At 48.9% G+C, this 69,740-nt stretch overlaps 5 protein-coding genes and 1 long non-coding RNA gene across 8 annotated transcripts; 4 read left to right on the forward strand and 2 right to left on the reverse strand.

The window, feature by feature from the left end:
* Positions 1–11,951: 11,951 nt before the first annotated feature.
* Positions 11,952–20,238, reverse strand: LOC136477734 (uncharacterized). The gene is made up of 4 exons (XM_066475982.1): positions 20,018–20,238; positions 17,811–19,926; positions 13,803–15,727; positions 11,952–12,408 (listed from the first exon to the last, which is right to left on the reverse strand). The coding sequence occupies exons 3-4, from the start codon at positions 15,471–15,473 to the stop codon at positions 12,145–12,147; spliced, it is 1,935 nt and encodes a 644-aa protein (XP_066332079.1). The 5' UTR covers positions 15,474–15,727; positions 17,811–19,926; positions 20,018–20,238; the 3' UTR covers positions 11,952–12,144.
* Positions 20,239–26,008: 5,770 nt separating this feature from the next.
* On the forward strand, positions 26,009–28,953 carry LOC136477729 (protein CNGC15b-like). 2 transcript variants are annotated; one of them, XM_066475978.1, is made up of 6 exons: positions 26,009–26,136; positions 26,380–26,959; positions 27,086–27,298; positions 27,428–27,717; positions 27,801–27,912; positions 27,999–28,953. In XM_066475978.1, the coding sequence occupies exons 1-6, from the start codon at positions 26,108–26,110 to the stop codon at positions 28,848–28,850; spliced, it is 2,076 nt and encodes a 691-aa protein (XP_066332075.1). In that variant the 5' UTR covers positions 26,009–26,107; the 3' UTR covers positions 28,851–28,953. The 2 variants fall into 2 exon arrangements, with proteins under 2 accessions (XP_066332075.1, XP_066332073.1); XM_066475976.1 differs by having other exon boundaries at positions 26,380–27,298.
* A 4,118-nt stretch (positions 28,954–33,071) lies between these two features.
* Positions 33,072–37,080, forward strand: LOC136477737 (probable cytokinin riboside 5'-monophosphate phosphoribohydrolase LOGL2). Its single transcript, XM_066475984.1, has 7 exons — positions 33,072–33,291; positions 33,764–33,861; positions 34,038–34,068; positions 34,763–34,862; positions 35,267–35,337; positions 35,418–35,561; positions 36,733–37,080. Exons 1-7 carry the CDS (start codon positions 33,142–33,144, stop codon positions 36,877–36,879), a joined length of 741 nt encoding a protein of 246 aa, XP_066332081.1. The 5' UTR covers positions 33,072–33,141; the 3' UTR covers positions 36,880–37,080.
* LOC136477738 (uncharacterized) lies at positions 34,227–37,425 on the reverse strand. 2 transcript variants are annotated; one of them, XR_010764089.1, is made up of 3 exons: positions 37,088–37,425; positions 34,860–35,063; positions 34,227–34,632 (listed from the first exon to the last, which is right to left on the reverse strand). It is a non-coding gene; the product is annotated as an uncharacterized lncRNA (long non-coding RNA). The 2 variants fall into 2 exon arrangements; XR_010764088.1 differs by having other exon boundaries at positions 34,860–35,046; positions 37,088–37,421.
* A 2,370-nt stretch (positions 37,426–39,795) lies between these two features.
* Positions 39,796–43,991, forward strand: LOC136477735 (UDP-xylose transporter 1-like). The gene is made up of 8 exons (XM_066475983.1): positions 39,796–40,004; positions 41,644–41,806; positions 41,973–42,157; positions 42,240–42,307; positions 42,616–42,748; positions 42,879–43,040; positions 43,205–43,477; positions 43,599–43,991. The coding sequence occupies exons 2-8, from the start codon at positions 41,692–41,694 to the stop codon at positions 43,683–43,685; spliced, it is 1,023 nt and encodes a 340-aa protein (XP_066332080.1). The 5' UTR covers positions 39,796–40,004; positions 41,644–41,691; the 3' UTR covers positions 43,686–43,991.
* An 11,640-nt stretch (positions 43,992–55,631) lies between these two features.
* On the forward strand, positions 55,632–56,417 carry LOC136470318 (uncharacterized). Its single transcript, XM_066468202.1, has 2 exons — positions 55,632–55,847; positions 55,926–56,417. Exons 1-2 carry the CDS (start codon positions 55,632–55,634, stop codon positions 56,415–56,417), a joined length of 708 nt encoding a protein of 235 aa, XP_066324299.1.
* The last annotated feature ends 13,323 nt before the right edge of the window (positions 56,418–69,740 follow it).

Below are 69,740 nucleotides of genomic sequence, written 5' to 3' on the forward strand. Positions count from 1 at the left end.
AGCCCGTCAGGATGTTCTTGGCAGCACCGCAGCAGCAGCAGACCACTGCCGATTTGCTGATCATTCATGACCGATCTCTGAAACCTGTGTGGCTCACCAGTCACCACGCCAAGGGCCAAGCCACGCTCGCCGCTCGTACGTACTCTTACACCGAGCGCTGGAGACCCACTTGGAGGCGCGAAACCCGCCGTCCACACGTTCTACCAAACACAAGCAAATTGCAGCCGCGCAGCCCTATCAGAAAACGCCCCTGCAGCGTCTCAGTGTAATGATCCTAGGTAGTTGAACGGAGTTTGGGAGGGAATCGTAGCAAGAAATTGGGACGAACAAGATAGAGCTCGGCTGAATCCTGAGAGGGAGGATTGGTTTAGACGGGGATTCAGTTATCTGTTCTTCGTTGCCGTTACAGAGGAGCGGGCTCGGCTTATATCTGCGCCGGCACCGACACACGACGCCCTCGGATACTACGGACGCGTTCGGCTGGCTGCCCAGCGCACTCACAAAATCACTGTTCATAATAATCAGCCGGAACAGTATTTTATCTTATTTTTCAATCGTGCTGAACAGCCTCACGGGCTCCGGCCCAACACACGCCTACGGCCCATGACCAACTAGTACAGACTCCAACTACGGCCCATGGCCATAACGCTCAGGCACGGCAGGGGCCCCGGCCCGAACCGCCGGAAAGCAACTGCGGCTTTCACGGCTCCTGTCTGTCACTCTAGCCTGTAGCGGCACGAACCACGCATGATCACTCTAGACTGATCGGCCGCGAGGTGAAAACTGAAAACCCAGCGGATTTCGGTTCGCTCGGCTCGGACGGCCGGTCACCGCGGAAAAGCGTCGAGAAGGCGGCGTGGGAGGCGCTCCGCCGCGGCCGGGCTGTTTTGCCCCTCGCTTTCGCTCGGCTGCCTGTCCTGTCGTTCATCTGCAGATCAGTTCACAGCTGAGCTCCCCGATCCGACCCTCCGCTCGTCTAGCGCAATGGCCACTCGTGGAGTCGTGGTGTGGCGTTCCGCCGATCCTGTCGCCCACCCACTGCCGTCACTGACGTTGTCACGTACTACTAAAGGTCGCGCTGCGACGTTACAGGTTTGTCGTGGTGTCATGTACTGTGAGTCTGTGACCGGTAGGCCGATAATGCGGGCAGCGTGCCCTGTATTCATTCGCGCCGGGACGCCGAGGGTCGGTTCGATGTGAGTGTGAACGTCAGGGCCATGGCGCAATAGGCATCGTCAGTGACTGCGGTACACACACTCGAGTACTGACTCTGCCCGCAGCACAGTCACGGCCGAGGTAGCAGCTCCTTGGCCTTTCGTTTGGACCGAAGATTTGTCAAAAGAGCAGTGTTTGGCCGACCGGCTGCTGACAGATTAGTCGCGAATGCACCAGGTGTTCAGTTTCCATTGCAAAATGTATCAGTTCTGTAAGGATATGATCTCCAGCAAGAGCAAGTAGCTAGGATTGTTACCAGATAATGTTGGGATCGATGGCCTGACAAGAACTCTGACGACAACTGAGTTTGAATTTATCGCACAAGTAATCAGCAACTGGTCTTTAATTATAAATCTCAACGTGGTCTCAAGAAATGGCATACCAAACTCAGTCGCAATCGCAACGTGGTTTCCATCTCAGGTTGTCGCGCACGGACACTTGCTATGCTGTGTTGCATCTCTTTCAAAGTAAGAGCAACTCTAGCCGTAGCTCCAAATTAGAGCCCTCCTTCTGATTTAGTAGCTTTTCATACTTTTTGATGTCTTGTATTTTGGTCTCAACACTAGTTAACCTCTAAATCAGGACCACTACTTTCTGTTCTTTTTCTTTCTCATTTACTCTATGTATTCTATCTATTGGACTCGACGATTGAGTTTTGGTAGCTCCTGTCTTGTGTTATGGTACGCAAATGCTTGCACACGGTCGTCCGTTCTGTCTGCACGCATGCCTTTATGGGCCTTGAGAAGCGGACATGCCCAACAACACCTTCCATCTTCCATCGCTGAAATTTTCCCACTCGCACTCGCATCGGTGTCCTGGAGTCACCACGCATACGCCCGCCCCACTCCACCGTGCCCCCTTCCCCCACCGCGCACACGTCCCCCATCACGTCGTGTCCTTCCCCCACCGCGCCACACCCTATCGCCGGCCACGCCGCGCCCCATCTCCCACGAGCGGACGGTGTTGGAGGACTGCGGCCGAGCAAGCGCGGGAGAATCGTAGGAGGAGTGACGGGTCGACGTCCTGCAGCGGAGGTGTACGCTGGGCCGACGTCCCCCTGACCCGAGCTTGCTGGCTACTGTGGTTCCCCACCAGGTAGGTTGTGGCCGCCGTGTTTCGGAAGTTCCAGAGTGTTTGATCTGGATGTTGCAAAAGTAAATCTGAGATGTTGCATATGTTGCAATAATAATATACGCATGTTGCAAGCGTATATTTTAAGTGTTTCAGACGTAAGTTTCAAGTATTTTATCTAGATGTAGCAAAAGTAGATCTGGGTGTTGCATATACATGTATGTTGCAAGAGTATGTTTCAAGTGTTTCAGATGTTTCATACGTATATTGCAAGTATTCCATCTGGATGTTTCATATGTTTTGCGATGGCTATCAAGTGTTTTGCAAGTGTTTTATATGTATGTTGCAAGTGTTTTAATTGTTTCAGTTGTATATTACAGGTGTTTCATCTAGATATTTTAAAAGTAGATCTGGTGTTGCACATGTTACATGTGTAGGACACTTGGACGCCTAAGAGGGGGGTGAATTAGGCAACTTAAAAATCTAACTCCAAACTATGGCCTCTTTTTCTACCTCTAGCAAAACCTATGCAAAAGATAATCTATCTAGATGTGCAACTACGGTTTTGCTAGTGTGTTGCTATCTCTACCGCAAATGATAATAAAATGATCAATGTAAATGTGGAAGCTTAAAGAGCAAGGTAGAGATATGCAAACTCCCGTCGACGACTTCGGTATTTTTACTGAGGTATCGAGAAGCGCGCAAGCTCCCCCCTAGTCCTCGTTGGAGCCCCTCGCAAGGAATCCCTCGCAAGGGCCAAGCTCCCGGTCGGGTAACTCCGTGGATAGCCTCGGGCCTTCCCCACGCGCAAGTGGGTCTCCGATGTGCCTTTCGGAAAGCCTTTCCCGGATGCGCCCCGCCGTCTTCACTATCAAGCTTCCGGCCGAAACGCCGCGGACCTTGTTCCCTTCGGTACACGGTGGCGGCCGCACCACAAACGCGGTTGGTGCGATCTCGCAAGACTTCAAGCCCCTCCGATGTACAACTCTTGTGCTCGCAAGCACGGGGTGGCAAGAGGTATGCAAACCTCACTAAACACTAGGCATACACCTAGAGCAAGCGCATAAGCGGTGGTCTAATCAACCTAAACACTTCGCAAAGCACTTACGCTAATCACCTGATGAAACACTAAGCACTATGCAAGTGGAGATCACTAAAATGGTGTATCAACACCCTTGGTATGTTTCCTTAGCTCCACACTCCTCAAATGGTCGGTTGGGGGTTGTATTTATAAGCCCCTCTGAGAAAGTAGCCGTTGGGGTCGAACTCCCGCAATTCTGCTACTGACCGGACGCTGAATCGTCCTGACCAGACACGTCCGGTCGTCCCGACCGTTGTAGCCGCGAACCATCGATCGGACGCTGCCAGCGTCCGGTCGCGGTTTCGCACGCCTGGAACCTCTCTGTACTCGATCGGACGCTGATGCCCTGCGTCCGGTCGGTTGCCGCCAGCGTCCGGTCCAGCGTCCGGTCGCCTCTGCGAGCTCGTTTCTTCGCGATCTTGCGTACGGCTTGGTTCCAATCTTCATGCTTTGACTTTGCTTGATCTCTTGGGTCTTCTCTTGTGCTCCTAAGGTCTTGCTTGAGGTGTTGATCGTCGGATCATCACGTCGCCTTCGTCCAAGTCACGTCTTGCACCCTGTTGGACTACAAAACAAACACTTGCAAATTCATTAGTCCAATTTGGTTATGTTGGTCATCAAACACCAAAATCCAAAGTAAATAGGCCTAGGGTCTATTTTCCTTACAATCTCCCCCTTTTTGGTGATTGATGCCAACACGACCAAAGCAAGCAAATAATAAGAGTTTGGAAGTTAAAGACTACCTACTTTGCTAGGATGCAATGCGAAGGGCAAGGTTATATGATACTTAATTGACAGATACCAATTAAAACTTTACTTAAAAACTTGTCTTGCCCTTGCAAATGTCCCCATGTAAAAAAATCTCCCAATCCTTAGACTAACCCATAATTTACTTCCCTCCCTTTCTTGGACCATTACTTCTAGTATCTAAATGCTTGTCTTTGGTCCTTCAAATTCTCCCCTTTGGCATCAAACACCGAAAAGGAAGACATTAGTAGCACAAGGGAGGATCAAATTTTGTGATCCTTTGTGTATAGAAAGATGGATCACAAAATTTGACTCTCACATTATATAGACTAAGCTCTCCCTAAATGTATGCATACATATGGTAGAAAGTAAAGCATATGCATAATTAGCAATTTATTGTACAGGAGAGTTTAATCTGTATAATGCATGGAGAAAGCATATCAACATGATTATGCCAATTGAAGAATGATGCTTAACTCCGGGGACTCCAATTTCCTTACAATGAGACTATTACACATGTGATAGGTTTGAAAAATTGATACCATTTGAAAAAAGTGTTAGTCTCAAAGCATCCAAGTTGTAGATTAAGCTCCCCCTAAATTTGTGCACACAAGTGTTGAATACTTGTAAAATTTGTGCACATTGATTTAAGTATCAAAATACCACTTGAAAATGATATTTGGGAGAGATTATTTACAATTTGGACTTTGGCACATATTAGATAGTTAATTGTAAAACAAGCTATGTGCCGTGCTCCTAAATAGTTTTAAACCATGTAGGTTTGCTCCAAAGGTTGATAATGAAACCGAGCAAGCCTACCATATGATATACCTATTGAATGCATGACAAAAGATTTAAGCATGTAAATGCAAACATTAGGCATAAAAGATAACTAGATGCTTTAAGAGTATACCAATTGAAAGACAATACCAATTGAAACAAATGCTGATTGAAAGTAATGACATCTAGTTACCTAACATGAGAAGGGGAATTTGGGTCCATAATATTCACTAACCTACTTGGCAATGACTTTGTCCATCATGATACACCCCATGAAATGCACCTAAACTTTGCCAAGTCTCCAAATTCTTCGTAGTCTGACGGACTTCTTACTTGCCTTTCGGGATCCAAACCTTCTTGGTGCTTTTCATGTTGGAAATGATTTCCTTTGGCACCCAAAAGTGTTTGACCCCATTGTTGGCTTGCTTGTTCACCTTGATGGCCACCACCTTGTCATTTTTCTTCTTCTTCAAGAGATAAGGTGTGGAGGCCTTCTTGTCCACCTTGTTGGTGTAGGTGTTGGAGAGCTTGCTTGTTTGCTTTTTCTCCTTCTTTGCTCCTCCCCCATTTTTCACCTTGCACTCATAGGACTTGTGACCTTCCTTGTGGCACACGTAACAAACCACGGTTTGTCCTTCATCAAGCTTCTTCACTCCTTTGACGGTGTTATCTTGATGAAGTTGGGTTTGCTTCGCCTTGCCTTTCACTTGAGTCAAGTCCTTGGTGAGGCGAGCTACTTCTTGCTTGAGTTGCTCAATCTCTTTTGCAACCTCTTGTGTGCATGTATCTACAATCACTTTCTCAACACAAGCTTGGTTGCACAAAGGTGAGTCTAAACATAAATCATTGCAAGAGGTAGATGCATGCTTTTTAATTATGTCATTTCTTTTAGCTGCCTTGGTGGGGGTATTTTTGATGGTCTCAAGATTAGCAACTTTATTTGTTAGCTCATCACAATGTTTGCACATGATTTTCATTTTAGCAAGCAAACTTTGATAATCATTTTGTGAGCTAGCTAACTTTTCTTTTAATTTTTCATTTTTCTTTTCAAGTTGCTTATCATTAATTGTGCATGCACTTATTGTTGCACTAGCCTCAAGTTGCTCAATTTTAGTAGATAGTTCAACATTGAGATTTGCAAAGTTTTCATATTGTTCAAGCAAATTCTTGTATGCTTCTTGTGAACTACCTAGCTCTTCTTTTAAAGTTTTGAGCTTCTTTTGTTGACTAGTGCAAACTTTAGCATATTTAAGATTTTGTTGCACAATTGTATTGTAAGAAGGCAAATCATCATCACTATCACTCTCACTAGAGGATGAGCTTTTGTTACCTCGTGCCATAAGGCACACACGAGAAGAGCTTGATGATGAGTGCTTGTGACCTCGCCTCTTGTGATGGTTTTTTTCTTCACTTGAAGAATCATCCCATGACCTTATTGTTGTGAGGGTTTTGTTCTTACATGCCTTCTTCTTTGTCTTGGGTGTGGGCTTGTTTGGACAAACTTCCACAAAGTGCCCCAACTCGCCGCATCCATAGCATCCCCTCTTTCTTTGCTCGTTTCTTTGATTAGTGAAAACGAGGTCTTGAATTTGGATGGGCACACCCTTGACATTGAGCCTTACGATTATCTTCTCCACCTTTTTGATAAGTTTGATTGATTCTTCATCAAGGTCGGAGGTGGAGGAGGAAGATTGATCATCATCACTTGAATCTTCATCATCATCATCATCCTCATCTTCTTCTTGTTCACTTGAGGAGCTTGAGCTTGAGCTTGACTCAACTTTCTTGCCCTTCATCTTTTTCTTTTCGCTACAAGCGAGAGCTTTGCCTTTGCTTGATGAAGATGCTTCTCCTTGACCCATCTTACGTGACATTTCAAATGCCACTAGCTTGCCAATGACAATGCCCGGGGTCATGGTGCTCAAGTTCTCCATGTTGTGAAGGATGGTGATGATGCTTGCATATTTCTTTTGTGGTAGAATGGAGATGATTTTCCTTACGATGTCCGCATCATCTAGCTTTAATAATCCTATTGAATGGAGCTCATTGATAATTAGATTCAATCGAGAATACATATCACGAACAAGCTCATCATCATTCATAGCAAAGGAGTCATAATTTTTCTTGGCTAGACAATGTTTTTACTCACGGACATTACTTGTGCCGTCATGGAGCTCTTGGAGTTTTAACCAAATTTCATGTGCCATATTTAAGGTGAACACTTGGTTAAACACATCCATGCTAAATGATTCAAACAAGCAATTCTTAGCTCTAGCATTGAAATGCATTTCTTTTTCATCACTCTTTGTGGGTTTTTTTTGGATTCTTGATGGGTTTCATCCCGTCACGAGTGACTCTCCATACACCCAAATCCACCACCTCAAGGTGGCAAGCCATTCTAGCTTTATAGTATAGGAAGTTAGTGCCGTCAAATTGTGGAGGCCTAGCGGTATCCATCCCAACCACTCTACAATAGCGTCGGCTCAACGGCGGTTAAGCCAAAGGTCCAAATATGAGCCAACCAGCTTTGATGCCAATTGTAGGACACTTGGACGCCTAAGAGGGGGGTGAATTAGGCAACTTAAAAATCTAACTCCAAACTATGGCCTCTTTTTCTGCCTCTAGCAAAACATATGCAAAAGATAATCTATCTAGATGTGCAACTACGGTTTTGCTAGTGTGTTGCTATCTCTACCGCAAATGATAATAAAATGATCAATGTAAATGCGGAAGCTTAAAGAGCAAGATAGAGATATGCAAACTCCCATCGACGACTCCGGTATTTTTACCGAGGTATCGAGAAGCGCGCAAGCTCCCCCCTAGTCCTCGTTGGAGCCCCTCGCAAGGAATCCCTCGCAAGGGCCAAGCTCCCGGTCGGGTAACTCCGTGGATAGCCTCGGGCCTTTCTCACGCGCAAGTGGGTCTCCGATGTGCCTTCCGGAAAGCCTTTCCCGGATGCTCCCCGCCGTCTTCACTATCAAGCTTCCGGCCGAAACGCCGTGGGCCTTGTTCCCTTCGGTACACGGTGGCGGCCGCACCATAAACGCGGTTGGTGCGATCTCGCAAGACTTCAAGCCCCTTCGATGTACAACCCTTGTGCTCGCAAGCACGGGGTGGCAAGAGGTATGCAAACCTCACTAAACACTAGGCATACACCTAGAGCAAGCGCATAAGCAGTGGTCTAATCAACCTAAGCACTTCGCAAAGCACCTACGCTAATCACCTGATGAAACACTAAGCACTATGCAAGTGGAGATCACTAAAATAGTGTATCAACACCCTTGGTATGTTTTCTTAGCTCCACACTCCTCAAATGGCCGGTTGGGGGTTGTATTTATAAGCCCCTCTGAGAAAGTAGCCGTTGGGGTCGAACTCCCGCAATTCTGCTACTGACCGGACGCTGAATCGTCCTGACCAGACGCGTCCGGTCGTCCCAACCGTTGCAGCCGCGAACCACCGATCGGACACTGCCAGCGTCCGGTCGCGGTTTCGCGCGCCTGGAACCTCTCTGTACTCGATCGGACGCTGATGCCCTGCGTCCGGTCGGTTGCCACCAGCGTCCGGTCCAGCGTCCGGTCGCCTCTGCGAGCTCGTTTCTTCGCGATCTTACGTACGGCTTGGTTCCAATCTTCATGCTTTGACTTTGTTTGATCTCTTGGGTCTTCTCTTGTGCTCCTAAGGTCTTGCTTGAGGTGTTGATCGTCGGATCATCACGTCGCCTTCGTCCAAGTCATGTCTTGCACCCTGTTGGACTACAAAACAAACACTTGCAAATTCATTAGTCCAATTTGGTTGTGTTGGTCATCAAACACCAAAATCCAAAGTAAATGGGCCTAGGGTCCATTTTCCTTACAACATGGGACCGGTTTGCTGCAGTCGCCAACTGCAGCTACTGGGGTGCTGTACATGCGCGTGGCAAGCGGAGGGGGATGGAGCAGGGGCACAAGGGTCCTGGGCACGTGATGCGGAGGGGGATGGAGGCAGGGGTGCGGGCCCGCGTGCATGTGAGCGCGGCAAGCAGAGGGGGGCGCGGGCGTCCAGACGGAGGTTCCTGCGTGCGTACGGACACATGTAAAATGGAGCAGCATGCGCCGGCGTCCAGACACGGGCATTCGTCTGGACGTCCGGGCGCTAGCTATGCCGAGTTATCAATTCCAGCAGTAACCCCATAAATTAGGACCACTACTTTCTATTTTTTTATTTACTATGTATTCTACCTATTGGACTCGACATTAATTCAAACAAAACTGTTGTGAGTTCATACACATGATTCATATTCAAATCCACAAATTCAATTTAGAAAAAGTCTACATAGCCCTCAACTATTCAGGGTGGACTACTTCACCCCCAAACTATAAAACCGAATTTTCTACCCTTGAACTTTCCAAAACCGATTAAATAACTCCAAGCGGTTTTGGACGGTGGTTTTGCTACAGTGACTGTGGTTTTATCTTTTTCTTTTTATTTATTTTCTCTGAATTTTTGAAAAATCATAGTAAATCACAGTAAAATCATAAAATAGAAAAATCAAATTTTGTTAGACTCCACATGAGTAGATCTACACAGTGAACATATAATATAGTATGCTTTAGTATAAAGTTTTTGTTGTAGCTTTAGATCTATGCTTTTATGTAATTAAATGGAATAATTCATAGCTGCAGCTTCTGTTGTGAAATTTTTATGTAGGACAATTATTGTATGTTTGAATTATAGTTAAAATTTCATACTACATGATCCAGTGAGTATGAAATTTTTACTATAATTTAAGCATACAATAATTAGTCCACCATAAAAATTTCACCACAATTGGACCATAGAAGCTGCAGTTATGAATTATTCCATTTAATTACAGAAAAGTACAAATCTAAATCTACAGCAAAAATTTTGTACTAAAGCATACCATATTATATGTTCACTGTGTAGATCTACTCTTGTGGAGTCCAACAAAGTTGGATTTTTTATTTTGTGATTTTTCTGTGATTTACTATGATTTTCAAAGATTCAGTGAAAATAAATAAAAGAAAAAGACAAAACCATGCCATTGTAGCAAATCACCATCTAAAACCGCTTGGGGTGTTATTTGACCAGTTTTGAAAAGTTTAGGGGTAGATGGTTTTATAGTTTTGGGGTGAAGTAGTCCACCCTGAATAGTGGGGGTATGTATACTTTTTCCAATTCAAATTTAGACGACATTGTATATGACATTACATAGTCAGTCTTCGTGCAATTCCGCCTCTGGTCGTGCTCGGGTGGTTCCTTCGACGATCACTACTTCATTTAGGCACTTTGCCAGGACGAATCATAGACGGTGAACCGTGGACAACTTACATGTGTCGGCGCTCAGCGCCCCATCAAGTTCAACTTCAAGTAAACAAGGTGCGATTGTAAAGCACTGATGGGTTGGATTAGATTGTCTAAATTGTCGGGTATGCTTTATTTCTGAATTCCTTAATCCAATTCAGTGATCTGATTTGAGTCATCTAATATGTTCTTGTTTTTTTTTTCTTTAGGGGTTTGGTCATTTGGATTTAGTAATAGTGGAATAATGTGCCGCCCTGAAGACCACGTATGAAGGGCAGGCCTGGTGCAGGTGAGAGCTGTCTTACTGAGTCACCAAGTCACGGGTTTGAAGCAGCCTCTCCACAGATTTTGCGGGGGGAAGGCTTGCCTCGGTTTTTTCTTCCCCAGACCCCACTCATGTGGGAGCCTCCGGCACTGGATCTGCCCTGAAGACCTCGTATCTTATTGTGACCCAAAAACATTTGCTTACAAAGCACTGAAGCATTATTATCTTATTTGAGGTAATCATAATAGTTTTTTTTAGTTTCTTCTTGTAGTATCCAACTTTGTATTTATCAATTTAATATATGTTGCAAGTAGTACCACTATATGCTTTATTTATTTATTATAAATGAGAAATATGTCTAGCCTAAATAAAGGGCCTATAGTCTCATGTTTGCTCAAGGGTCCACAAAACTATAGAGATGACATTGGTCTCCACCTTGCGCTCCTCCAGTGGGACCTTGCGCGTTTGTATCAATCATCTTGCTCCTTCCATCTCTCTCCCTTCAATTTTTATTTTTCCAAAATGAGGTTTTGAAGAACCTCTTTGTATGGTCCTTCATCCCCTCCACCCCTCAATTTCTCCTTCGCCTCCTCCCTACCCATTGGTCTCTTCTTCGCACTTGGCATGGTTGAATCAAGAGTGCCACTCTTGCCACTTTGCCTCATATTAGGGTCATGGGAAGGTGTCAAGTTGCGTGACGTGTGGGGTCCACACATCAGCGAGTGGACAGGGGTGTTTTTTTTTTTGTCCATACGGAAGATGTGTATGCGTATACTAGCTTGACAGTGGGCCTAGGCATCCAGAAGACGTAGAAAATGGCAAAGATCAGGTATAACAAGAATTATAATTGCGCGTTTTAGAATAGACGAATTGCAGTGGTAGATCTCGGAACTTCGAAAATTATAATGGCATGGATCAAGGCTCCATGCCATGTTTAACCGCCATGCCATGTTTTTTTTTCCTCCGTTGATCATCCGTCCGTATGACCTATGACCTATCAACATGGCCAAGGCTCCAAGGTCTACCTGTTCATCCGTTGGTTAGGCCAAAGCGAGATCTAAACAACTTGCTCGAGGTGACCTATGTTTAACCGTCATGCCATGTTTTTTTTCTCGGTTGATCATCCGTCCTATGACCTATAACCTATCAACATGACCAAGGCTCCGAGGTCTACCTGTTAATAAGGTACTGTAAATCCTCAAATAGTTCCCCAAATTGATCAAGCTTGATAAACTTAACAGTGCCAGATCGAGCCTGGTATTCCATGGGGTTTTACTTTCTCGCCCAAGTCCCAAGTAATAAGCGACACCCCTCCTCCACATGGCGGCAACAAACCCTCAGCTGCAAAGAGATCGCCCCCAGTGTGTTGCATCTGTTTTTTCAAGTAATTAGCCAGCAACACAACAGGTAATTTCTTCAATTCCATCCATCATAAAGCATGAGCACTAAGGAGAATTTCAGGAATTGTCAAATCATTATTAGAGTTCACAAGCTCATTCCATGTACCATAACATTATTACATAGCTTTTGTCAAAGTTCGACCCACACAGATAGATGACAGAGACATACAGAAATCTGTAGACCATAGCTGGAGAGTTCATCAGCTTTTATTATTACAGAAATCTGTGACCATAGCTGGAGAGTTCGGTTTTTATTATTATATTGATGTTATATAAAGGAAATCCTACTCCTGAGATGCCACCTTGGAGAGCAGGAGTTTATAGCGGTTCAGAACAGATTTCAGGTCTGTCTTCTCCCTGCCATAGGCTTCAGCGTGCTTCGCACTAAATATGGTGGCCTCAACTTCCATCAGCATCTCCAACACAGCTTCTACACTGATACGTTTTCCATCGGCCATTCTCACACTTCTCGCACCAGGAACGGTTTTGGTGCATGGACATATGGAAACAGGTTGAACAGACCTCAAGAATGCTGGATCCAGAATACCCTGTACAAGTGGTAGAAATCAGTAAGCTGGTCACCAACACAATGATAATATTGTTTAGCTGAAAATGGGCCCATTTTTAACGATGTCAGCAGGAGAGATCCCTATCAATTTCTCTGATAAAAATATATAAAAACAGAAGTTACATGTACATAGGTGCAAGCTCAAAAGAAAATCCTAGCTATTGAAACTAAATAAAAAGATTTAAACCAATTCTCCAGCAACGACTTAACAGATGGTTTAGCTCTTTGAAAATGGGTCCATAGTGAACCAAAAAGTTCAAATATGAAGAAAGAAATACTTGTGAAATTTATAATCCTATGTGTGTCACAGCAGAGGAAAGAACGGTATTTATGATTTTTTGCCCCTTCCCCAGACCCCGCACAGAGCGGGAGCTCTCTGCACTGGGTACGCCCTTTATTTCAGCCTCATACTGAATGCTATTAATGAATGCATACATATCTGTTAGTGAACTATTTTTTCCCATTAGGGAAAGTTAACTACATTGCTGAGGACGACTCGGAAGACGAAGGCAACAAAGGTGCTCAGCTAGAGGAGTGCTAGAGCTGGCATGGTTATGTCTTCCTTCCAATGGCGTTTGTACATATTCTATAATAGTTTCCTGGTCGTTTGGTTTGGCAGAATTCGTGTTGTGCAGGTATATCCCTCCAATGGTTGGCAGTAATAGGCAGGTTAAGTCTAACATCCGAGTCAGGTGCTATATTCTTTTGCTCTAGACTGTGGCCTTGGTTTTCTACTGATCCTGGTCCATTCATGCATTTTTTTCTGTAAACGATTTCCATTCGTTAATGCAAGTGGGGACTATCCCGCATCGAAAAAAAAAAGATTAAGCACGGTCAAGGACCTACACTTATTGCACCTGGGATTTATATCATATCATAATGGTGACCCTTATAATTGAGCAAGTTCACCGTAATTCTGCTGAATAAGCTAGTAACAGGAACCATCTTTCTAGAATGCACAATTATTTTAATATAGCAATCATTTTAATTAAAAAGAATACTCAGATCATAAACTTTCGTGCTATTGGTCATTGGTGTCAAACCAGCTTTACAGTTTCACAAATGCAAGCTATGCTGTGACCTTGACTTTGGAAACCAAAAACAACAGCAAATTTACTGAGTGCAATATTTAATCCACCAGAAATCCAAAAACCTTGGTCTTGTCTACTCATTTTCATTTGTTTTCTTGATCCACCACTAATTCCTAAACTCCATTGATTATCTTCAAAATACGGAGGTTGCGTGCAAGACAAATTTGGAGAAAACACTGATGTAATTTTCTTATGCATACATACAGGCATAATTGAGACCTTTTTAAACCGATTTTCAATAAAAAATTGAAGAACACTTGTAAACAAAAGATGAGAGTTTTACCTGAAGGCGATTGAGAACCCTACTATACTTCCCAAAAAGCAAAGGTTCCTTTGCCGAAAGAAGCACTTCAAATATTCTAGAAATGCACCAAACACCAAAGCTAATAAGGAGAGTAGGTAGCCACATACATCCATCTCCACAACCAAGGGTTGAGGTGCACAGGTTGAATATTTTACCATCAGGATCAACTACTGCATTCGGACAGAATACCCCGCTTGGATGTATATCTCCAAATATCACCATTTCAGCAGCCAAGCCTACTAGCTTCTCATCATACCCACCTCTGTTATCAATCAGCCAATCAGCTTTCTTAATATGCGATATATTCAGAATACAAGCCCGAAAAGAAGTCAAGAGTAGCCCTTTCAATTCATTGTAGGAGAAATAAACATTTGTCTTGGAAGCCTGTTGAGCTACTTGCTGTGATGGACATTTTTTAACCAAAACTTCCATTTTGTTCAGCTCCTCCAATGGACTTCCCATGCCAATGGGAACTTCATATTGTACTTGATCATTTTCCATAGCAAAATATGATACTTCCTCATCCTTCAATAGACTAGGATCCTCCGTGAGGAATGAGTCCATGATGCGCTTTCTGAACGCCACAACAGCAGGCAATGTGCAATTTCCATGTTCAGGGCACATGTTATTACCTCCAGGTAGTACATCAAAATAGCACGGGCAGCTTTTGATCTCCTCAACATCCAGCCCAATAAGAAGGTCCAACCTTATGGCATTACCTTTTTCTGTCAATTTACCATGCAGGTCAAACAAATTCCCCCAGAAGTCATCAAGAATGTCAGCAAACTGGTGGTGTGAAGGAAAAAACACTCGAACTTTTGATTTCATCCTACTAGCATATTCATTACAAAATCTCACAGTGTCGTTTATCTCTTTACGTCTTATGGATATCAATTCAGCAACTTGTTGACTTAAGGCAGTAGAAACAGCATCCCTTACAACTTCTCCATTAGCAAAACCTTCAACAGCAAGATAATTTATCATGGCAAGCATATTCTTGACTGAATGGGACTCAGAAGTTGAAGCTTGTCTATAAGGAAGAATGAGATTCCTTGCATTACATTCATGCTCAGAGAGGAAAAGTGAATCATGGCATGAAACAGAATCAGTAGTGTCAACATGTAAGGCCTCAGAAACAGGAGTTTCTTTACCAACAGTTTGACCCAAATGATCCTTAGATTTCTTGGACAAGGGTGTCTCTCCGATGTCAAATGTTTCATCCTGCTGATCGAAGACCATGACTTGCTCTTGTAAAGTAGTTTCATATTCAGAGGCCAGAACTGGGTCATGCCCAATTCCCACCATTTTGATAGTATCTTCTAATTCTCCAAGTAAATGATCTGTTAAGGGGTTCCTTTTGTTGCCAACTTTGTAATCATGACCATTTTCCAACAAGACCTGTGAGCATATTTTCTCATCTACTGAAGTTCTTGCAGGCCACAATAGATTGAATGCCAGATATATTGAAAAGTCAAAGCACAGCAGAACAAACAGCATAAGAAATATGTCAGGGAGTCTCATGAGCTCAGCAAACTTGCAGTCCCTCTTAGTTACCAGTGCCCCAATGATTGCAGCATTCATGGCAACTGATATAGCCATGGTAGTCAAGATAAGGATCCTCATAAACAGGAAACACTTTGAGGTGCCCATGAGAGACAGCAAGGATAGTGCACAAAGTGAGTTGTATGAGGGTGGCAACCGTGCTACAACGAGGCAATGAATGAAGAGAAGCAATATGTAGATCTCCTCGGAGCCTATGCAGTGCAGAAATCACAATGCTGGAATTGTTTTTTAAGTTCAGAACTATGAACCAGTGGGTGCTACCTTGGCGATAGGCCAAGATAAAGCTGGTCCTAAGTACTGCAGACAGGCTGGAATGGAGAAAGCCACACTGGTCAATATATCTGCAAAGTAGCAAATAAACACAGGTTATTTCATATAAATGTACTGGAATCAAACATGTTGCATCTCAAAACACAGTATGACTGTAGCAGTATTTAAAAATTCAACCCTGGAGAATAGCCTCCCAAGGCATTATGATTAATAAGAAGTCTCAACCACAGGGCCACGAAAAAACCCTGAACCGCGGCTTCACCCTGTAGGGCCGCACCTTGGCCGACCACAACATTCTGAGCTGGTGACCACTGCAAATACCCTTTGTTAGGAGGGCCCAAAGCCCCAAACCAACCACAAGCGCCACAGGCCAGCGCCCAGACACTGTTTCTTGGGTTGCTAGCGAGGGGATTTTTTCGGTTGCCACGGCCAGTCTCTGCCTCAACTGGGGAGCTTATCGCTACAGTCTACAAGAGTGTTGGCACTGTAGCAGTATTTACATAATCTCAGCCAGAAAGCCAGAGCAAATATAACCAAAATATGAATAGACTAGCCTTCTGTGAATATTGTTGGCAAGTGAACATTCATTATGACATATATGCCACCCATGATGTTCTAGTAAGCATGTATACATCTAGTTCACTTGGTAGTTTGACATCTGAATTTTCTGACACCCCAAACTGAAGAACAAGACATGTCTCCCCCTCCACCCCCCCCCCCCTCCATGCACCGACCTCCATGGCCCCCCAACTCTTAAGGACACTGTCCTCGTCGGCAACAAGGGGTACTAGCGACATCTTGCCCCTAACCCTCACACCAACTTTGGTTACAACCTCGGAAATTCTCCAATTGACACCGCAAACTGAAGAACAAGGCATGTCCCCCCCCCCCCCCCCCCCCCCCCTCCCCCGCGCCGACCGCCATGGCCCCCAACTCTTAAGGAAACCGTCCACACGAGCAACAAGGGGCACTGGCAACATCTTGGCCCTAACCATCACACCAACTTTGGCTACAACCTCGAAATTCTCCTCTAACACCGCAAACTGAAGAAGAAGAAGACATGTCTCCCCCTCCCCCCCCCCCCCCCCCCCCCCCCTCCACATGTGCCGACCGCCATGGCCCCCAACTCTGAAGGACAGCATCCTCGCCGGCAACAAAGTGGGTACTAGCGACATCTTTCCCCTAACCCTCACACCAACTTTGGCTACAACCTCCGAAATTCTCCCCTGACACCGCAAATTGAAGAACAAGACATGTCTCCCCCTTAACCCCCACACACATGTGTCGACCGCCATGGCCCCCAATTCTTAAGGACACCGTCCTCGCCGGCAACAAGGGGGTACCGGCGACATCTTGCCCCTAACCCTCACACCAACTTTGGCTACCTCCAAAATTCTCCACCTGACACCGCAAACTGAAGAACAAGGCATGTTTTCCCCTACCCCCCCCCCCCCCCCCCCCCCTCCGCGCCGACCGCCATGGCCCCCAACTCTTAAGGAAACCATCCTCGCGGACAACAAGGGGCACGTGCGACATCTTGCCCCTAACCATCACACCAACTTTGGCTACAACCTCGGATTTTCTCCTCTAACACCGCAAACTAAAGAAGAAGACATGTCTCCCCCTACCCCCCCCCCCCTCCTCCACATGTGCCGGCCGCCATGGCCCCCAACTATGAAGGACAGCATCCTCGCCGGCAACAAAGTGGGTACTAGCGACATCTTGCCCCTAACCCTCAAACCAACTTTGGCTACAACCTCCAAAATTCTCCCCTGACACCACAAATTGAAGAACAAGACATGTCTCCCCCTAACCCCCCCCCCCCCCCCCCCCCCCCAACACACACACACACATGTGTCGACCGCCATGGCCCCCAATTCTTAAGTACACCGTCCTTGCCGGCAACAAGGGGGTACCGGCGACATCTTGCCCCTAACCCTCACACCAACTTTGGCTACAACCTCCAAAATTCTCCCCTGATGAACTAGCCCCATGACATATGTGCAAGAAATGTAGATCACATCAGATCCAAGAACACATAAAAAAAATTGGTAGCTTTTTAGAAAGATGCCATGAAAAACAGATCTTGTTTTCGATTGGAATCAATAGAGATTCAACCTGCTTTGTACAAATCAAATATGGGGAGAAGTTTACCTGCCAAATCAAAACCTTCTTGGGATCAGGCTAAAGGAGTGCTGGAAGCTCCTCGATTCCGCCCCCCTTTTCTTCGATGGTATATGAGGTAGTATGCCACAGCGGTCGCCGGTGGGTATAAATGGGGAATTTTCCTTTGGAGTAAACCTTTCCCCGTATAAATCCATCGGCAACCACCATATTTTTTGCAGAAAAGCCCAACAATATACGGAAATGTTATATAAGTAACATACACACTTATAAAACTTGAATATATAATCCCACATGAAAATGAGCTCGAAACGTATTTTCCACATACCATACAGCTCTTAGCAAAATGATTGCAAATAAATCAAAATGGATGATACTGCACTTTCAATGACCTATCAAAATTTTTCCATGAACAAAGAGCTGGATATGAATACCATTTGATCAAAAACAAAATTTAGATGGTATGAATTCAAGAAATTTAGATGGCAAGGTCGGCTAAAACTGACACTTGGGGAAGAAGTAAAGGGGGACTTAAAGGAATGGAATTTATCCCAATATAATTGATGTTAGCAAAAAAGCGCATGGAGATTAGTAATCCATGTGCCAGAACTATGGCCTATGATATTGATATTTCATTTACTATTATTTTCTACTAGAAATACAAATACTGTTTTAATTTGCATATGTAATTATCTTGTTTTTAGCTCCTGTTAGTGTTCATCTTTAGCCTACGTAAGCTTGCTTGGGACAAAAGGCTTTGTTGTTGCTGTTGTCATCGTCGTCTTGAATATGAATATCAGAGGAAAGTGAGTCGAATGCACACTCGATCTAATCTATATATAGTCAGTTTTACACACAACCAAAAAAAACTATGTAACAAGTGGCACAGAACATTAGGATGCAAATTTAGATTTGTTAACAAGGTTTTAGCTTTTGGATCTATATGTTTTAGAATTTAAATTACTAAATGATGTATTTTTGGTGTGGCAGTTTTTTCCTTCTTTTAACAAGGATGTACAGCAGACACTTACTAAATCTCGGCTACATGATATTAGAACCAAAAGAAGAATGTTCCAGGATACATGGAAGAAAAAGGTATAAAAAAAATGGCACGGAACATCCAAGAAGGCAAATCCAAAAAGGCTTTATCGATCCATCTAACACCTGTATTTGTTGTCAGCTTGCCAGATCCAAACGGGTCAAAAAGAAAATAAATAAAAGATAAAACCCCACAAAAATGAAGAGTTAGTTTTTCTCTAGTATCATTTGGTAGCTAAGAAAGTACTATATGTATGAGGTGTTAAGCAGGCAGAGCGTTAAACAAAACTCCATATTTACAGATCATGGTATTGCACATTACAACAGTATACTGCCTTTCACAAGATAGCATCCACCATGCAACATTGAACCTTTCATTTGTCAGCATGCCTATTTTGCAAGATTATATATAGTATTCCTATCTTCCATCCATTCCAAAATAAATGATAGAATAACAGACCTTCTGTGTGTAATGTCCTTTGGAGTTAATTGTAAATGTCAAAGAGCCACGCATACAGCCAATGAATATTGTTTCATATAAAGAAAAGGGAAACAACAATTACTAGAAAGTAGCACTTAATGTCAGTTAGCTACAGTTTGAGAGAGGAAAGCACTAAAAAGAGTAACCTCTGAAGAAACCCATGAGGGTAACTCATGTTTATGCAGAGAAAAACAAACATTACCGTGGCTATATGTGGTTAAGAAATATACTCTAAACTTATGGATCACTATGCAAAGATGAATTTCTTTCAGAAAAGATTGTGTAACATATATCTTTAGGAACTGATGTCAAAGAACCAGATTGTTTACATAGTTGTTTATCTCATCAGTACATATGCCTTCCCAGAGAAAAGAGAAAATTGGTGCTGTAGCACCAAAAGATCATGAGATTTTTTTTTTGAAAGGAAATTAAGTCTGCTTTTAAGAAAGCAATAAGAGTTTTACATACTGGTGTTCCCAGTTTGCGATAACGCGAAAAGGCAAAACAGATAGCATCCATGCAGAACTACTTAAAGGCCTAGACAAAGTCATAACGCTATTACAGGATAGCAACATCTGAATTAAAAGATCATGAGATCTAGAAAATACCACCAAAGAACTCGGTTACCTGAAATGCCACACAAAGATTTGAAGTTAACTCAATGTAGTACTCTGCTACGTTTTGGCAGAAGCGACTTGAAAAAAAAATACACCCAGACCGTAACGCGAGGTCGCCCGACGCAGGGAACGCGGGTCGCTGGCGTGGTGGCGTGCGGTCTCGCAGCTGCCTGCATTGTGGCGGCGCGATGAAGGAGGAGAACGAGGCGCGGCTGCTGAGCAGCCAGGATGGACGCGGACATGGACGACCTAGTAGAAGTCTCATGCCCTCAGAGGATTTGGACGATTTGGGGGTAACTGGAATTTCTCACTAGAACGGGGCGGCGTTGTGTGTCGCGCCTGCCTTTGGATGGCCACTGTAGGATTCGGTTTGTGCAGTAGATAAAATTGCCTTCTGTGTATATATGAAGCGATCCAGTTATACTAATCATGGTTATGATTTAGTAAAAGGTAAATAAGAAACAACAGATACGAGATTGAACTTGTTGGGTGTTATCTAAACACTGTGTCCACCAGGAAATCAAAACTAACTCTGAAAGATGTAGATGATAAATTAGAGAGCCTAGAAAGGGAAAGGAACAAGACACCAGAACAGATCTGCAGAATAGATGGTAACATGTACATATGTTTTGTGCAGTTTTGGACTCGTCTATGTAAGAAAAATGCGTCGTTTGTTAATATTTAATTTTTATATCCTTTTAGAACCTATATTTGTGAAATTGCTTGGCTTGTAGAAAACATGGTGCCTAAGTGCAATCGTGCATAATTAGAAACGCAGTGCTCGTAGTATTATAGTTGATATAGACTTTATTTCATCCATAGAGTAATAATAATTGTATGTAGGTAGATGCACACTTTTTTTAAGCAACATAGGTAAGATAAATCCGTGGCTTCGTTATTTTCACATAGGTGTCATGGTTTGCAACCTGTTGTTATGAAGGTACTATTTAAGTAAGATATTATTTTGGTATTGAAATGGAACTATCACATTTTTTGGCTATAATTATTGTAGAGAAAGAAGGGGTAAAACTATTTATTAAGAGGGAGGAGCATAAGTAGCCGGAAGCTTAATGTAATTGCGAAATGAGGAGAATTTGACCTCGAATCATGAAATTTGGGAAACCATTGACGTGATGGTATTTTCTTTACTGAAGTAGCAGTAATATTAAATATGACGCGTTATTGTACAGCTAGCAAGAAAAGGCGTAGAAGAACGCTGGTACGATATTTTTTTAGCAAAATACGATCTTAGGTAGAAGAACGATTCTTTTTTGCGAAACCGGGAAGAAAAATGGACGGTGGGTTTATTTCATGAGTAAATAGGATACATTTTGTAAATTAACGAAGGAAAGAGCGGATTGCGGGTTCATTTCGTAGAATTTTGAGGTTTCTTTTATAAAATAACTAAAGACGAACTGCGGATTGGTTTCAGCAAATCTTGAGGGGTTTTCACAAAAAGAACCTGATAGGTGACCTGGACTGCGGGTTGATTTAAGGAAACTCGAGGGGTCTTGTGAAAAACATATATGAACTGACTGCGGGTTGATTTCTGTTAAATAGAAGGGCTTTTGTGAAAAGGTACAGAGGTCTAACGCAACGTGGCCACGCTCCCTACACGCGGTTTGGTGCGTGAATCATATTAAGAGATATGTACTATGAAAGAAATAAAATGGAAATAGATATGGTTATATTTAGTTAATCAACAATGAGGGATGACTGTTAAAAGACTTATGCGCACACGAAGAAAGTATAAATAAAAATGTATTAGTTCATGGATAAAATATTTTCTCTAAGTTAATACCCCCTCAGTTTCAAATTATAAGTCATTCCAACTTTCGTACAGAGTCAAAGTATCTCAACTTTCTTAGAGTAAAAGTGATCTCCTGCTAGCGGCTTCCTATAGTTATTGTCTCGGCGGCTTGTGACGATAGTCAAACATAAGGTTATGTTAAACCTATGGATTAATGGCCTGATAGTCTAGATTAGTGGCTCGGGTGCGCTCACGCGCACCCTCCAACTGACAAGGGATAACACGGCAGGCCACAGAGGGCCCACTCTGCCCAAAAAAAACCTTGTGACAAGGGAATGAGCTAAGGAAGCCTAGAATCCCCATTATGGCCACCTTCGCCCGGGGGCTCGAGGGCTTGGCACAACCAAGGAGGTCCCGACCTAGGGGAGTAGTTGTCGAATGAGCACAACCTTAGCTCAGGAAGGCCCTGGCCAACCAACACCACGAATATGCTCTAGAATTTGTTAGGTGCACAGAGCCTAACAGACACGCGGGTCAGGAGAGCGCCACGCTATGCCAAGTGCACATTTTCTTCCACTACCGCAAGGTGGTGTCAGCCATTCTCTCGACAGGGTCACACCCGGGGTGTGACGCACCACGACAAGGTTCCTCGCGTGCGTGAGTAGCAGGAGTCCCTGAGCCCGCATGGCAGTTCCCCTCCATGGGGGGATGGAAGTCTAACGTATCAAGGAAGCCATGAGAAGGCGCACCCGGTGAAGATGAGCTGGCAACAGACTGTGCTGCCAGTCCTCCAAAGAGGTGTTTGTCATGAGGTCCCTTGCCTTCAAGGTTCGGTTGAAAAGCCTTAGTTTTCATTTAGCGTTGATGGTATTTCTGAATGTGATCCGCTCTTTGGAAGTATTGCTATTGAGAACGTCATCTCTCTTCCAAGCTCTTCACTTGTTTTTTCTACGTCATGCTTGGTAGTATATGTCCGATGGTGGTTTGGTGATAAAATGGGCTATGTTTATTGTAGTGGTTGTCATGCTATCGTTTCTATAGTGATTGTTTTTGTTTGGTATGCGTTAGTGTACGTTATCCTCTATTAATACGCGCACCCGGTCAGCGCCAAGCAGCGGTAGCAACGTCAGGGGGTGGTTGCGGTGTTGTCTGACCCCAACTACAAGACAACGGAGGACTAGCAGCGCCGTGGAGAAGAAGACCAAAGCCCAGGGCGAGAAACCCTAGGAAAACCTCATAGACCGCATGGTTTTGTATACCCATTGCCCCCCTCCCCTGATATATAAGGCCGTGCATGGGCTCCTGTAGAAGGGATCTAAAGTGTCGGTGTTTTGTCAACTGACTAGTGAATTTATACGTGTGTCGCGCTGCTCTAGGAAGACGATGGTAGCATTCAAAGACAAAAGAAATTATACTGGTTCAAGTCGGAGCCCTACGTCTTAGTCTCAAAGATGGTTCGAGTTCGTGTTCCTCGGTTGAATGCTCTGAAGTTCTTACAATGGGGTGTGTAAGCTAAGGAAAAATGTAGGAGGAGTGAGGTGAACAAATGCTCGAATGAAATCTCGAGAGTTCGTCCCCTTGGATGGGAGGCCTGGCCGCCCTTATATAGAGTTTGGGGGCCAAGTTACATATAGAGAGAGGGGTTTCTCCTGACCGAGTGGTTGTGAGCCCAAGGGAGGGAGAAACTAGTAAACTTGGCCTGCAAGCATGCCTATCTTGTCCTGGCGTCATTGCACGTTCTGATATGGTCATCGTCGTTGTCTCGCTCCGACGTCACGGCATGATGCTACATTGTCGGTCATGACGGCTCTGTTGGCACGATGGTGGTTCACCAACTGTCCTGCGCGACGTGGTCTTGTCGTGGCCTTTGTCATCGTCTCCTATTCTCCTGGGGGCATCGTGGCGATCGTACGGGAGCAAGTAGCCGCTCCTAGGTCGTTGGTCGCCTTTGCTAGTCGTGATGCTGGTGGCATCGACCCTAGACTGCGAGGTCAAGGTCCCTGGTGGCTTGGCCGGTCTTAAACGTCAAGGGCGAGGTCATGCGCCCCATCCCGTGGTGGGTGGGGCCGTACGCCCTGGATTTGGACGGTGTCGTGTCGTACCGGTCATCACCGTCTGGTGGTGTTGTCTTGTCTGTGTAGGGGCGCACAGGGTGGCGTCTGCTCCCGAGATGGTTGTCTCTTCAATCCTGGCAGAGTGAGTGGAGCAGGCCTGTCTCTGTCAGAGCAGGCGTACTTGACCGCGTCCGGCCTCTCCTTATCTCTCCCCAGGGGTCAAGATGGGGGAGAGGTCGAGCGCGACTGCGTAGCGTGTAGTGGAAGGAGAAGGGAGAGGTCCTGGCGGACCACTTGTCTCATTGTGTGGCCCGGAACCTGTGTAACTCAAATGGGCCACGGTTGCTAGGCCTATGCTGGTTTGGGCCGCCCGAGCGGCTAACTAACCGGTGTCTTGAGATACCCGGGGTATCACGACCCCGACAAAAAAGGAACAGACTGGTCGAACCGAGAATCGGCTGATCGGTCCTAGTAGATCAAACTCTAGACTAGTAGAGCGCTACCCCCTACATCTCTCTCTCTCTCTTTCTCCATTGTAAAAACTTGATTGAGCATTCCTTAACACGAAGAACACCATTGCTTAAGCTACTGAAGGCACACACATCAAACCACATTCAACAACCCGATTATTGTTGCGGATTCGAACCCACGACAACCTGTCTTGTATAGCGATGGCAAGTTCTATGTTGCTTCGGTGACCCACATTGTGCTTTGGTGTGATGGTTTAGGAGGTACAGGATTTTCACATGAATGCCCTGCTCGGCTCCCTATCGCGACCAACAATAGTGACGTCTTTGACGCCACACTGCTTGTCGGAGGTGTTGTCACGAGATCCCTTGCCTCCAAGGTTCGGTTCAAAAGCCTTGGGTTTCATTTAGCGTTGACGGTATTTGCGAACGTCATCCCCTCTTTGGAGGTATCGCTATTGAGAACATCCTCTCTCTCTCTCTCTCTCTCCCTCTCTCTCTCCCAAGCTCTTCACTTGTTTTTTTGCGTCATGCTTGGTAGTATATGTCCGATGGTGGTTTGGTGATAAAGTGGGCTATGTTTATTGTAGTGGTTGTCACGCTGTCGTTTCTACAGTGATTGTTTTTGTTTGGTATGCGTTAGTGTACGTTATCCTCTATTAATACGTGCCTTACATTTTTTCTAGCCACGGCCTTTCACAGAGAGAAAAGTGTACAGCGGAGGTTAATTAAAAGGCTAAACAGCTAATGTGCGCGAGTCCTCGAGACGAAATAAAGATAACATTAGTTTACTTGTCCTGATACATGCTCTAACAATCGCTAATGGTACATATTAAGCCTAATAGTGTTTCAACTGAATTAGTAAGCGCCTAAGCTCAGGCAAGGAAACTCTCCCAGGCTGCACCTACCATCAGCTTAGAATTTTTTGAAATTGGGTGGGCGACCGGAGCACCGACGCGCCGGTGCACCCCCTGCCGGATAGTTGCCACGTGAACCTAGACGCGAACGTGCGGCCGCAGAAGTTACTCCAAATCTGCATGCAGCCATCCAAACCGGCGCGAGGACTGGGCTCCAAATCTGGGCGTCGTTCACACGTGCCATGCGATCGCGTCTGGGTTCACATGGCAACCATCGGGCAGGGGGGCGCACGGGCGCATCGGTGCTCCCGTCGTCGACCCAATTTTTTCCCCCGCTTTTATTATTGTTATTATTATTATTATTATCATCTGAACTTCAACCAAAACGCTGCGGGCTGCGCCCCCGGAATGGCAGTCAGGAGTGAAGGAGATCTTCAGATTATTCTGTGATCTTCTGCTCCCAAGCTGTCAGTACGAAGAAACGACTAGAACCTGCATGTCACATGATAAGGCGGCTGATATGTTCAAGCGAATAGACGTGGAAAAGCGAAACATGGGAAGACACGCCCGCTTATTCTGCTCTGAAGTTAATTTTTCATCTCAAAATTGCCCAAGCAGTACGATCATGTATCCTCTATTCCTCCAGCAGTCCAGCTCCATTAAAGAAAATTAAGTTTTGATCCAACTGAAAAGTTTTGATCTCTCAATATGAGTGGAGCATGGACTCTGAGATGTTCTACTTTATGTGCCCAAACAGAGGTGATCAGAACTTACACCATATATCTGAAGAGCACCGTGTGCCTGTTGTTTGCCTGACCATATGAAACTCCTCATTACAATTGCTTTGGCCCCTTTAAGTGTAATCACAAGATCCCCGTTTCAGGTAGTTGCAGATGGCCTTTTTAGTTCTTATGGCTGAGCACAGTGTCGTGGTCACTTTCAGTCTCATAGCTGATGATCTATTGGGACGCCAGTTTCCACATCGATCGTAGCACCCGTTTTGCTTATAAGTTGTATCGATGGATACCTTAACGTTTGTGACCAGAAGCTGTGAGAGATCACCATGGCATCCGGTGCTTCACGAAATGTCAGGTGAGTGCCTCTTCCCGCGCGATTAAATCCCAAACCTCTTCTCAGGTTAAACTTTATGTCTAGTTTAACATTTCAATAAGTTAGGTTTACATGTTACAACTGCAACTTAATTAGGATAGCTTCCACTACAGTTAAAATGTCCACTTTCATCAGATATAATAACTGAAAAGCCACGTTATTGAACAAAGGATTCAGCAGGATCAATGTTTATAACGAAAGCCATGCTTCTCTGCGAAATTTCAGGTTTCAGAACGAGATCGAGGTTCAGAGCTTCAGAACAAGCCCTCTGCAGCAGAACCTCAGCAGCAGAAAGCACGGCAAAGCTCACGATCCCAGGAAATGCCGGCAGGGTTTCCGCGGCGGCTGCCTGGAGAAGGCGTGCCGGAACCCGACGCTGAAGGACAGGGTGCTCTCGCGCGCCTTCTCGGAGGAGCTGGAGTCCCTGATGCACGCCGGCAGCGGCAGCCACCTCTTCTTCGACCCGCGCGGGCACCTGATCCACCTGTGGAACAAGATCTTCCTGTCCGCCTGCCTGCTGTCGCTGTTCGTGGACCCGCTGTTCCTGTACCTGACGGGCACGCAGCAGAACAACGTGTGCATCGAGTTCAGGTACTCGCTGGCGCTCACGCTCTCCATGATCCGCTCGCTGCTGGACCTCTTCTACGCCGCGCACATCCTGTTCCGCTTCCGCACCGCCTTCATCGCGCCGTCGTCGCGCGTGTTCGGGCGGGGCGAGCTCGTCATCCAGCCCTACAAGATCGTCAGGCGGTACCTTGGCCGGACGTTCTGGTTCGACCTCGTCACCGCGCTGCCCCTGCCGCAGGTTGGTCAGCCCAGGCAGCTAGCCGCCATTGATGTCTGTCTGTCAGTTGCAAGAACTGAGAGCTTCGGAAGATATGCATGCATGCCCAGCTATACTATCGATCGGTTTGGTTTGTCATGCATGCAGTTGGTGATCTGGATCGTTATACCGACGCTGAATGAGTCCCCGACGGCGAACATGAAGAGCATCCTCCGGTTCAGCATCATCTTCCAGTACCTCCCGCGGCTGTTCCAGATCTTCCCGCTCTCGAGCCAGATCGTCATGGCGACGGGCTTCATGGCGGAGACGGCGTGGGCCTGCGCCGCTTACAACCTGATCCTCTACATGCTCGCAAGCCACGTACGTACTTCAATTCGATCGCCTCTATATATCTCTGCTCATCCTTTCAGACTTCTTTTGCGTTGATAGATAGATGCTGATTTGATTTTCTTTTCTTTTTGGACGACGGAACCGGACGAGTACGTACAGGTGCTGGGAGCGCTGTGGTATCTCTTCTCGGTGCAGAGGCAGGAGGCGTGCTGGAGGGAGGCGTGCCTTCTCGAGAGCCCGACGTGCCAGACCATGTTCTTCGACTGCAAGGCGTTGAGCAGCAACAGGACCATCTGGTATGAGCTGAGCAACATCACAAGCCTGTGCACGCCGGGCAACGGGTCCTACCCGTTCGGCATCTACGGGGAGGCGCTGCAAGCCAAGCTCACGTCGTCGTCCTTCACCCAGAAGTACTTCTACTGCTTCTGGTGGGGACTCAAGAACCTGAGGTAAGCAGGAACGAAGCCAGGATCTCTTAAGCAAGCTGAGGTTAATTTACTGCTAACTTGCGTTTCAATAAATGGACGTACAGCTGCTTAGGACAGAATCTGTCGACGAGCTTGTTCATCGGTGAAATAACCTTCGCGATCGTCATCGGCGTTCTTGGGTTGGTGCTGTTTGCCCTGCTCATCGGCAACATGCAAGTAAGCCAAATCCGTGGCGACTAAGGATCTCTGTGAATGATCTGACATGTCTTGTTCTGCGTGGTCGGTGAATAACAACACAACAGTCTTATCTCCAAGCAACGATGGTGCGGCTGGAGGAGTGGCGGACGAAGCGGACGGACATGGAGCGGTGGATGCACCACCGGCAGATCCCCCAGCCGCTGAAGCAGTGCGTGAGGAGGTACCACCAGTACCAGTGGGTGGCCACGCGCGGCGTCGACGAGGAGGCCCTGCTCCAGGACCTCCCCATGGACATCCGCCGAGACATCAAGCGCCACCTCTGCCTGGACCTCGTCCGGAGGGTGCCCCTGTTCGACGAGATGGACGAGCAGATGCTGGAGGCGATCTGCGAGCGGCTGAGGCCGGCGCTGTACACGCGCGGCACGCGGCTGGTGCGGGAGCTGGACCCCGTCGACTCCATGCTCTTCATCATCCGGGGCTACCTCGACTCGTACACGACGCAGGGCGGGCGGACCGGCTTCTTCAACTCGTGCCGCATCGGCGCCGGGGAGTTCTGCGGGGAGGAGCTCCTGACGTGGGCGCTGGACCCGCGGCCCTCGGCGAAGCTGCCGCTGTCCACCCGGACCGTGCGCGCCGTGTCCGAGGTCGAGGCGTTCGCGCTCGTGGCCGACGACCTCGGTTTCGTGGCGTCGCTGTTCCGCCGCCTGCACAGCGCGCGCATCCGCCACAGGTTCCGCTTCTACTCGCACCAGTGGCGCACGTGGGCCGCCTGCTCCATCCAGGCCGCCTGGCGCCGGCACAAGCGGCGCCGCGCGTCCGTGGAGCTCAGGGTGCGCGAGGGCGGCGAGGTGCGGACCGGGGGCAGCTTGAGGCGGTCCCGCCGACACAGCGTCGACGGCAAGGCGTCGATTAAGAAGCCCATGGAACCGGACTTCACGGTGGAAGAAGAGGACTGATCAACGAATGTTCACCTAGCTAGCAACTTCTTTTTTCTTCCCTAACAGTATACAGATGCATATATGCTTGCATAAATGAGAAAACTAGTTCGCCTTCGTTAAATTACCATTCTCATCGTGTGTTTTGCAAAATTGCCATGCAATACATCAATGCCTATAAAAATATGACACCAAAAGGACCAAACCCAGCTTGAGCTGGTTTCAGAATCGACCTGGACAGAATTTTCTATGAAAGCACCGGACGGTCCATTATGTACAATTCATCATCCGGACTGTCAGTTTTTTTTTGCCGATCTGCACTTAACATGCCTCAAGATTGTCCGACATTTGTAATTTGGTCACCATCGGACCATCCGGTGCACGTGTTTCATCTTCCACGTTCTTGTGTCGCTCGTTGATTGTTCGGCGTGTGTAGTTTTTGTCGCTGGACTGTCCAATGAATGAATTTCATCTTTGTGTGTTCTAACGCTGTGTGAAATTTCCAGGTGCATACATTTTCTCACCGACAGACCATTCGATGCATGTTTTTATTTTGTCTTATAGCCCAAATTTACTGTCAATGGTGTGAAAGCCATAAGAACCTATCTTAGTTTTGTTTGTCTTTATAGTTTCCAGGGCTAGCGTACGGATGAAGTAGTATAGCACTACCTCCGTCGACAAAAAAATGCAACTATGATATCCATGTCTGTAAAAATAATTTAAGTTTAACCAAGTTTAGGGTGAATAGTATTCACGTTTATGTCTCCAAATCGGTTTATTGCGAAAATATATTCTATAATAATTAATCTAATAATATTTATTTTGTATCATGAATGTTATTATTTTTATATAATTTTGATCAAATTTGAAACCATTTGATTTCTTAAAAAGCGAGGATCACATTTTTTATGGGGGAGTAGATTAAGGTTTATTTCTTTAAAATTTTTAGAGTCCAAGCAAATCCTCTCTTTAGGCATATCGATTCTTTCAACATGACACATGATGCCAAATTCTGAAGCCCGAGCTCTGGGCAAGAAAAGAAGCCTGATCCCAGCCGAAGTGGTTGTCGGGCCAAGCTAGGTGCCCTTGTCCAGTCTAGGCTTGGGAGGGTATAGGACGGGGCTTCTCATGAACAGTTCAGTACATGTAGGGCAAAAGTCCAATTGATCTCCTCCAACTATCGTCCAGTTTTCCTCTCTAAACTATAAAATCAGTTTTATAACCTTTCTTAATTTTTAAAACCCTTTGTTTTTCACATTCGATAATTTTAATAGTAGTTTTGCTGATGTGGCACTATGTCACATGGGTAAGTCAGACCCAGTTAAAAGAGTTAAATCGGACTTGAAATATTTTAAAAATATAGAAAACCTTAAAAACAAATTTTTAAAAATAATCTAGACATTTTAAATGGAAAAAGAATGTCGTTAAAATCCTAAAATTTGGTTTAATCTTAGAAAATTTATAGAATTTCTTTACCTAAAAAAATTATGAAAGTAATTTCACATTTTCCTAAAATCATGCTCCATCCTATAGTGCCTAGCTTGAATTTGTTTGAATCTTAATGGACCCATTTTGGTGCTTATTTTCAGTAAAAGCTCTTGTTATCTATTATAATTAGTATATGATAATCATCCGACTACAGGGAGCGTCGTTAGGACTATGTATGTGCGGCAGGGTGGGTGCTAATTTCCTGCCTTGGATAGTTTTTCAAAGTAGTGTGTTAGTCTGCGTGGCTGCATGCACCCCGCCGCGCATACGGTCCCAACGACACTCCATTTGCGTTTCTATGTGATTAATTTTAAAGATAAAGCGACCTTCTAATAGCAAATAAGCACCAAAATGAGTCCATCATATTCAAACAATTTCAATCTAGGGACCAGAAGATAGAGCATGATTTTAGAAAACAAACCTTAAAGTAGTTTTAGAAATTTTTGAGTTAAAACAATTTTTCTAAGATTAAACCAAATTTTAAGATTTTTAATTTCATATTTTTCCATGTAAAAATATTTGGATTTTTTGAAATTTTATTTTTGTGATTTTTTGTATATCATTTTGAGAAAAATATAGTCCATTTTACCTCCCTGATTTTTTTTTAACTTGGTCTGATTTACCTCCTCTAACGTGGCGTCGTATCGGCAAAACCACTAAGAAAACTGTCGAATGTGCAAAAAACAAATGATTTAAAAGTCAAGGGAGGTTAAAAAAACTAGTTTTATAGTTTAGAGAGAAAAATCAAAGAACCATGATAGTTTAGAAAGATAAGCGCGTGTTTAGTTGGATGAATTTGGGAATTTGGGATACTGTAGCACTTTCGTTTTTATTTGGCAATTAGTGTTCAATCATGGACTAATTAGGCTCAAAACGTTCGTCTCGTAATTTCCAACTAAACTGTGCAATTAGTTTTTTTTTCGTCTACATTTAATGCTCCATGCACGTATCGCAAGATTCGATGTGATGGATACTGTATCACTTTTTAGGAATTTGGGGTTGGAACTAAACACGCGCTAAGTTGAACTTTTTCCTACATGAAAACATGTTGAGCATTTGCTTTTACTGCAAGAGTAAATCAGTTCCCAAGTTCGGATTGGGGAAGCTCTGTACATCACGATTCCCGAGCGCTATAAAATTAGGCATGTCGTCTCAGCACCTTGGTCAGCAGTCTGTGTGTCAGTTCATGCCCAGGGACCAGGGTTGAGCTTGAGCAAGCTGCAAGCCTGCCCTGGGGACACGGGACAATGATGAGCATTGAGCATGCCTGGTCTGATTTTGTACGACTGAGTGGGGTAAAAGTTTGAACGGGAGACATGCATTGTCTTCTGCCCTCACAGCAGGACGACCGATCGATACAATATTATGCATTTCGATTCTATATGTAAGATCATCGTTTGGCTGAGCTTACAGCGTGTTTGATGGACTAAACTAAACTTTAATCTATATTTTGGATGTCAAATAGAAGGTCTAAACATAAACTAATCATGATTTAACAAAACTAATTAAGACTAATTGATGAGTAAAACTTATTAGAAAAAACAAAATTTTAATTTGTCTATATTTCGTCTATTATCAAACGATGAACTAAACTTTAGTTCAGTGATCCAAACAGACCGGATACTCCTTATACTATAATAATCTTGAGATAACTCTAGCTTAACAACCTTTTTCATTTCATATATGTCCATGAATATACCTAAGTTTACGTTCAAAACAAATGAAGATATCTAAGCTAAAATAGTAACAGGGTTTGCAGAAATATCATTATTTGTCTTTTAATCATTCTGACTACTAATTATTTCTTACTGGCTGTAAAACAATCACCTAACATGCATCGATTTTGGGTTTGTGAATTCGTCGATAAATTGCTTAAAAGCACATAGATGGTTACAGGTCGTTTGTTATCATGTTTACTTTTCATGAACCACAACACCATGCACTTTCGGGACACAATAATTGTTATCTGGATTTTAGAAGAAACAAGACAGGTAGTTTAGTTGCGGTCTCGGCAGGATTCAACTATTCATGCCCCTTTCCACATAACTTTTCTTACAATCATAACATCTCCCCACATATGCTATATATAGGAGATCATGAAAAATAGTCAAAAAAAAAAAAAACAGAAATGCCATAACATCTGAAGAACAGACATATATGTATTTCCTCCGTTTGAAATTATAAATTGTTCTAGCTTTTCTATATACATAACTTTGACTACATGTATAAACGGAGCACTGACATGATCACATGACGTTCACATGTCCTGTGTTGTCGGCTGAGTGCAGAGAGGCTCAACATGTTTATTTCGTGTGAGATCAGCTGTGACCTGTGGGTAGGCCACTGCAATTTACTGCTGTCGTGCAGCCATTGCCCTTCTGAATTCGGTCTCCTTGTGAGTTGTGATGCATGTTTCATTATTTTTTTTATGGAACGCATGTTTCATTATTTGCTGCAAAGTGCAAACACATATACCTAGTGACTGGGACATCCACATGAATTTAACCATAATAAAGGTGTAATTTTCGAAATTACAATCAGGAATCACCCAATCAGGACATTGTTAACTGTTCAAATGGACTTCATAGTGTAATTAGTTAAAGCATGCCAGATGATCCTTAGAATAATCTATTATGACTAGACAGAGTTGAGAAAACCAAATCAAATAGTGTTATATATAGCAACTCCACAGGTAGTGGTGTGCACTCAAGTGCAGCCAGCCAAGCTTTGCTACTATAGTGGGATATCCTATCCCCATGCTGTGTCACCACCCTTAAACGCCTGCAGACATTCACAGCAAACTAGGGAGGTGAAGAGGGGAGCAATGGAGATCAAGGTCGACGAAGAGGCGGCAGAGGCAGTGGCAGTGGCACCCGCGCCATCACGGTTCAGGAGGATATGTGTCTTCTGCGGGAGCAGCCATGGTAAGAAGAGGAGCTACCAGGATGCTGCCATTGAGCTTGGCAAGGAGCTGGTAAATTCTGTGCTGCTGCTTCTTACTTTAATTCCTTTAGGTCTTTTTGTGCGTTTGCCTTTTATTTGTTTGGTCAGCTAGATAGCTAGACATTAGTGTAATTTTGATGATAACATGCCTTTAATCTTACTTGAAGTTTACCCTCTTGTTTTGACCACCAAAGCATCAATCAAACCCATGGTGATGCAGTGATGCTTTTCCATGAGTTCTTCTCAGTGAAGGGGTTTAAGAGGCTTTGCGGTAGTACATCTTTGCATGGATGCATGTTACTGTACTTACAAAATCTCCAACTTAGTTCCATAGTGAAACAACGAAACACTGCATACATGACAAATTATGGCCTATATGTGTCATCACTTTTGGTTTCCCATCTCTTAATAAGATGTATAACATGGCAACAACCTCCAGACCTTAAAGGTTTTCTAGCAACCATAGGTTTGTGTATTTGATATTTTTTTCCTGGTCTATTTAGGTGGCAAGAAACATTGATCTAGTGTATGGAGGAGGGAGTGTAGGATTGATGGGTTCGGTCTCTCAAGCAGTGTACAATGGAGGAAGACATGTCATTGGGTATGTAACATAACAATAGTTCTTCAGCACATTTGCACTATCAAATTGATAGTGCCTGAAAAGAAGAATAGCTTAGAAATTGATGAAACAGGCTCGTGTCGGAAAGTGTTGGATTGATCATGTCTGCCTCAGATCATAAAACTTACATTTTGTCATCTTGTTGTCCCTCTATGCAGGGTGATTCCCAAAACTCTGATGCCTAGAGAGGTACCCATAATCTTCCTACTTAGCATTAGTCTCTAATTGTTTGTCGCATGCCATGATTACCTCGAACACAGCAATATTTGCTTCAATAGCAATCAAAGTTTCAAATTGTCATGCTACACACATGAAGTTTTCATAAAGGGGGATGAAGATGCAATTCATTATTGCTATTTACTTGATATAAATATGACTATCATAATAAACCCAATGCTCATCTTTAAGTACAGAAGAAGTCAATCACCATGGGTTTATGTTTATCTTCAGAAATATTCTATTAGGGTGTGCATTTAAGAAGAGTAAACAAGGAAAAAAATGCATGATACTGCCTTTAGATCCTTCTCGCTTGTCTTTCTTGCTAGTGGGAGAGGAAAAAGGCAGGCATATGATGAAAGATCAGGAGAAATGCTCACTGAAATTGTGTTCCCCACATGATTGATCAAACCTTGCTGATCTTGACCGCAATCTCTCCAACAAATGCTGGCTCAGTTAAACAATGAAAAAGCCCATCACATTTCTTCCTATGCCCAACACCAGCACCATAATTGCCTCCCCTGAACATGTGTCAACCTGGTAATGTAAAACAGTCAAGTTATCCTCCTTTCTCCATCTCCAGAAAGTTGGTCCCCTTTAGGTAAGCAAAAAAGGCTGTGCAGCTAGTAAAATATGATGCTTGTTCTTGCGCGTGTGATGGTTGCAGATATCAGGTGAGACGGTGGGGGAGGTGAAAGCAGTGGCTGATATGCACCAGAGGAAAGCTGAGATGGCCAGGCAGTCCGATGCTTTTATAGCATTACCTGGTGAGTGTGCGTGTCACCTGAGAAAAGGAAAGTGATGGATCGGTAGTTGTGACTGGTAAATTTGGTTGTCACTTTCTTCAGCTTTTGCAATGATCCACTGGTAGTGGAAGTGTGAGTGAAAGTTCATAATGCATGCTTTGTCTCTGACGAGGCTATCTGCTCCAAAAGTTGAGACTTTGTTTCCCTGCACAAGCACAATGACTAAGTGAGAATCGAAATTAGACCATGATAATTCCAAGACCAAGCCATGCGATTCAGAATTAGGAATCTGTGATCTTGAAAACATAAACTAAATTCAACATTTAGGATCAAGTTAACAACACAAAATTTGCTCATGTCCTACTTGTTTTAGTATTTACCACTGTACTGAAGGAGGTCTTCGGTTGCTGAGCTTTGACTTGTAGGGGGGTTTGGGACACTTGAAGAGCTGCTGGAAGCGATTTCATGGGCTCAACTTGGCATCCATGACAAACCGGTACCACACCGTTCATCCTTTTTGCAGCAATTCATAAACTCTTTGCTGGGACGACCTACAATGTATCTGCTATTCTGCAGGTTGGACTGCTTAATGTGGATGGCTACTACGACCCACTGCTGTCTTTCATTAACAAAGCGGTGGAAGAAGGGTTTATCCAACCAACTGCTCGCAATATCATCGTCTTGGCTCCAACTCCCAAGGATCTGATCCAGAAGTTAGAGGTGGGTCCCCTGCCTTCTTTTTTTCCCCCTTCTGCAGACTTACTCCCTCCGCACCAAAATAAATTAATTCCTAAAATCATCCTAAGTTAGGGCTTGTTTGGTAGAGCTCCACTCCTTGATTCTTATCTCTAGCCCTTTGATTCTTTGGGGGAGTGATTCTAGTTGATTCTGGTGGGAGGCATGGTGGGGAGCTGGTGAGAATTGATTCTAGAGTGATTTTGGTAGAGATTGAATAGGGAGCAGTGAGGCCCAGCTCCCAGTGTAAACGGAGAAGTGATTCTTGTCTACTCCCACTAGAATCTTTGCGTAGTTTTGTTGTTTGGCCGAGGAGTGATTCTTAGGGAGAATCCGCTTCAAGAAACTCTACCAAACGATCCCTTAAACTATCTTAAGTTTGATCAACTTTAGAGGAAAGAGTAATAACATCTAGACACCAAATAAGTACATTATATGAAAATATATTTTATGGTGTGTCTAGGGATACTAATTTTGTGTCATAAATAATGGTACTCTCTTCTATAAATCTGGTCAAAAGTTAAAATAGTTTGACATAGAACAACTCTAAAAGTTGATTTAATTTAGGACAGAGGTAGTATGTTGGCAAGATCCATGTCCCACAAAACATAAAATGTGGTCACAACGAGCATGTTCGGCTGAGCTGAACTTTGGCTTGTTGGGCTTATTTTTCCAGCCAGAGCAGTATTTTTCTCTCACAACATTCCAGCATGAACAGTGTTTCCAGCAGAAATAGTGAAAATTTTGGATCAGCTGAACAAGCTCAACATTCAGGAGCATACATCCAAACACAATTCGTTATGTACTACGCATAATCTTTGCTTCTAAGCATAGCTAAGTTTACTGCTTTGCCTTCTCCATCAACCAGTGTCCAGTTTAGCCTTAAAGCATGAATCACTGTACTAACAGCATAAAACTTGGCAATAATGCAGAATGCATCTTTAATGAGACCAACAAGAAGTATTATATCGTGATCCCATATATGTCTTGGTCCAGTGTCAATGTCTTCATCGATGATGCAAGAACTGGCAGTACAAATTCAGGTGTAGTTGTAGTGCTAAAGCATTGCTGCGTTTAAGCAATGCACTTGGTACAATGCTAAACTGCAACGTCAGGAAGGACTAAAAGTTGGGACAATTTTTTTCCTTGTTTTTAGGAGTACTCACCGCAGCACGAGGAAATCGTGCCGAAGATGAAATGGGAGGTGGAACAGGTGAGCTACGCTCAGAACTACAAGATCCCCAGGCCAAAGGAGGGGAAGATGGTCATGGAAGCAGAACTGGGAAGCAGGCTGTGGATGTAGTACCAAGCCACTAGCCCTATTCATGTAAGATAGGCTTGCATATTTGGTAATACTAGAAGTCCAGAACATCTAGTGACTCATCACCTCGCTGTGCTGGATGCATGTACCCTCCTGAAACCTACTGGTTGCTCATTCGTGTAAGATTAGCTATGTTTACTTGTACTGCAAAATTAATGGAGCTAAATTGGTAGTACATGAATACACTTACCACTGGAATGCTGAGGTGAAGGAGGCCGATTTGAAGCCGGAGATTGCTCGCTCGCTAGGGCTAAACAACTGAATTGGCTTGGCTGCCCACTTCTCTGAAGAATTGCGCTTTCAGATAGGATGCCAGTTGGGGCCTCGCGATCCAAAGCACCAAGTCGCTTTCGTCCTCACCTTCAAAGTCGAAAGACCTCACGCCGCCGCCGCTGCCGTACCCCGTCGGCCTTCGCCGCCGTAACGACGCCGCTTGCCCGTTTGCCGCTGAGAAGCGATGGAACCCAAAGCAAAGCCTCCAAGAATGTGTAAAGCCCTAGGGCCTGGACCAAGGTCGTGGAAAACTTGATCCTGAACTACTTTCGTGGGCCAAATGTAAAAAGGCCGCGGCCACTACCGCTTCCGCTTCCGCTTCGATCCGGATGAGAGCTCGAAGGTCTGAAACTCTTTCTTTCTGAAACCAAAGAGAACTGAAGCTCTGAAACCACCGGCGTCTGCTTCAGTTTGGCGATCCACATCGAGTGTCTGGCTGCGAAATATTTGCATCTGCACAAGTTTTCCGTGAATCATCAGTTTTACAAAACACGTGTGCCACCGACAAGGTGGTGGTGCAGGTTGGAGCACTAATCTACCAATCCTTGCCATTCTTCACCTAACCCTACCCTTAGACAGTATTAACAAACACCATCATCCTAACTACTCACCACTACTAGCATTTGCATCTTTTCCTCACTGAGACTGGGATGCAATTATTCCACGCATGTTCGTCAAATAGAATATCATGGGGAGCGATAATTCGCCATACTGAATTCGTGATTTGATGTCCTGATTTGATTCAGCACCCGGCCGGCCGGCTTATGATAAGAGGCCCTCTTTTCCCCTCCATCCGGCCATCCGGGGACAGGCCAGAGATTCAGAGGCACGACTGTCTGAACTGAACTGAACTGACTGGTGTGAGGTCTCACCCAACGGCCACCAGAATAGTGGAGCTGCTCCGCTCCGCTCCACGGCTGCGCATGGGTTGTTGCCTTTGCTTGCATTCACGGGAAGGCCGACGCTTGCTTTACTGCTGCAACCACCTGACTCCCCCCTCCATCCAACCTTGCGTCCCAAGTGACAAGAGGAAGAAGGTATGTTGTTTTCCTTCCTTCCTTGCCAATTATGGGATTGGTGAATGCTAACAGCTTTGATGTGATGTTCCCCATTTGGCTTAATTCTATTCGATTAGTGCCTTTGTTAGGTCGGAGAATCTGCTTTGGAGATCGATGCCGCACTTGAGCTGGTTATTTGTATTTTAGTCGGTGCAGGGGGTCTATGCATGGTTTCATGCTTTCAGCAGTGCCCGAATCCACTACAGCCGAATTTGCATGGGTCATCAGTTTTGTCAGTCCAAGAAATCTGAGGTAACAAACATAATGTATGATCTTAACAAAAGAGAAGCCAGCGTAATACAGAGGTGCATCTGTAGGCGATTCTCTTCTGATATCTACACTGCAACAGCATGCTGCATTTCAATTCACCTGTTCAAAGTAGAGAGAGAGAGAGAGAGAGAGACGACCTGTAATTTTCTTCTTGCCTACTGCCGGAAGGTAGCCTAAGAGAATATCCGAATTGAGAAAATTCAGGCTTTTTTGTTACTGTCTATAGTCAACTAATCATCATAAAGTTAATTGACCATCTTTTTTAAGGAAGTTTTTTATCCATTTATTGTTCACGCTATATGAAAAATGATTAAACACTTTGAAAGACATTCAGCCTGTTCGCTTGTTGGTTTCAGTCAGCCCAAACCAGCTAGCCAACAGTGTTTTCCTCTCACAATAAATCAGCACTAGACAGCCCAAACCAGCTCAGAAACCAACCAGCGAACAGGCCGATTGATTAGTGTATGTAGTACTACAAAGTTCTGTTGCCACGTCAATGAAGATCAAACGTCTTCTTCACACGGACTTTATTAAAGCTGGAATATTGTAGGGTGATTAATCGGTGGCGACACCGAACGCTTACTTAGTCGTAATAGCAAGACATTGATTAGTACTACTAGTAGCAGTACACAAATTTTGATTAGTTGCAAAGTGCTGCACTGGACAATAATGGACCTCAGCGAAGATCTTTCTCTGGCGAGGGAATTGCGTGAAAGATCCCTTTGGACGTTGGCAGAATGCATGCTCCAGCCGAGCATTGGGCCGGTATCCATGTTTTGGCACTATCGGTATGTATGCTGTAAACTATGTGCAACTAGATCTTCAGTGTAGACTACAGATCCACAGAGTTTGGCATCGATGCATCGTTATTAGTTTTTAGATTAGATGCGTTTATAAGCATTGAAATTAATAAATTACATGCTACAGGTCAGGAACAAGCCTCGATCGATCGGTGATGTTGACTCAGGCAGCAATAGCATACACCGGCAACACCAGTCTTGAGAATTTTTACTTATACCTGGTTCGGTTACCATCTCTTTCCATGTCGGTGATGTGGACTCGCGATCAGGCGACCATGTCCGGGGCCGGGACCGGGAGGGAGCTGTTGCCTTCCTCTAACGCTCGCTGATTTCTGTCTAGCTAGCAGCAGCCCAGCAACAGCAGGAAGCGAGCGAGCGTCAGGGTCAGGCACCGGCGTCAAAGCAGGGAGCAGACTGCCCACCAACACATTACACATGCGCCTCTGCGCGCCACCAACACCTCCCCTCCCCCGGGCCCCGGCCCACTGGTGCCGGACATAAAAATGCCTCTGCCTCTCTTCTTCCTCTCCCCCGAGGCGCTGCGGCACGGAACCAGCGCCATTAGAGGCCACACCACACCAACGCCCCTCCCTTCTCGCGCGCACATACGCGTGTACGAGGAGCTACTAGCAGGAGGACTGCTAGCTGCAGAGAAGAGGGAGGAGGAGGAGAGGTAGCCCCTGTTGATTTGAAAGATCAGTTTCAAGTGAGTACTATTCTTACTTGTTGAATTCCTGTGTCTCATCAGGTTGTTCTTGAGTTTTGAACATTCTCGTCCCATGGTTTTCCTGTGCTTATTACAACAATCTTCGAGATTAGTAGACCAATCATGTGAATAGCATACTCCCTAGTAGAAACTTTAGAGGGGCGGCAAAGATTGAACTCCGCTACACTGCTCTAACATGTTTGATGAATTCCTTGGTTCGCGTGTATTTTGCTGCAAGTAATCAATGGACCAAGTCGTCAGGTTATGAAACCAGCGTAAGTGGTAGATTCTAGTATTCTACGCGCTCCGTTTCACCTTTCAATATTGAGTTTATTTTTTTTAGAAACAAAACAGAACGAGTCCCCCCCCCCCCCCCCCCCCCCCCCCCTCTTCTGTTCATCTGTTTAAGCTATGTGAGTTTAAACCAAAAACTCCATTCAGTATTTAGCCATTATTTTATTAAATACTAGTATATATCCGTGCAAACGTGATCAATCATTTCGTAACAACTAGGATCCCATTCGATCATTGTACCACCTCGGGCCAGAGCGAACCACCTTGTTTCATTCATGCAGCTGATATCCATCGTGCTACTTCATAACAGCGCCGGCCGTACGATATTTATTCAAAGTAGAGATATGCAGTTGTGCGCTTGGATGCCAATGCCATGGTTTCCAAGTCGTATTCTCGTAGAAACACTCGCCCACGCTCGTACAAGCTCGCTGGACCTAGTCCATCTGTGATCTGCCAAAAGGTCCGGGCCATTCGTCCAGCTAGGTCCTTGTCCTGACGTCCTGTAGTTTTAGCTGGACACCACCACTTATCACAGAGGCTTCGGTGCACTGCATACGCGTTATCGATCGCGTGCGGCTGTGCCGGACGCGGAACAGCAGGCACCCCCGGATTTCCATTTGGTCTCGGCACGCTCGTCGCACTCGCACGCCATGTCTCTGCGCTGCGCTGCTTCGTCTCCATGCGAGCACGGTGTCGTCAACTGCAGCTCTGCAAGCGTATGATGAACTCAGGTCAGGAACTATCAGCAGCTCGGTTGCACGACAAAAAATGATCCGGGGAGTGAGTCGCTGCCATGACTCATATGAACTTTTTCTGCTCATGAACTTCGTCAGCGTGATTGGACGACAGAACGGGGAGGGAGTAGAGTCGTGGAAGCATCCCACGGCAGCGTCCTAGTGGAATCATTCGGCGGACATTGGGCCATGGTCTCATCACGCGCGCTAGCGGCTGGCCAGCCATTTGCCAGTAGCTTGTTTGGGATGTCACGGCCGACGACATCTTTGTCTTACCTGTTCAACGCCACCCTTTTCTTATTCCTGGCCCTGCAACTGGAACACTGTTACTGACGCTGATCCATAAGGGATAAGGCCGCCCGATTCAGGCATTCCAGTGGGAGTAGGAGCTCGTTTTTCTGTCCTCTGCCCCAGTTTCAGGTTTTCAGTGTACTCCACCGTGCACCGTGTAAATCACCTAGATTGAATCCACAAGACCACAAGTTACGACTGTGCGTAGCTTTTACATGTTGGCCATAGTACACGTGCCGCATATATATAATTTATATTCTTTATTAGTCGGTTCCTTGCACTGAATACTGATACCTTTATATATGCGGTTCATGTAGCAGATTCAGAAGTGCGTATCCGAAGGGCAGCATACACAGCAGCTGGCCAGGATGACTGCCGGTTTCCAGCTCGGTGTGATTGGGTCTCTTACGCTCTCCGTCGCCTCATCGGTTGCCATTGTCATCTGCAACAAAGCCCTCATCAGCACTCTAGGCTTTCCATTTGGTAAGTACCCCTAGCTCTGCATCCCACAAGTATAAATGGAACCTGATGAACAAATCAAGGGCTTTCAGCCTATTTAGGAACCACAGCGCACACTGCAGAGTTACATGCGTTCAGTTCAGTACTTGCCGGAAAATAACCATATGTAATGTGTTTATGATCAATGCAGCTACAACTTTGACAAGCTGGCACCTGATGGTGACCTTCTGCACCCTTCACGTTGCGCAGCGTTTGCGCTTTTTCGAGCCCAAGGCGATTGATGGACAGACGGTAGTTTTGTTTGGGTTGCTGAATGGAACCTCGATTGGCCTTCTGAACCTTAGCTTAGGATTCAATTCCATTGGATTCTACCAGGTCAGTCCTCTTCTCATTCGGTTAATTTTTTCCTTGATTGAAAATGAAAGCAGCACATGCTCAAATTCAGTATGTTCTGCAGATGACAAAGTTGGCCATAATACCCTTCACAGTGCTATTGGAGACTATATTCCTCAAGAAAAGATTCAGGTTAGTTAGAGAAATCATAAGTGGTGCTGCCTGTCTACTAGATGTTCTGATTGTATTCTGCTCAAACCAAAACAGTGATAAAATTTGGCACTGGGCAATAAAACATTCTACAGTGTACAGAAAAGGTTTCGTGCCCCCTTTTTTATTTTTGCATTAGGGTGATTAGATTTTTTTATCTAAAACTATCCTGACTAGAGCAGTCAGCAGTGGATAAATTAAAAGTATGCTTAATTTCGTTTATTTTTTACTGGTCCCAGACAATATCATTTTGTTTCATTATGATATATAATATGACTTGCAATATGCAGTGAGACAATCAAGTTTTCTCTGCTGGTCTTGCTACTTGGAGTTGGCATTGCTTCAGTTACCGACCTTAAGTTAAACTGCCTCGGGTCTACTCTTTCTGGCCTCGCCATCGCCACGACTTGCGTTGGCCAAATTGTATCCTACATTTGAAATATTTCTGTTCATCATTCAGGGTGCACATTTTGCATGCCTACCATCGCCATGTGCACTAATTGTCAACATAATCCATGGTTGCTATGGTGTATCCTTAACCTGTTGAGTGAAGCTCACAAATACGATACAGAGGAAGCTGAAGGTCTCATCAACGCAGCTTCTCTACCAATCGGCGCCTTACCAGGCAGCCATTCTGTTCGCCACTGGCCCCTTCGTGGATCACCTCCTCACCGGCCGCAGCGTCTTCGCCCACGTATACACTTTCCCAGTTGTGGTAAGCTCCGTCACATATTCTGTGCAACGGTTGCAGTACAGACATATTTTTGCCAGTCTCAGAGAAAGATCACTACCATACCAAGTATAGCTCAGCTTTGGGTGGGTGACAACATGCCGAATGATGACAAGCTAAGGGTGCACATTGCATGAGCTGTGTTGCAGGGCTTCATCATCCTGTCATGCCTGATCGCGGTGTCGGTGAACTTCAGCACGTTCCTGGTGATCGGGACGACGTCTCCGGTAACGTACCAGGTGCTGGGCCACCTCAAGACGTGCCTGGTCCTGTCGTTCGGCTACACGCTGCTGCACGATCCCTTCACCGCGCGGAACATCCTGGGCATCCTCGTCGCCATCTTCGGGATGGCGCTCTACTCCGTCTTCTCGGTGCGTGAGGGCAAGAAGAAGTCCGCAGGCGACGCCCTCCCGGTGTCACAGGTACGTACGGTTGTCATCGATCAGGTTATCACATACTTTGCTGGAGGTGGATTGCTGAGGTTTGGTAGAGCTGAGTTCAGCCATTCATGGGCCGGTCTGATCATGTTCGTGGTTACTGCAGATGCCTGACAAGGAGACGGAGCCGCTGGTGGCGACCAAGGACAACAGCGACACCAAAAAGGCCAACGGGGTAGCTCACGACTGCTAAGATGTTCCCGTTGCTTATAGCTTAATTAGCCCAGCTCTAGTGTCACTACGCACTGTTCTGAATCTCAGAAGGTCAGGGAAGAAGACATTCCTTTCGTTTCTTACAATGCTGTATGTAGCAGTACCGTTTTTTTTATGGCAGTGGGGGTGTTTAGCACGGTGTACAATTTGATGCAGCAGCTCTTAAATTGTTACTCTGTTTAGTCCGCACGACTCAGCGGATTGGGAGTGTCCCCACCAGGCTAGTTAACTTCTTTCTCTTCTGCGAGGAATTTTGCTAAACGTTTACCACTATGTACTAGCAATAGCTAAGTATATATCTTTACCTTAACGATAATGATACATACTAGACGTCCGGGACGGACGACGCCTCCGTCCGCTCATTTCTGCACCCGCTCATTCCTCCCGCGCCCCTTCCCCCACCGCGGCATCTCCGCACCCGCCGCACCCACGCCGCAACGCTCCTCTGCCGAGCCGCACACCCGCGCCCCGCCCCCACGTGCGTCGCACGAGCCACGCGCCTCGCTGACTCCCTCTCCCTCCTCCTGCTCCGGCGTGGCGGCGTCCCCGGCGCGAGCAAGAGCTCTGATCCACGTGGCTACCCCCGGCGACCCCCTTTCTCTTGTCCGGCCGGCCACCCCCGGCCTCAACTCTGGTGTGGAGACGTGCGTGACCCCGGTGGCGGCCCCGGAGCGGGCGCAGATCCGGCGTGGGCGCGCGGCCCTGCTCCGTCACGGGATGCACAGCTCCGGCACGGGCGCGCGGTGTTGCCCCAGTCGATGCCTTCCACCCGCTCCCCATCCCAGATCCCGCCCTCCGATCTAGCCGCGGTCGTGGTGGGTTCGATTCTCCTCCTATCAGGGCAACAGCTATGGATCACAGCCGGCGGGCGGTGGAGTCGTATTGGCCATTCGTCTGAGCAGATGTTGCGCTTGAAAGTGCATGTTGTAAGCATTTGTTTCAAATGTTTCAGATATTTCATATGTACGTTGCAATTATTTCATGCGGATGTTGTAAAAGTAGATCGAGATGTTGCGTATGTTGCAATGGTTGTACACGTATGTTGCAAGCTTTTGTTCCCAATATTTCATCTGTGTTTTCCGGACGCATGTTGCATTTGTGTTTATCTGGATGTTGCATATGTTCCAGACATATGTTGCATGTGTTTTATTCGGATGTTACATATGGTTGCAATAGTTTTCAAGTGTGTTTCATAAGCATGTTTCAAGTGTTTCAACTGCCTTCAGATGTATGTTACAGCCGTTGTATTTGGATGTTTCAATAGTAGATTGGGTGTTTGTGGCAGAACCACCCAAATTATGCTGGCCCACGTGTACCCATCATTGTTCTAAAGACCTCTGACTGCAGTACACGAAAGCCAGATAATCCGATACTCTGTCGGGTGTCCTCGGGGAACCCCAAATCATCCATATTTTATAACTCATACATGATCAATAATGGAGTTACCACAACATTACAACATTGATACAAAAATTTCATACATCGGAGTTGCGGAAGATTTACAACATTAGATTACAAAACATGTTATGTACCTTTGAGTAACACTTGAGTTCCAAAAGTTGAGTAGAACTACGGAAGTAACTTAAGTGAAGTACCTAAGATAGAAGAGACGACTAGATCATGTCGAGCTCACCGACATGACCTTGATTAGCAGCACAAGTCAGAACCTGCAACAGGGGTTAACAAACCCTAAGTACATGAGGGTACTAAACAAGTCTTACCCGACCAAAAGAAAAGACTCCAAGGGCATGTTGGCTTAAAGGAAAGATTGAAGCAAGAAGTAACTTTTGCGAAAAAGCTTACTATGAGTGGATCCTTACTTTCAATGTTTTAGCCGTGTATTAAGTTATTATCAGTATCCAATTTGCACATGTTCTACATCAATCACTTCATTAATCATCTCATCTCTTCTCATGTTCATCTCTTATCCACAAGTAACCATGTTCCATTGATTAACTATGATGTTGATCGGGGGATTGAGTCTTCTCCGAGAAGCGCGGCGATTTGAATCGATTTGGCCTAGCTGGAGTTTCCATACCACACGACATATGTAGGTTCCAGACCTACATATATCAACCTTCACTCGGATCCTCCAAAACCAGAACGGGTTCGCGCCACCCGAGAGCACAGTACTCCACCGCCCTACCCTATTTCAGTAGGGTGGGTACACACTACTCTCGCCATCTCTTCACTCCCAGTGCGCGGTTGTCCTTTCCCATAATGAAATAGCTGAGATATTAGGCTTACCGGAGTATGTAGCCAGTACTGCAAGGTCTCGAACACGACAGGTCTACAACGAACGGTCCTCAATTGACACAGACTGAATAGACACGACCAGGCAACCCTGTCGGCTTAACCACCAAAGACAATTTCTAGGTCCCGTCCGGTCTCAAGTTATTCAAATTCATTATTAACCTCAAGACATCCATGAGTATAGAACCATTGCGAATGATGAAATCACAACTCGACTCTTATCAACTAAGCATGGCTAAGCATACTAACCTATGATAACTACCAGGGTGACAAGGAATAGTATTGAAATACCAAGGTAGTCATGCAGCAATTAGTATTCAATCAACTCCTAATCTTACTTAATACAACATGCATAAGACTTAAGTGATTAACGTTTATAAAACACAAGGAATGAGTTTATGCTTCGGGGCTTGCCTTGGTTAGTAGAGGTGTTAGGTTCTCCCGATGAGCCACAGATGTCAAACCCAACCTCCACTGGTGGATGCTCTTCTTCTAGGGTTTGATCAACGGTTACTTCCTCGCTTTCGGTCACTACACGTGAATAAAGGATACATGCTTAACATGATGAAGTGCTAAACATGATGCATGATGAGAGATACATAAGTGCATAACCGAACTTAAACTAATCTAAGAAAGTTGAATACAACTTTCCTTCGCGGTACAATTAGGGTTATGCTTCACAAAGCATTTTAATTATTTGATTAACCAGTCAATCATGTGGTTACCAAGAAAGCAACACTTATCACATTATACTAGTCAAGCATGGCAGGGTATTTAACTAAACATTACACAAATTGCAACCAAGAGGATAAGCAAGGATTATTATATGCCTTACATGGATCTACTACTAATTATGAGTAAACCATTTTATTTATTTATATAACAAGTTGATTCAAAACATATCAAGCAAGTAACTCCATTGCCAAGGAACAATAGGTGTTTGGGTGTTCCAAGATCCACAATCAAAGTATAAAACTCACCCAAGTCATTTAAGGATTTATCTAAATCATTTTAGCATTTATTAAATAAAGAAAAGGCATTTAAACACACCTAAATTAATTTACCAAGTTAGAATTACCAAAACAGTACCAAACTTTTTTTAAAGGTAGCTATTAGCATGTAAAGCATACACAAAAATTTTCATGATTAAAGAATAATTATTTTAGCCTATAAAAATCATGGAATGTGCATTTATTAATTAAAAGAGCAAATTTTTAAGCACATCAAAACTACTGCAAATACTCAACTAATATTTTTCCTAGGTATATCACATCATAACAAGGCTACACAGAAAATTTCATGAATTTAGCATGCTCCAATAATTAGTTATGAATTAAATAAGATACTGCACTTTTTATCATTTTCTGAAAAAGAGAAAATCGGTTAAAACATTTATTACCCAACCCCAAGCTACCCCAGTGACTGACAGGCGGGGCCGGTGGTTGAACCCGACCCTTCCTGCCTTGACCACGGGTACGCCGGTGGGTCGGTCGCGTAGCTCGCCGGCGGTGAGCCCTCCAGCGATGGTGAGGACACCTACGCGTTCCCCACAAACCCGAGCACCTATCTACGCTATGCGTGGAACGGATTAGGTTTAGGTTTGAGCTCCACATCGGCCATGGCGGCGCGACGGTGTAGAGCGCGGTGGCGTAGCGGCGACGCGGCGACGACGCTGCAGTAGCGACCTAGATAGGACTCGAGTTAGCAATAGGAGCTCACCGCGATCACGCTCAACTACTTGGTTGAAGCGGAGACGGAACGGAGGTGCGTTGCCGGCATTAAGGGTGGATCCAGTGGCGTGAACTAGAGAAGACGGCGGCGTTCCGGCGCGTCCTGCACGGTAGCGATAAAAAGGATAAGCCGATCACCACCACGGCATCAAGTAAAAACTAGAGCAAAAGAGAGATGGGCGAGAGACCCACCCGAGCGGTCTGGCCACGGTAAGGTGGTCACGACGGTGATGGTGGATGGCCACGAGGAAGATGATGGCCTCTGGCCAACTCCGGCGGAAAGAGGCGGCTCGAGAGGGCTCAGGCGAAGCACACAAATGAGGCGAAGCTAGCTTCGAGATGGAGTGGGCGGAGGTGAAGTGAGGGCGGTGAATTTTGCTGGCGAACTGAGGTGCACAGCGGCGGCGCTGAAAGAGAAAAAGAGCAAGACGGCTGTCGGCGTGGGGTATTTAAAGGCGAGGGCGACGTCACGACGTTGGTAGCACCTTCATGAGCTCGGCCACGTAGACAGCCGCGCATTCACAGGCGAGAAACGCCACGGTGGCCACGGCGGACACCGGTGAACAGAGAGAGAGAGAGAGGGAGAAAAGAGAGGGACGGCACGGGGGTACTGTTCATGTCTGACAGGTTCTTCCTTTTTCTCATGATTTCATGTAGAAATTTCATCAGCTCCAAAAACGAAAGTTATTCATCTTGATGTCCTCTCCAACATTGCTTAAAGAATCCTCTTCTTATTCTAGCTGGTTAGAGAGATCTAGGGTGAAGAACATGGGTACCTCGAAACTGAACCACTGATCTTCAGTTAGGGTTTGAAAAACAGTTCTGCTTAGTAACCTTTGAGCAATTTATTAACAACTAATTACTGATCAAATATCATAACCAATCACTCATTATCAAAGCACAAACATCATACCAAACAATGGAACAACACTTGGACAACTTTTATTTATGAAAATTCATTTATTAATTCACCAAAGTTTGATTTTAGCACCGATTTCCATGAGTTAGCAAAAAATGCTAAGGGAGGGAAAAACAACATTAAATTCAATCTTTGGAGTCCAATTACAACATATTTAATTTAGAAACACCATCATATTTTGATTCTACATGAAAGCACTCACTTTGTACTAAAAAGTTTATTTTAGCAAAAATTTATTTGTTTAAGCAACTTCACATATATAAATTCACAAAGAACCTTAAACATTAACATTGTTAACATTTCATGCAACATACGAAACATCATATATGCAACATATATTTGCTATAAATGAAACATGGAATGCATTTATGCCACAATGCTTATGCATGATGATCATGATCAAGGTTTTATTAAGTTCGTAACACCTAGGGTGTTACAGTGTTGTATCTCTCCTCCTCCCACCTTCTGCTGCATCGTCTCTCCCGAAGCCGGCAGGGCATCCATACGAATGAGGGATGGGTGATGGGCGCGGGACGAGGGAGCTGCGTGCGTCGGGCGCAAGCGAGGGAGCTCCGTACGGACGGACGCTGGCTTCGGAGTGGGATGGGCGCTGGGCGGAGTGTGCTCCGTGCGTCACGGTTTGGGAGCAGGGGTGCAGGCGCGTGGTGACGTGGGCGCGGCGGACGGGCGCTCTCCTATTGCACGGGTGCAGCCTACATGAGGGTGTGCGGCGGGTGCGTCGAACGGGAGCCGCGTCCGGACGTAGACCTAGTGCCGGACATTCGGGCGCTAGGCTTACCGTTACATTAATGTTAAAAGGAAGCCATCACGCTGTTTAAAACTTTTCACATTAATAAAAAAAATCTATACCATTAGATTTATGATGATCTAACGGTTTAGGATTATTAAATCAAAGAGTATATACCTAATATAACTAATAGATAGAAAATCAACCGTAGTAAATTAAGAAAAAGTAGCAATTTGTTTTTTTTTCTTAATGCAATAGATTAAGAAAAAAAGCTATTCGAGAAAAAAAAGAAAAAAAAAGTAGCAATATGATCTCCATATGTTGGGAAAAAAGAACCTGAATAGAATTTTATTGTATTACTCAATAATAATGCAGAATTCAGTTAGTGTTACAAAGGCATTTATATCATCAAAACACTTGGGTTCTAACGTCACTCCTTTTTTCCGCCACGCTCTACGCCTCACAATCTCAGGCCTCCTTTGCAATGCGAAAAGTTTCCTGAATCCTGCGTTTTTCATGTAAAATTGAAGTATTAAACTGATTTCTATAAAATCCTACGTGATTCCTCTGAAAAATCTGGTGTTCCAAAGGGGCACTCAGCCTATCCTCTCCACATAGCCCTGAGGTCGCTGTGTTGTTCTTTCCCATGTTTCTTGCCAGAAAGTTGGTGAAGGATTGATTCAGCTGCTGTCGTTCACTTCGATAGAATTCTACAGCTCTGGATATGAAGTGCACGAAAGTTCGATCGATCTGTCAAGAAGCGTGGTACGCTGAGAATAGTTTTGTGGAGAAAATTGTTATTATAGGACGCGAAATAATGGGCTTCGTTATTATAGGACTCCAATCGTCGACTTCGCTAAAACGACACTTGAAACGTTGACACTTTGTTTTAGATGACATTTGGTCCTTTTAATCACTTTTCTCATTTCAAATACATGTATTTTGTCATGGGAGGACCGTATTGCCCTTGTGCATGGGCTGCCTGGCTGCTGCTGCCGCCGCCGCCGCCTGGCCTGGGCAGGCTGGCTGGCTGCTGCCCAGCGCACGAGAGCGCGATGAGCACCCACGGCGGCCTGCACGCTAGCGGGGTGGCGCCGAGCGCGCCATGCCGGAGAGCGCGACGAGCACCCGTGGCGGTACGCGCTCGTTGCCGCTCTTCCTCCTCGCCGTGGCCACAAGCTCGTCTCGCTTGACTCCGACAACAATGCTTTCGATGGTGACTCCAACAAGGAGGAGGTGGCAGTGCAACTTGCCGCACAGCGCCGGCAAGCTCTGGCTGAGAGCCTGAGCGCCACGTCACGTCCGACCGCTGCAGCGGCAGGCGTCGTTCCACCTCCCCGAGGAAGTCGCCTCAAAAGGCGCGCTGGCCGTTGCCGAACCGATGGGGGAGATATCCCCCCACCCTATTCCTTTCAGATGAAGGAACCGGGCACCGAGCCCATTACGGTCCAGGGGTTCGAAGGCTGGGCCCCTAAGGGTTTCGACAGCCGCCCCAGGGCAACAGAGTCAGGGGCGACCGCGGGTGAGCCCGTACGGGGCCGAGGCCCAAGCAAGCGAAACGCTTGGGACGCCCAAAGTCGCATCCGAGACCGGTAGGGAAGTCTCCGAATGGGATCCCACCGTAGGGAGGCACCGAGCCACCGGGGCCCAGCGAACGGCCCCGGCACCCACTAGAGAAGCCCTCTGGTACTCTTGGAGCGCGTCCATGGACCGCTAGCCGACCCCTAACGAACGGGGCTCGGGCCTCCACTCGGACTTACCCGATAACAGCTCACCGGAAATGTCAACGCTCGCGCCCATCGAGGGTAGCCTGGCATATTCCACCCCTCCTTCCGAACGAAAAGGAAGCGCGAGGGTCGTACAAAAAAGCCAGGGGAACCCCTGACGGACCTCTCGCAGAGGCTAAGGGGCTCTTCCTGCAACTTTGCCGAGACCCAGCGACCCAGCCTCGCACTCGAGGGGGCTCGGCAAACAAACCCCTCCTTCCGAACGAAAAGGAAGCGCGAGGGTCGTATAAAAAAGCCAGGGGAGCCCCTGACGGCCCTCCTGCTCCGTGCAGAGGCTAGGGGGCTCTTCCTGCAGATATGCTAAACCCCCGTGACCCAGGCTCGCACACGAGGGGGCACGACAAACAAATCCTCACACGCGAGGGTCGTATAAAAAGCCAGGAGAGCACCCGACGGCCCTCTCTCCGTGCAGAGGCTAAAGGGCTCTTCCTGCAACGCCGACCCCTAACGAACGGGGTTCGGGCCTCCACTCGGACTTACCCAATAACAGCTCGCCGGAGGTGTCACTGCTCGCGCCCACCGAGGGTAGCATGGCACCCTCCACCCCTCCTTCCGAACAAAACGGATGCGTGAGGGTGATGCAAAAAAGACAGGGAAACTCCTGGTCGTCCTCTTGCTCCGGGCAGAGGCTCGGGGGTTCTTCCTGTAACTAAACCAAGGCTCAGCGACCCGAGCTCGCATTCATGGGCTCGGCGAGCACAGTAGAAATCCTTCGCACGACGTAAGAAAAGCCCCTGGAGGAGTCAAATCCACTCCTCCAGGGCCTCAGGGGCTACACCCGGCGGGTGCGCTCGCGCGCACCCACTGAGGCCTCGAGTACGAAACGCAAATCTCGACAAAACCCGCCGCAAGCCGAGTCTCAAACCTCTGAGAGAGCGTACACACTCTCTCAGAGGCTCGGGGGCTACTGTCGGGTACCATAAAAAGGGGGTACCCTAAGCGAAAGACCGAAAAAAACTCGTAAAACCCCCATGAGGCCTCCCTAGTCAAACTAAGGAAACAGTCCACGGTGATGTCCGAGGCCGGCTCGATCGAATCCGGTCTCGGACCAAAACTCCGCCTCGCCCGAGGCCCCCGGTCAGGGTCTCGGACGTCCCGATCCCACTCTGACTCGCCCGAGGCCGGGCTCGTCTCATGTCCTCATCGCCTCCGCCTCGACCGTCCCTCTGGCAGGCTGTCCCATCCATTTAATGCCCCTACGAGCACCCGCTACGTCAGCCACGATCGGCAGGGTATAGCAACAGGAGCGACGGGACAGCGGTCAAATCTTTCTTTTTACCATCCCTTACTGACGGTACAAGGGTTACCGCGCCCTGTGGACACACGTCCCGCACTATTCCACCTAAACCGGGTACGACGCTGACCGCCGAGGCCCTCGTGTCGCACACGGGGCACGTCCAAGGTCTCGGATGGATAACTGACTCTCCGCCTCATTAAGAGGCCTCGCCCAAGAGGCCTCGGACATTAGACCCAATCTTCCAACTCACCCGAGGCCCCGCCTAGAAGGCCTCGGATGAGTTACCGACGCTCCACTTCGCTCAAGGCGGGCTCAGCAAACCACCCCATCGCCTCCGCATCGACCAACCACTCCCACGACGTCGTCCGGATGACGGCTCGGTACGAGAGGAATGGCCGACGAGACGCAAGTCACATCGACACCATGCCGCCCAAAACAAGACAAGGCAGGAGTTACCGACCACTGTGCGCAGCACTGTGCCCACGACTAATGTCCATACCACGCTGTGCTACCTAACCCTAACTATTCCGAGGACAACGCGGCATGGGGAGTTAAGCTTGAATCCCTGTAGCCTTGGAATTAGTGCATAGGCCCAACTGCTCCCTCCAGGGCCTCGGCAAATCAGGCCTCGGCGTGGTTAGCTACACAGGTCACCTCCAAGGCCTCGGCAAATCAGGCCTCGGCGCAGTTAGCTACAACCTGCCACAAAGTTATAAACCTTGTGTCTCTTTGCATCACCATCCGGGATTAGGGGCACGCAGTACAAAGTTACTAGTTGGTTGAGGACCCCCTGGTTCGAAACACCGACAGTTGGTGCGCCAGGTAGGGGCTTTCTACGTGTCAGCTTCACCATCCCAACAAATCCCGGATGGCAGACCCCGTACGACCACTGCGTCTCGGCGCGATAATCTGGTTCGGGAGCCTAGAGTTCATGTCTCTAGGATGTGAGTACAATATGGTACTCCTCACGCCCTGAACCCCTCCGACCGACGTCGACATCACGCACTCACAACGCAGGCGCAGATGGCGCCCGGGCGGCCGCTCTCGTCGCGCTCGCCAGGCACAACGCGAGCAAGGCCACTCTGACGCCACGCGAGCTCGCGGTGGCGCACCGCGTCCTGCCGACACCCCATGTTCGGCTGATGGCACAGGGTCCCTGGTTGGGGATCTGACTAGCCTGAGCCTGGACATGGGCGAAATGCCAGCGGCATGCGGCGGTGCCCCGTCATCCAGCTCTTCCCTACCGCGTCCTGAGGGATCGACTTTGGTGGAGCAGAACCTAGCGATGGCACCATCCTCGTACCCCTTCGGGTTGAGAAATGCCACCGCCACCTACGCTTCCGCCTACGCCTCTGCTCACGCAGAGCCCTTAGGACGCCACCAACGCTTCGCTCCCGACTTCGACACCACGACTTCGGTCCACACCCACACTGACTCCTCGGAGGAGGACGAGGCGTGGGCCGGGGCAGACTTCTCTGGACTATGAGACCCTAAGTCCATGCGCCGCTTCCTAGCCGCGAACGACTACTGCTTCGGCTATTCAGACTCTGACGACGAAGGCGCTTACGACCCCACTCGCGAGTGCTTCCACGTAGGACTCGGGATGCCAAGAACAGGCAATGGGGACGAGGGGACAGGCAACCGTTCCCCGCCTTGCCAGGGAGCAGGCGACGCCACGCCCCCACGTGTTGTCCCGCCGGCAGCGTGAAACAAGAATCCCGACCCCGCACAACTTCGACGCCCAGACCTAGAGCAGCTCCGTGAGCTTTAGGCTAAGGTCGAACATGACCGACTCCTCCTGCAACAGCTTCGAGACACTCTCAAGCAGGAGCAGCGAGGTCGCGGTGATGGCGGAGGGCATGCGATGTTCACCACCGCATCAACAATGACGACGGGGGTGAGCAGCCCCCAATCTTCAATCGAGCTAGCCAGAACGTCGCGGCTGCAGTAATGCTGGTCTGAACAATGCCCGAGCCCTCTACCACAGAGGGGCGATGGGTCCGCGGTGAGCTCCAGGATCTCCTCGAGACCGCTGTAGTGCAGCAGACCGAAAGTTCCGCCTCTCGGCGGCGCGGTGGCGCCTCAAAACTTCTCACGGCACCGCCTCGGCAGGATAAGGAGGCCTCGGTCCATCCTGAACCCGCTCGGGCGCCAGCACTCAACAGGGTCCCCTTGCTGCACGACCGCCTCGGCAACCGACACGAGGCATAGGACGAGCACGAGGTAATCGGCAGGCGACGCCGCCATGACAGCGAGGGGCCCGCTCGAGGCTACCATGTGCACCGAGGTGGCCGCTACGACAGCGAGGAGGACCGCAGTCCATCTCCTGAGCCACCTGGCCCTCGAGTCTTTAGCAGAGCTATCCGTGTCGCCCACTTCCTGGCCCAGTTTCGGCAACCGGCCAACCTCACGAAATACAGCGGCAAGACCAATCCCGAACTTTGGCTGGCCGATTATCGCCTAGCTTGTCAGCTAGGTGGCGCGAACGATGACCTGCTCATCATCCGCAACCTCCTGTTGTTCCTGTCAGACTCGGCACGAGCCTGGCTCGAACACCTCCCTCCCTCGCAGATCCATGACTGGCGTGACTTGGTCAGGGTCTTCGTCGGGAATTTTCAGGGCACGTATGTACGCCCTAGGAACTCCTGGGACCTCAAGAGTTGTCGCCAAGCGCCGGACGAGTCTCTCCGAGACTTCATCCGACGCTTTTCCAAGAAATGCATCGAGCTGCCAAGCGTCGACGACTCAGAAATTGTCCAAGCCTTCCTCTCTGGTACCACCTGCCGAGACCTGGTCCAAGAGCTGGGCTGGAACGTGCCAACCTCGGTGGCCATACTGCTCAATGTCGCCACCAACTTCACCTCGGGTGAAGAGGCCGTTGGGGCCATCTTCCCCGACAGCGACACCAAGGGGAAGCGGAAGGACAAGGCCCCCACGGCCTCGGCTCCCCACCTCCCCAAGAGGAAGAAAAAGGGCCGCCAGGGGAACCAGGAGGTCCTCGGGGCTGGCCTGGTCACGGCCGCCGAACGCAAGAATCCCCGAGGCCCCAGGGGCCCCAGGCTCTTCGACGACATGCTTAAGAAACCTTGCCCATACCACCAGTTCTCGGTGAAGCATGCCCTCGAGGAGTGCACCATGCTCTGATGCTACTACGCCAAGCTCGGGCTCCCTGACAATGACGCCAAGAGAAAGGGTGTCAACGACAGGGACGACGACAAGGACGACGGGTTCCCCGAGGTGCACAATGCCTTCATGATCTTCGGCGGGCCTTCAGCGTGCCTCTCAGCATGCCAGCGAAAGAGAGAGCGCCGGGAGGTCTTCTCGGTAAAGGTGGCCGCTCCTCGGTACCTTAACTGGTCTTGGGAGGCGATCACCTTTGATCGGGACAACCATCCTGATTATGTCCCAAACCCCAGGCAATACCCGCTTGTCGTCGACCCCATCATCGGTAACACCCGGCTCACCAAGGTACTAATGGATGGGGGCAGCAACCTCAACATCCTATACGCCAACACCCTGGAGCTCCTGGAGCTCGACCAGTCGTAGCTCTATGGTGATGCCGCGCCTTTCCACGGCATCGTGCCGGGAAGACGTACGCGGCCCCTCAGGCGCATCGACCTGCCCGTCTGCTTCGGTACTCCCTCCAACTTCCGCAAAGAGGTGCTCACCTTTGAGGTGGTTGGGTTCAAGGGAACATACCACGCCATTCTAGGGCGGCCGTGCTATGCCAAGTTCATGGCAGTCCCCAACTACACGTACCTCAAGCTCAAGATGCCGGGCCCCAACGGCATCATCACTATCGAGTTGACGTACGAGCAAGCATACGACTGCGACGTCGAGTGCATCGAGTACGCCGAGGCTATCGTAGAGGCCGAGACCCTCATCATCAACCTCGACCAACTCAGTAGCGAGGTGCCCGACTCCAAGCGTCACGCCGGAACTTTCGAGCCTGCAGAGGCCATCAAACTCATACCGGTCGACCCCACCTGCCCTGACGACCGGGCGCTGAGGATCTACGCCACCCTCGACATCAAATAGGAAGCCGTGCTCGTCTACTTTCTTCACGCGAATGCCGATATATTCGTGTGGAGCCCCTCGGACATGCCGGGCATACCGAGGGAGGTCACCGAGCACACCTTAGACGTCCGGGCCGGCTCTAGGCCGGTGAAACAGCGCCTGCGTAGATTCGACGAGGAAAAGCGTAGAGCCATCGGTGAGGAGGTGCAGAAGCTCCTGGTGGCTAGGTTCATAAGAGAAGTGTCCCATCCAGAGTGGTTAGCTAATCCTATATTAGTTAAAAAGAAAAATGGGAAATGGAGAATGTGTGTAGACTACACTGGTCTGAACAAAGCATGTCCAAAAGTCCCTTTCCCATTACCTCGAATCGATCAAATCGTTGACTCCACTGCGGGATGTGAGACCCTATCCTTCCTCGATGCGTACTCTGGTTACCATCAGATCAAGATGAAAGAGTCCGACCAGCTTGCGACTTCTTTCATCACACCATTTGGCATGTTCTGCTACGTGACGATGCCGTTTGGCCTCAGAAACGCAGGGGCCACATACCAGCGGTGCATGACCCATGTGTTTGGTGAGCACATCGGGTAGACCGTCGAGGCCTACGTAGACGACATCGTGGTCAAGTCTAGGAGGGCCAGTGATCTCGTTAGCGACTTGGAAATAGCCTTTGGGTGCCTCAGAGAAAAGGGCATCAAGCTCAATCGTGAGAAGTGTGTCTTCGGAGTCCCCCGAGGCATGCTCTTAGGATTCATAGTCTCGGAACACGGCATTGAAGCCAATCCAGAGAAGGTCTCAGCAGTAACCAACATGGGGCCAATCCAAGACCTCAAGGGTGTACAGAGGGTTATGGGATGTCTTACAGCTCTGAGCCGCTTCATCTCGCGCCTTGGCGAAAAAGGCTTGCCCCTGTACCGCCTCTTGAGGAAATCGGAACGCTTTTCTTGGACCCCCGAGGCCGAAGAAGCCCTCGCCAAGCTCAAAGCACTGCTCACCCACCCTCCTGTCCTGGTACCACCAGCTAGGGACGAGGCCCTCTTACTCTACGTCGCCGCGATGACCCAGGTGGTCAGTGTGGCCGTGGTAGTGGAGAGGCAGGAGGAGGGGCACGCTCTAACCATCCAGCGACCTATTTACTTCATCAGCGAGGTGCTTTTCGAGACCAAAATGCGCTACCCCCACATCCAGAAACCGAACTACGCTGTGGTCTTGGCTCGGCGCAAGCTACGTCACTGCTTCGAGTCCCACCCGGTAACTGTGGTGTCGTCTTTTCCCTTGGGAGAGATAATCCATAACCGGGAGGCCTCGGGCAGGATAGCCAAGTGGGCTGTCGAACTCATGGGGGAAGCCTTGACTTTCGTGCCTCAGAAGGCGATCAAGTCTCAGGTCTTGGCCGATTTTGTGGCTGAATGGACCGACACCCAACTGCTGCCTGCTCAAATTCAGACGGACTGCTGGACCATGTACTTCGACAGGTCCCTGATGAAGACTGGGGCAGGCGTGGGTCTGCTCTTCATCTCCCCCCTCGGGGTACACATGTGCTACATGGTTCGGCTCCACTTCCCCGCCTCCAACAACGCAGCCGAGTACGAAGCTCTCATCAACGGCCTACAAATCGCCATCGAACTTGGAGCACGACGTCTCGACGTTCGGGGCGATTCGCAGCTCGTCGTTGATCAAGTCATGAAGGAGTCAAACTGCCTCGACCCCAAAATGGAGGCGTACTGCAAATTGGTACGTCGCCTAAAGGACAAGTTTGACGGTCTCGAACTCAACCACATCACGCGTAAATTCAACGAGGCCGCGGACGAACTAGCAAAGATGACGTCGGCACGGGCCCCGGTCCCCCCGAACGTCTTCGCCAGAGACCTCCACAATCCTTCCATCGACCACGCCTCGGCAGCAGAAGAGGGCCCACTGGTCGAGCCCACCGCAGGGCTCGAGGCCCCCTCCGCCGCTGAGACTCATTCGGTCGAGCCCGAGGTCATGGAAGTCAACCCGGAACCTCCTGAGGCCAACCAGGACACGGACTGGCGAGTCCCATTCCTTGATTGCCTCATGCGAGGACAGCTTCCCGCTGACAGGACCAAAGCTCGATGGCTCGCTTGGCGAGCCAAGACTTACGTTCTCAGCAACGGCGAGTTATATAGGCAAAGCCCATCCGGCGTCCTCCAACGATGCATCACCACCGAGGTAGGTCAAGCCCTACTCTCGGACTTGCACGCGGGAGCTTGCGGTCACCACGCAGCACCCCGGACCCTCGTTGGAAACGCCTTCCACCAAGGGTTCTACTGGCCAACAGCGGTTGCTGACGCCACCAAGTTAGTACGCTCCTGTGAAGGATGCCAGTACTACGCGCGGCAGACGCACCTCCCGGCCCTGGCCCTCCAAACCATCCCTATTACATGGCCATTTGCCGTGTGGGGGCTTGACATGGTCGGGCCTCTGTAGAAGGCCCCCAGGGGCTACACCCATCTGCTGGTGGCAATCAATAAGTTCTCCAAATGGATCGAGGCTCGCCCGATCAATCAAATCAAATCTGAGCAAGCGGTGTTGTTCTTCACGGACATCATCCATAGGTTCGGGGTTCCGAACACCATCATCACCGACAACGGGACATAGTTCACCGGTCGTAAATTCCTGACATTCTGCGATGACCACCACATCTGTGTGGCCTGGTCAGCCATAGGACACCCAAGGACAAACGGCCAAGTAGAACGTGCCAACGGCATGATCCTACAAGGCCTCAAGCCAAGAATTTACAACCGGTTGAAGAAGTTTGGCAAGAAATGGCTCGCCGAACTCCCATCGGTCATCTAGAGCTTGAGGAACACGCCAAGCCATGCCACGGGGTTCACACCTTTCTTCCTGGTCTATGGAGCCGAGGCTATCCTCCCCACTGACTTGGAATATGGTTCCCCGAGGCTACAGGCCTACAACGAGCAAAGCAACCGCACCCCCCGCGAGGACGCCCTCGACCAACTAGAGGAAGCCCGAGATGTGGCGCTACTACATTCGGCCAAGTACCAGCAAGCCCTACGGTGCTTTCAGGCCCGGCGCATTCGAAGCCAAGACCTGAAGGTAGGCGACCTAGTGTTGAGGCTGAGGCAGAACAACAAGGGCCGCCACAAGCTGACCCCACCATGGGAGGGACCGTACATCGTCACCCAGGTGCTCAAGCCCGGGACCTACAAGCTGGCCAATGTGAAGGGCAAAATCATCAACAATGCTTGGAACATAGAACAGCTACGTCATTTCTACCCTTAGAATTTTTAAGCATTGTATACATTGTTTCTCGGAATACAATTAAGAAGCGTTCTTTAGTTGTTCTAATTTTTCGAGAAACTCGCCGAGCCCATCGTGGGCCTCAGCATTATGATAACACCATGAGGAAGGCTCTGCTCTGTCTCTATAGAACCGAGCCTCCCTCAGGGGCTAGAAGGGGGGGACTCCCCCCCTAAGTCCCACGCACCGTTTTTAGTCGTCTTTCGAAAAAAATCCTACGCCAAACTCTCTAGCGTGCTCGGACAAATCGATTGTGAAAAAACCTAAGGACCGAAAGACTATCTCGAGGCCAGAAGGCTGGCTGAGTCATGAGACGGCCTACGCCTCCGGGCTACGGCACTCCCTCACCACCTTCTGCCCAAGGGGCAGCTCAGGCTCCGAGGAAGTTTTTTGCAAGAGATACGTTCAGAGACAAGACAGAGGGCCGAGGCTCGGAAATACAATAAAGAAAAAAGATTAAAAAAGCGTCGGCGCACGATCACTTTAAAAATGCCTCAATGGCCGCCAACATTATGGTAGGGCAACATAATCTCTAATCTAATTACACGACCTCTTAGGCCCAGATCAAGGCGTAGGGTCTCCAGCATCGGCGGACGGCGGAGGAGGGACCACCTCCTCTTCGAACAGCCCAGCCAGCGCCGCGCCGGGACCCTCCGCCGCCTCCATCAACTTCGTCACCGCCTTGTCGGCCTCCTCATCATCATCGGGCAGGACGTAGCCATCGCTGATGGCTTGGAGGTCAACACCGACGTAGTGTGAGGCGATGACGGCCAGCGCGTGCTTGACGCCCATATGTAGCGCCCCTCGGAGCCGTCCGCGCACTTGGCCGCTCAACGCAACCAGGCGGCTCCTGAGAGAACTTCCTGACTAGACCCCCTCGACTTCTGGGGCCTCGCAGGCGGTACGGATGGCGCTCTTCAGCACATCGTGCTCTCCGATCTTGGTGTCAAGCACCGCCTGCACTGCGCCGGAGGCCTCGGCTGCCTGGGTGACCTTCTTCTCTAGCTCTGCACCAAACGCAACGGAACAAGGTTAAGCGCAAAGGAGTACAAGCCAGATCCAGGGTGGAATTCCATAGAACTCACCCTTTGTCTTCTGCCCCCAGCGTTGGGCCTCGGCCAGTGAGGCCTCAGCCTTCTCCTTCCAACGCTAGGCCTTGACCCGAGACGCCTTGGCCTTCTCCTTCAGGCGCTGGACCTCGACCCGAGCAGCCTCAGCCGCCCTGGAAGCCTCACTCCCCAGCTCTACGTTATACAAGGAGTTAGGGAGCGAACACAAGAAAATAGAATAAAGCAAGGGATAGGACTCACCCTTGGCCTTTCCCTCCAGACCACCGCCTCGGTCCGAGAGGCCTCAGCCACCGTAAGGGCCTCATCCAAGGCGCCTTTCGTCAGCTGGTGCGCACTCTGCTCCGCACCTAGCTGCCCAGCAAGGACCTTGCCTGAGGCCGTGGCCTCCTCAACCCGGGACCTAAAGGCGTCCCGCTCGCCGGCCACATGGGTCCGCTCCTCCTCCAACTCCTTGACCTACGCCGCCAGAGGGGCGACTTGCTCCTGGGCCATGGCTGCCTCGACCGTTACGTTGGCACAACGAAGGCGGAGGTCCTCCACCTCCGCGCTTCGCGCCGCCAGAAGTTTGTTGGCGTCGGCAAGCAGGCCCTTCTACCGCTGGAGCTGGTCCTAGACGTCCCTCTCCCATCGGAGAAAGACTGACTTCCTAAGGGACCGGGTCTCGAGCTCCTGGGTAAGCAGAACAAGGGTCATTCACTACCGGAAAACCCAAAAAAAGACAACACCGCATGAGAAAAGAAAGTACGAACCTGGGCGACTCTGGGTAGATCGTCGGCCACCACGGATAGCACCGTCCATAGTGACCGCTCCGCCAGCTAGCGGTATTGCTCAAAGGTGTCCCACCGTCCGCCCTCAACCGCGTCCTCAAGGGCGAATAGAGGTTCCCCCTCAGGGTCATCCCGGCTCTGCTACCGGACACATGGGTGATCCCACCCGTGGGGCTCGGGTCACACCCGCACGAGGGCCGAGCTTCCCTCGACCGAGGACGGAACCAGCTATTCCACGGCGGTGGCCACCTCAGCGTCGACCGCCTCCCGCCCCTACGAAGTCTCGTCGGAAGATACCGGGTAGACCTTAACCAAGGGTGCCACCGAGGCCACCGCCACCCTTGTCTCCACCTCCGGGGCCAATGGCCTCGCCGCGATCGCAACGGCCTCGGTGGTCCCGGGGGCTCCGACCTCCGCCATCGAGGCCTTGGTGGGCACGGGGGCTCCGACGGCCGCCGTTGCATCCTCGGCGGTCTTGGGCGCCTCGTCCTCCATCGCCTCGGCCTCTGAGACCCTGGGGGCCTCGACCTCGGTGGCCCTGGTAACTGAGGGTGCCTCGGCCCCATCCGACTCATGGACCTCGCCCTCGCGGGGCAGAGGCGATCCCTCCCCTGTCTGTTTCTGGGCCACCTCGGTGGCCCCTCCTTGGGTGGCCGGCTCCTTCAGGTCGGCCCTCACCGACGCCGCGCCACGTTGTAGGGCGGCATGCGCCTCCGCCACCCAATGGGCAGTGGAGCCGGGGGTCACCTTGAGCGCTTTAAGGGGCACCAAGGATAGCACCTCCGCAGGCCGCTTCCGGCTAAGGGCAAAACATTTACAAGGTCAGCACGAGACAAAGGAACAAATGGAAATGCTGCGGCGCCACCTAAAGTACGCCTACCTCGACCGGGGCAGCAACCGCTTCGGCACGGCGACCCTCGTCTGCAAAGGCGGCGGCGGCGGTAGAGGCACGGCCTCCGTATCCATCGGCGCCAGCCGGTCCTCGACGGACCCCGGCGCCCCTTTGGTCCTCTGCGGGAGCGGTTGCGTTGCCTCCGCCGCCACCGACACCACCGCCGCCGTCAAGCCCACCGGGCTGATGGCACACTTGCCCAATGCCCGCTCCTCGGGCGTGTTGGCCTCGGCCCCGAGGCAGGCAATCACCGACCCCGGGTCAGCTCCTCCTCCTCCTGGGAGCGCCGGGCTGCTTGCCGACGCCCCGGGTGCCGTCTCCTCAACATCGGGGATATGGTCCAGGGGACCCCGCCCCATCTCACCTTCATCGTCTCCGTCCGAGGCATCCGTCGACAGTGACGGCGACGGGGACTCCTCCAATGGGAGACCGTCCTTCCTTTGCTGCCGGCGGCGCTTATCCAGTTCCTCGCGCGTAAGGATCTGCTTTGTGCGCTTCGCCGCTTGGGCGTCCTTCCGCTTTTTCTGTGCCTCGGCGTGCGCCCGGTTGATCGCCCGCCGCCTCGCGTCCTCGAGAATGGGCGGCGGGGAGGCTCGCACGTCCCTCATCCCCTGCAGGAATGGCGAACACGCGTAAGGGGACGAGAGGTGATGAGAAACAGAGAGGCCTCAGGGGCTGTAGCGTCGCCCGTCTTACCAACGAAAGGTACCCCCGCGACAGACGCATCGCGAGGGTGGTCAGACCACCGCTCCTCAGCTTCGCATCCACCGTCTCCCTCACCCGGCGAAGAATTTCCTCGTCAGAAAGGGCGGAGGCAGACAGCCAGATGCCCGCGATCGGCTCGTCCGGCCTCATCTCGAACAGGCGCCACCGCTGAGCCATCAGCGGTAGCACCCTTTGGCTGTGGAAGGCGGCCACGACCATAGCCGCAGTAAGGTGGCGGTCCCACAGCCTCTGCAGCCCCTCCAGGAGCGGCTGCAGCTTGGGCTGATCCTCCCTCGGGATGCCATACTTCCACCTCTCCGAGCAGCTCCCCACAATCCGCCCAGTGTAGGGGGGAAGTCCATCATCGTCGTTGCGGAGATAGAACCAGCTCGTGTACCATCGACGATTGGATGACGCGAGCTGAGCCGGGATATAGAGGTGCTGGCGGTCCTGACGCACTTGGAGAGTGCAACCGCCAGCCCTCACCATCTTCCTCGTGCCCGACGTGCCCATCGGCTTGGTGGTATGCCCCGTCCAGAAGAGGTGGAGCCACAACTCCCAATGGGGAGCAATCCCCAAATACCCCTCGCAGACAGCGACGAAGATGGCCGCCTACGCGATAGAATTGGGGTTGAAGTTGTGGAGCTCCATGCCATAGTAGTGTGGGAGAGCCCGCATGAACCGGTCCACCGGGATGCCGAGGCCTCGCTCGTGAAAGGACACGAAGCTCACGACGTAACCGTCGCAAGGCCTCGGCTCTGGCTCGCCCGTCAGAGCGATCCACTCCGACCTGTTGGGGTCGGTCACCGGACAAAAGAGCCCGCCGTCGACGAGCGACTGAAGCATCTCCACGGTGACGTTGGATGGGTCCCAAGGGTCTGCCTCGATGACAACAATGTCGCCGGCCATGAGTGCGGTGGAAGGCTTGACCACGGCGGTGAGTCTCTCTCTCTCTCTCTCTCTCTCTCTCTCTCTCTCTCTCTCTCTCTCTGCTTCGCCTCTTTCCCTTCTTCCTCCCGGGGCTCTCTGCTCCAGCGACGGCTCAAAGATGGCAAGGCTAATGCGGGCAGGGTAAGGAGGGGAGGGGCGAAACTCGTTGCGTATTTATGCAGGGAGAAGGCAAAACGGACGGGCGACGAAATCGGGAAGTTCCCCTCAGATCCGGCGTGGTTAATCCTGATCCAATTTTACCGCCCATGTGTCCACCTTTTCCTCATTAATCGTGGGAACAGTTACGTCCCATCCACTGACGCCACATCACGTCCGACCGCTGCAGCGGCAGGCATCGTTCCACCTCCCCGAGGAAGTCACCTCAAAAGGCGCGCTGGCCGTTGCCGAACTGATGGGGGAGATATCCCCCCCACCCTATTCCTTTTAGATGAAGGAACCGGGCACCGAGCCCATTATGGTCCAGGGGTTCGAAGGCAGGGCCCCTAAGGGTTTCGACAGCCGCCCCAGGGCAACAGAGTCAGGGGCGACCGTGGGTGAGCCCATACGGGGCCGAGGCCCAAGCAAGCGAAACGCTTGGGACGCCCAAAGTCGCGTCCGAGACCGGTAGGGAAGTCTCCGAATGGGATCCCACCGTAGGGAGACACCGATCCACCGAGGCCCAGCGAATGGCCCTGGCACCCACTAGAGAAGCCCTCTGGTACTCTTGGAGCACGTCCATGGACCGCTAGCCGACCCCTAACGAACGGGGCTTGGGCCTCCACTCGGACTTACCCGATAACAGCTCACCGGAAATGTCAACGCTCGCGCCCATCGAGGGTAGCCTGGCATATTCCACCCCTCCTTCCGAACGAAAAGGAAGCGCGAGGGTCATACAAACAAGCCAGGGGAACCCCTGACGGACCTCTCGCAGAGGCTAAGGGGCTCTTCCTGCAACTTTGCCAAGACCCAACGACCCAGGCTCGCACTCAAGGGGGCTCAGCAAACAAACCCCTCCTTCTAAACGAAAAGGAAGCGTGAGGGTCGTATAAAAAATCCAGGGGAGCCCCTGACAGCCCTCCTGCTCCGTGCAGAGGCTAGGGGGCTCTTCCTGTAGATATGCTAAACCCCCATGACCTAGGCTCGCACACGAGGGGGGCGCGGCAAACAAATCCTCACACGCGAGGGTCGTATAAAAAGCCAGGAGAGCACCCGACGGCCCTCTCTCTGTGCAGAGGCTAGGGGGCTCTTCCTACAAGTTTGTTGAGACCCAGCGACCCAGGTTCGCACACGAGTGAGCTCGGTAAACAACCCCTCCGTCCGAACAAAAAGGATGTGCGAGGGTTGAACAAAAAAGTCAGGGGGACCCCTGACCGCTCTCTCGCTCCGTGCGGAGGCTCGGGGGCTCCTCCTGCACCCAAGACAAGGACAAGCGACCCAAGCCCGCACTTGAAGACTCGAAAGAACGCGATAAAAGGGGATCAAGCCCGTTACAGTCCAGGGGTTCGAAGGCTGGGCCCCTAAGGGTTTCGACAGCCGCCCTAGGGCAACAGAGTCAGGGACGACTATGGGCGAGCCGACGCTTGGCCGAGACCCAAGCAGGCGACTGCTCGGGACACTCTAAGTCGTGTCCGAGACCGGCAGGGAAGTCTCCGAATGGGATCCCACCGTTGGGAGGCACCGAGCCACCGGGGCTTAGCGAACGGCCCCGGCACCCACTAGAGAAACCCTCTGGTACTCTTGGAGTGCGTCCATGGACCACTAGCCGACCCCTAACGAACGGGGTTCGGGCCTCCACTCGGACTTACCCGATAACAGCTCACCAGAGGTGTCACTACTCGCGCCCACCAAGGGTAGCATGGCACCCTCCACCCCTCCTTCCGAACAAAACGGATGCATGAGGGCGATGCAAAAAAGATAGGGAAACTCCTGGTCGTCCTCTTGCTCCGGGCAGAGGCTCGGGGGTTCTTCCTGTAACTAAACCAAGGCTCAGCGACCCGAGCTCGCATTCATGGGCTCGGCGAGCACAGTAGAAATCCTTCGCACGACGTAAGAAAAGCCCCTAGAGGAGTCAAAACCGCCGCAAGCCGAGTCTCAAACCTCTGAGAGAGCGCACACACTCTCTCAGAGGCTCGGGGGCTACTGTCGGGTACCATAAAAAGGGGGTACCCTAAGCGAAAGACTGAAAAAACTCGTAAAACCCCCATGAGGCCTCCCTAGTCAAACTAAGGAAACAGTCCACGGTGATGTCTGAGGCCGGCTCGACCGAATCCGGTCTCGGACCAAAACTCCGCCTCGCCCGAGGCCCCCGGTCAGGGTCTCGGACGTCCCGATCCTGCTCCGACTCGCCCGAGGCCGGGCTCGTCTCATGTCCTCGTCGCCTCCGCCTCGACCGTCCCTCTGGCAGGCTGTCCCATCCATTTAATGCCCCTACGAGCACCCACTACGTCAGCCACAACCGGCAGGGTATAGCAACAGGAGCGATGGGACAGCGGTCAAATCTTTCTTTTTACCATCCCTTACTGACGGTACAAGGGTTACCGCGCCCTATGGACACACGTCCCGCACTATTCCACCTAAACCGGGTACGACGCTGACCGCTGAGGCCCCCGTGTCGCACATGGGGCACGTCCAAGGTCTCGGATGGATAACTGACTCTCCGCCTCATTAAGAGGCCTCACCCGAGAGGCCTCGGACATGAGACCGATTCTTTGACTTGTCCGAGGCCCCGCCCAGAAGGCCTCGGACGAGTTACCGACGCTCCACTTCGCTCAAGGCGGGCTCGGCAAACCACCCCATCGCCTCCGCATCGACCAACCACTCCCACGACGTCGTCCGGATGACGGCTCAGTACGAGAGGAATGGCCGACGAGACGCAAGTCACATCGACACCATGCTGCCCAAAACAAGACAAGGCAGGAGTTACCGACCACTGTGCGCAGAACTGTGCCCACGACTAATGTCCATACCACACTGTGCTGCCTAACCATAACTGTTCCGAGGACAACGCGGCATGGGGAGTTAATCTCGAATCCCTGTAGCCTTGGAATCAGTGCATAGGCCCAACTGCTCCCTCCAGGGCCTCGGCAAATCAGGCCTCGGCGTGGTTAGCTACACAGGTCACCTCCAAGGCCTCGACAAATCAGGCCTCGGCGCAGTTAGCTACAACCTGCCAGGCCTCGGCACCCCACCAAGTCAAAAAATCCACAAGGCATGGCATGTCACCCACAGTGGAGGCCATGCTGACTAGACGTCAACAAGGACTCCTACGACTTCAACGGCCTCGAGCATGGCCGGCATGACGCACCAGTGATCAAGTACCAATTGCCATTCCCGACACTGTGCTGCTATAGGGATAGAATACTAGATCTTCCTTCCAAGACTCCATGTGTAGCTCTCTCTTGTATTCCTGGCTCCCTCCTTATAGCTATAAAAGGGGGGCAGCCAGGGCCATTTCTAGGGGAGGAGGGGGGACACTCGGATAAATCTAGACACACTCTCCCGCTGCCTGAGAGCAACGTCTCAAGCAGCCCGCACCGCTCCACGCCAAGACCTGGGACTAGCTCCCTCTCTCACCCAGCTTATAAACCCCCTACTACAAGCACTTCGGTGCAAGGAATACAAGATCGATCTCTCAGACTGAACGTAGGGCACCGATTGCCTGAATCAGTATAAACCTTGTGTCTCTTTGCATCACCATCCGGGGTTAGGGGCACGCAGTACAAATTTACTAATTGGTTGAGGACCCCTCGGTTCGAAACACCGACAACTACTAACCAGGCAGCGTCAGAGGCCCCAGGTGCGGCGGCTGCTGCGAGCGGTGCGTCAGATGAAGATGAAACGAAACGTGGTGACGAGCATTGGCCGTGGTGTTTTATGTATTTTTGGTTTTATATTTCAAGAGAAAAAAGGAAGTATATGACATAGGCACGATATCATGATGCCGTCATCAAGCTAACAGCAGGGCAGGGCACGTAGCACGCGGCAGCTTTGGCTCAGCCGCGTTCAGGCTCTCAGCCAGAGCTTGCCGGCGCTGTGCAGCGAGCTGCACCGCCACCTCCTCCTCGTCGGAGTCACCATCGAAAGCATCGTCGTCAGAGTCAAGCGAGACGAGCTTGTGGCCACGGCGAGGAGGAAGAGCGGCAACGAGCGCGTACCGCCACGGGTGCTCGTCGTGCTCTCCTGCATGGCGTGCTCGGTGCCACCCCGCTAGCGCGTAGGCTGCCGCGGGTGCTCGTCGCGCTCTCGCACGCTGGGCAGCAGCCAGCCAGCCTGCCCAGGCCAGGCGGCAGCGGCAGCAGCAGCTAGGCAGCCCATGCACAAGGGCAATACGGTCCTCCCATGGCAAAATACATGTATTTGAAATGAGAAAAGTGATTAAAAGGACCAAATATCATCTAAAACAAAAGTGTCCACGTTACAAGTGTCGTTTTAGCGAAGTCGACGATTGAAGTCCTATAATAGCGAAGCTCATTGTTTCGCGTCCTATAATAGCAATTTTCTCAGTTTTGTGACGTGTGAATAATGCATGCAGTTCAAGCTTTTAGTTATTATTAGTCAATTATCGGTACGTTGTGGTGTCGGTGACAACAGAAAATCAGGCTGTGTTTACTTTTCAAAAAGTTTCTCAAAAAGTGCTACAGTAGCCATCACATCGAATCTTGCGATATGTGCATGGAGCATTAAATGTAGACGAAAAAAACTAATTGCACAGTTTGGTTGGAAATCGCGAGACGAACGTTTTGAGCATAATTAGTCCATGATTGAACACTAATTGCCAAATAAAAACGAAAGTGCTACAGTAGCCAAATTCCCAAATTTCACGAACTAAACTAGCCTTCATTTGTTGGATTGTTGAACTGCAAATTCCTGTGTGCCTCTTAAGACTGTCTCCAACAAAGAATTCATATGGACACCCAAACCTAAAATGGGTAGCAAGAGATCTAAAATCAGTCTCCAACAGAGTACCTATACGGAAGACCTATTTTGAGTTGCCTGAGAGACACAACTCAAATATGGGCATCCTCTATCCTAGAAACCCATTTGCAGAAAGGATTCTCTTTTGAGTCTTGCTGTTGGAGAAGATACCGAATATGTATTGAATATTTTGTCTGTAGCGCTACCTAAAAGACGAACGGATTGTTTCAACTTATTCTCTCTCACAAAATAATATTCGACTATCAAAACCATCCAAAACACTGTTCACCGGACCATCCGAACGAGCCCCTTGTTGTGGAGATAGCCTAAGCAGTGGTCGTATGAGTGCACTCTGGTGGTGGTGGGGGGTGCAGGCCTCAGAGGTGTCTTTTTTTTTTTTTTTTTTTTTTGAAAACACGGGGGAGTCTCTGGATACTCGTAAGAAAGGAGGTGGGCGCCGGGTTCGAGCCCGGGTGGCGTCGCTCTCACCTGGAGCGCTCGACCAACCGAGCTAGCGCTCGTTCCCCGGAGGTGTCTTGTCAGTTCCGGTATGGAGGCTTCTGCCCCAGTAGGCCAGTAGCAAGCTTGTTGGCGCCCTAATTATAAAATATGTTTGTCCTAATGTGGCACAGCTCTACCACCTGGCGGCTTGCCTCAAGCTGGATGAGTTGGTGCGTATATATATATATGGCCTGGTTTAGTTTGCTAAATTTTTTGGAGAATGATACTGTAGTATTTTTATTGTTATTTGGCAATTAGTGTCCAATCATGATCTAATTAG

The sequence above is a fragment of the Miscanthus floridulus genome, chromosome 8 (genome assembly GCF_019320115.1).
Source record: "Miscanthus floridulus cultivar M001 chromosome 8, ASM1932011v1, whole genome shotgun sequence".
In the NCBI taxonomy this organism is placed as follows: Eukaryota; Viridiplantae; Streptophyta; class Magnoliopsida; order Poales; family Poaceae; genus Miscanthus; species Miscanthus floridulus.

Bases quoted from the DNA above. Each gene is read 5' to 3' on its own strand.
- LOC136477729 (XM_066475976.1), top strand. From the start codon at position 26,108: ATGGCATCCGGTGCTTCACGAAATGTCAG. The intron at 26,137-26,379 runs GTGAGTGCCTCT...GCGAAATTTCAG, and splicing joins GGTGCTTCACGAAATGTCAG to GTTTCAGAACGAGATCGAGG. The intron at 27,913-27,998 runs GTAAGCCAAATC...ACAACACAACAG, and splicing joins TGCTCATCGGCAACATGCAA to TCTTATCTCCAAGCAACGAT.
- LOC136477737 (XM_066475984.1), top strand. From the start codon at position 33,142: ATGGAGATCAAGGTCGACGAAGAGGCGGCAGAGGCAGTGGCAGTGGCA. The intron at 34,863-35,266 runs GTGAGTGTGCGT...TTTGACTTGTAG, and splicing joins TGCTTTTATAGCATTACCTG to GGGGGTTTGGGACACTTGAA. The intron at 35,562-36,732 runs GTGGGTCCCCTG...CCTTGTTTTTAG, and splicing joins ATCTGATCCAGAAGTTAGAG to GAGTACTCACCGCAGCACGA.
- LOC136477734 (XM_066475982.1), bottom strand. From the start codon at position 15,473: ATGGGCACCTCAAAGTGTTTCCTGTTTATGAGGATCCTTATCTTGACT. The intron at 12,409-13,802 runs GTAAAACTCTCA...CCACTTGTACAG, and splicing joins GGGTTCTCAATCGCCTTCAG to GGTATTCTGGATCCAGCATT.
- LOC136477735 (XM_066475983.1), top strand. From the start codon at position 41,692: ATGACTGCCGGTTTCCAGCTCGGTGTGATTGGGTCTCTTACGCTCTCC. The intron at 41,807-41,972 runs GTAAGTACCCCT...TGATCAATGCAG, and splicing joins CACTCTAGGCTTTCCATTTG to CTACAACTTTGACAAGCTGG. The intron at 42,158-42,239 runs GTCAGTCCTCTT...TATGTTCTGCAG, and splicing joins ATTCCATTGGATTCTACCAG to ATGACAAAGTTGGCCATAAT.
- LOC136470318 (XM_066468202.1), top strand. From the start codon at position 55,632: ATGATCTTCGGCGGGCCTTCAGCGTGCCTCTCAGCATGCCAGCGAAAG. The intron at 55,848-55,925 runs GTACTAATGGAT...GACCAGTCGTAG, and splicing joins GTAACACCCGGCTCACCAAG to CTCTATGGTGATGCCGCGCC.